We start from the raw sequence: 72,089 nt of genomic DNA, 5'->3' as shown, positions 1-72,089 counted from the left end.
TTCTCTTTTAGCAACTATGATGATACAATAAAGTTTTAAATTAAAAATTTTAAAACTTTACTATTGTAGGACCCACCTACATGATGTTATGTTTAAGCAGCATCCATACATTTTACATTATCACTATATAATATGATTTAAAAGCATTATGAGACAGAGACCAAAAGGGAATCAATCAGAGCAAAGAATTACTTCCAGCCATGGTAGAATATTACTTGATCTCTTACTACACTAAGCTGGTGGCTGACTTCTTACCAAAAAGGGACCAAATTATTATAATCAAGCTGAGATGATCCCATATTTAAGAACACAGAATAAGCATGGTCAAACAGACAGCATAGTAAGGCCTGGTTTTACTTACAAATACCAATGCACATATAAATAAGTACTACAAAAGAACCTATAGTTACTAGGCTGGTCTTTGCAAAATATGAAAACATAGAAAGCTCAATCAAAGGCTTATTTCTGCCCATTTAAAGGAAAACACCTCTTTGGGCTAGATTGTGACTCTAGGCCACTCTGTACAAGTGGTGTGAAAACTGCTACAGCTCAAGTAAGTACTGGAAGATGCTGCAACTCAAATATCCAGTTACAACTCCTTGCATCATACCTCCTAGCAAGCAATACTCCGTTGGTACAAGCCAATAGTATGGTCTTGATCCTGCGAGGTGCTATGTATCCTAGTGCTGATGCAACCAAATGCTTACAGATGCAATCAATTTGAAAAACAAATTAGTCCGACTCAGCACTACAAACTGGCCGCATCTACATAAGACGCTGATTGCACAGTAGCCTGACTACTGTGCAGTAACATCGCATAATAGAAAGCGTGATGCAATGCTACTATGCAGTAGTCTTGGGCTACTGTGCAGACAGTGTCACAAAAAAGCCATTTGGAGGAGCTACTGTGCAGTAACTCCAGTTACTAGTCATTTAGTACTTGTATAAACTTGGTGTATAAACTTTAGTACTTGTATAAACTGCTCAGTAATGCAGTCAGCATCTTGTGTAGACGCAGCCAGTATGACCAGTAAGTAGGGGGACTGCAGCTGCAGGATTTGCTCATCCTCTCTTTGCCTACACCTGGGAGAAATCAAACAGGTGAAAATCCTCACTTACTCCCACATAGGTACCTTCTGTAGGAAGGTAAGGGAAATCATTGCCCTCTTCCCATTTCTTATGTGGGCATGCAGTCTGACCAGAAATCAAGCCCTATGTGAGGAAAGGTGGTAGAATCAATCCTAAAATAAACAGTCTTATTTTCATGAGGAAAGGTTTGTGCTATCCTAATCTGAATCTTAAAAAATAAGATAAATAAAAATCTTTCCCACAGTATTATTTAAACACCTTCTGTCCTACCTTTAGGAGACATCACACTTGAAAATATTAGTTGTGGCTATTGGTAGAGTTATATTTAACCCATACTCTTTAATTAATACTAAAAGAAAAGATGCATTTTTTATTAAATCTCAAGTAGTTCTACGGCCAGAAGGAAACCAATTATAAAGAATTTCCTGCAACATACCATTAGAGCATGGTTAAAGAGCTGATTTTTATTCTTCAATGAAATTTGCAATTAATCAAGTTCACAATACTTCTGTCCTCCTTTATTCATATGCATTCATTCTGTTCTGTAGAATACAGCAGTTAATCCATTTATGCTCCAAATTTAGAATAAATTTACTTTTTATGCAGAATTCTGAGAATGTCTGTCCAAGTAAAATTAAATCAGCAGCAGCAGTGACAGTTTTGGAAAAAGGATAACAACTGGTTAAAGCAATTAGAAATATTACCTATACCAAATTACTAGCCATGACTAGTATACTTTACCAAACAATTTACAAAAATACAAATAACTATAAGCTTATCTTAATTATTTTGTACATATACACTTAAAGGGAGCTTTTGAGATATATGCATGTTATTAAAAAATTAACAACCTTAAAGGAAAAAAGTAACACTCCTGATAGGCAAATGAACTCATTCTTTTAAATGAATAAAAATGGAAACAAAGGAAAGATGTTTTTACCAAGATAAAAGATTTTGCATAAGAGTGGTCTGTATTATAGTAAATAAACTTAGACTTGAAAAAGATGTAAATTTAAATGAAAATGTTATTCCTCGAAAAGAGATGTGAAATTTGCCTACTGGGACTAAAATAACTTTATTAAATGCTGCTTCTTTACCACCCTAAAAAGCTTCTGAGAAGGTTACAGGTTCATAAGACAGAAGTTTGCAACTATTTATGGTGCCACTGTTTGCTATTGGAGTAACATTTTGTTTTATGTGACTTGGGCAAAACCTTTTCAATCCTGGATTGGACTGAAGGGTTTTTTCTCTATCACACTGCTGTACTGAAGTGTTCAAAATCTCCTAAAATTTCCAAAACCATGTAATATTATCAGAATGTGCCCTGATTGAATGCAGACCTAAACTCCTAATATGTATGTGGTCAATATGTAGTCACAGACTGTTCAGAAGTGGGGTTTACAGTGAGAAAGAATTCACCTTTAAGGGCTATTCACACACAATCGACAATAAAAGCCATCAACCAAATTTAGGAGTGCCTGAAAACTGGTAATCTTTTTCATACCGTAAATTGATCAACTTATTTTTACCAACAAAATCAATTTTGTGTATTTGCCAAGTAACTTAGCAAATAGACAAACAAAAAAGAGGCTGCTTATACAGAGCTAAACACGGAATGCTGAACAAGTTTGAAAAAGAAGAATTTAGCATGCACCTTGAACATTACAAACTAAAACCAAAGACAAGAGTTAATTGTTAAAAATTATACAAGGGAATATTATCTTTCTAAAAAGAGATACAGAAATAATTGCACTGATTTATTAATCACCAATATTCACAATTCTCATATTTGAATTAAACTGGTTTAAATTTTCAGAAAAATGTCAGAATAGTCGAGAACATATTTTATTCTTCAATAAAATACTACTGTCAAAGATTTTAACTGTTGTTCCATACAGATTTGTGTCTGTTTTCTTGTGCTTCATGGAAATATAACCTTGTGTTCCATATTCCCTGCTAGAAGGGTTACAGTTATCAAATAACCATATAAATTTTATCTTTTTCCCTTGTAATTCAATATGGAAGTGCTACAACTACCGGAACATGATGTACTCAGATTGAATAATCCACATGAGAACTAGTTATAATAATCCAAGTACTGATCTGGATTTTTTAACCAGATATATTCACACACTCACCTGTGTGCGTGTGTGTATACACACATGCATGTACACGGCATATGCACTTTGAATAAACTATATGGAAACAGTCTGAAAAAAAAAAAAAAAGATGGAAATCAAGGAATGAGGCAGCTTGATGCCTTTCTATTTTTGAGTTTTTAAACACCACCATTGAAAAAACCCGATGCTGTTTGTTGTCCCCAGAACTAGGCTGAGTTGCTTTACTTCTTGTACATAATACCCTTTAACAGGTCACTCTCACACCTGTTCCCCCAGATTGAGCATTTCAAGTCATGCTTCTGCAGTCTTGAATTCCTCAGCAGTTTTGTTTATTTATGTGCAGTCTTCTCTAGATCTGGGAGTTTTTCAATCAGTGCCTTATGGTCCATATTGATACTGGCAATGAGTCCACCCTCATTACCATCTGAACCGGTGTAACTGATTTCTTCTCCAGCCAGAGTAGTCATATGACCACCTAATGCTTTCAACACAGCATTTCCAGCACATATGTCCCACTTCTTAATGTATGTCACATGAATATACACATCAGCTTTTTCTTGTTTCTCGTCAGGCACATCAAGGAGAGCTAGAACTTTATAACCTAAAAAGGATTATAAATGGAGCATCAGTTAATTAAAAATATCATACTTGCCATTTCATCATAAGTAATGACATTTTCACTATATGTAATTACTTATCAGAATAAAAAGATATGAAAAGAAGACTAACTGGATCATCTGAAGTTCAACTGAAAAATTTCACCTTTGGTTTTCCTTCCTGCAAGATGCCAAAGTCTAGATTTCCCATTCTCTCACATTTAAGAGAGCAAACCCATTTTTTAACATATTTCCTTTGGACCTTCTCTATTGGTATGCCACTCACAGACATATCCACAAAACAGAATTGGACCATGTATGAATAAATCTCTGCCCTCACGGTTATTTGTACAATTTTATGACTGATTGCTCTTTTAAAAATCCCAAATCCACCTTTTTCTCCTTCATCCATTTAATTTTAAGAAAGATCATGTATCTATATTTATATATTTAAATAAAACAATTTTTAAAAGAAGCAAGGCAGCCCAGAGATTTTTCACAAATACATTTCCCATTAAAAATAGTCTCTAGATGAAATCAGAATGCCTTCATTATATAGACAGACTTCATTCTTTTACAAAACTCCCTTCTAGCTCATTTCACAGTTCAGCTAATCCACTTTATTCATATTAAATGTTACCCTTTTTATGCAGACCAATTTAGTGTAATATCTACTTTATCAATTTCATTTCTTCCAATAACCCAATTTAAATTAATTCTTGTACCCAGGATAGCTCATCAATATAGAGTGACTGCATCCTATTTGAAGGATCCAGCTATTGATATTAAACCAATCTGTATTTTGCAGCAGCCTGTAGTTACTGCTTCAAACTTGTGCTTCTCCGTCTCCTTTATTGAGGTGCTCTCTCTATATATACCAGGTACAATCACTCCAAGAAATCTGGAAATAACTATCAGCCTTTTAACATAACAACTAGTTTTGATCTTATTCCCTCAATGCTCAAGGCACTGTCTCCAGCACTTCCTTTTCCTTTCATGGTACACTGAATGGTTGGGGACATTATTTTTATTTCCACCCAACCAATACTCTTGACAGAATCAGTTAAGGGTCTTACAGCTGAACACTATATGCATGGTATCCAGGGCTTCTACTGCCAACTGTTTGGCTCTTAGTCCCTTCTCCAGTTTGATAATCGTCTCCTTCTCTGAGCAACAAAGTGGATGGGGTACTTAAGGTTAACAAACCTGCTCCACCAGCGGGGATGATCGTAGTTTTATTTCCAAATGTCTGCCGAGCAACCTGGTTTACTTTTCCAGCATGAGAGCGGGATACGATAATCCTTGGAGTTTTCTCATTGTAGGAGGAACGAGCTTTTACATTTGACCCTCCATCCACCATCGCCCAGACTACAAAAGGAAGTATGTTCTGTTAACAGACTTTGAAGATATCAACCTCAGGGACAATATTAGACACACTCCAACTTACAAAATGAGAACTACACTTCCTCCTATGATTTTTTTTTTTTATTAGATTTATTTTCTAGCAGAAAAATGCCTAGACTAGAGAATTCAGAGAAAAAAAATCTCTTCACTTTACTTAAGGCACTTCACATCATGTTGTGTCTTATTAATTTTATTCTGTGTGCATCTTTTACGGGGGAAGAACAGGGGAAGCTTCCATTTTTACATCACTGGTTCTATTCAAATACCATATCTGAAGATTTGACAGCTTTACAAATCCAATTACTATGGTTACAGATTTTCAGATCTATGCTGATGAAAATATTTTCTTTAAAAAAACCCCAAAAAACAAAAAACCCAAGCCCACACCCAGCAGTTAGATAAAAAAGGTGATACACTTTTGAAAGAACCAGGCTACTGGTGTGAAAATAAGGTACTAATGATATACATCAGGAATTCAATTAGCATTTTAAGAGAGTAATATATTTAGAAGAAAATGACAAATTTGAATACTTAATGAGTATAAAAACCCAATTCATTTGGATTTGCTTTGTTCTCATAGTTGGAACTACTGCATAATTTCTGTTGACTCAAGAGGTCAGTGTTGCCTAAGGGAAAAAAGGAAACTATGTTATGTTTCTTTTTTGAGAGGGAATACATAGTACAGATTTCCTTCAAATATATTCAGCTTCTTCCTTGTTTGAGCCTTTCGTAAGTTAGTGGCAACACCCCCAAGACCTCAAGATGTATGCTTAAGCTCATATCCATCCTCACTTTCAATAAAAAGGCAAAAAAAAAAAATGTATATAAATACTGAGTATTTTGAACAGGGATTGTTCCCAAGAATTTTTTGTTCCAACCAATCTTGAGTGACAGATACATCAGCAATCACTGCGAAGATCTTGATTCTGTCATCAGCACTCAAGATGAATAAATATTTACTCTTGGAAGCAGTGCCATGGATTTCATGGATTACTTGTATGAACAGGGGGGTTTTAGAGGAAGGTGACAGAACACAGATTGATGCTAAATGAACTTTGTCAACAAATTCATTTTCAGTTTTGTTAATTCAATGTACCATTCTTCAAACCAAAAGAGGACATGGTCTGTGTTTTTAAACACAATGAACATGATAATGGCCCTAATCTTGAAAACTCTGAACACAAAGTAATTTTTGCTACCAGGTGTTATTTTATCATTTAACTCCAGTCTTCCTTACATGTACAGTTAATTTAAGCTTGACATCAGTGAAAGCAGCAGGAGGGAGGGAGGAAAGGAGAGGAAGGAACACCAATACCTGTATATGATGAGAATGGCTTGTGTATTACTCCTATTACTGGCTTTCCATTTACAGCCACACAAACCATAGTTGTAACATAGTGCCGAAGATCCTCTAGGGGAGGGGAAAAAAAAAAATCATAGATGTGAATTAACCCAATATTACATAGATTAAAAAGTAGAAAGAGAAAGCAGACCTTATGTTTACTGAAATACATAAGATAACATGATAGGCTAGAGAAGCTGTAGTAAATGAATACTCTGTACCACAAACTTGATTGTATTGTGATTTCGTTCTGCAAGGGTGAGAATGCATTCTCAATATGGTCTTTTAAAGAGGCACTATGTTCTTCCATCTCTATGGTATACCAAATTTACCAAGAGACTATTTCCCAGTTTTTCCTTCAGTCTTATTGTTTACAAGATATGCACTAAACTCCTATGGAATTCAAATCTAATACCCCTGTATCTACAATGTGGACTTCCACAAACAATGTTAAGTCGGGCTCACAGAATAAATTCCCCTCAGTAACCTTCTGACTATTTTCTAAATGAATGTTCTTTCCAGGTTTTGAAGGCTGTGTATTTTAAACTGTTCATGCAGTATTTTGAGTCTGTGAAGAAGGGGCAAGGAAATTGTGAAATTGTGATGTATTTTTATTTTATGACCATTTCTTAAATCTAGCCCAGGCACAAGTAAGATAACTCAACTAATGGGATAAATCAGAATGCAAAATATTGTGTTTTGAATAATTTAGCATTGTTGTAGTGTCAATTTAAATAGAATAAATGTGTGTCACCTGCACTCATAAAAAATGTTTTAGCATCAGTCACATGTAAATGTCAAATCTATTTCAGGTTTGGGGCAAACAGATCTGGCCAAAATATCGTTTTTAAGAGTAGCTCACCTTGCAAAAACTTTGCCAAGAAAAATCTTAGGATATAAACAAATGCACTTTTTAACCATTTTAAAAGGGAAAGAAAAGCTGCCAGTTGGGGATGCACATCAACTGTTATGTATCACATCTGCATATTCCTGTGGTGGTACCTGCTTGCTAAATTGTTGTAATTTTAACCTTTATTGAAAAGATTAAAGCTACAATGGTTCTGCTATACCTGCTCTGCACTGTTATTGAAGATGTTAGTTTCTAAGCATACTGTGGTATCGTTTGATACCAATACTGTTAAATCTGTTTATGGCCCTAAATAAGAAATGCCACATTAAAATGTTTAATACTTTTCAAAGTAAATGAAACAGTATAAAAGAAGGAATCAGCTAGAATTAATCATCTGGCTGGTTAAAAACAAACAAACAACCCAAATGCATCAGCTACCCGTATATTCTTGTGTAGCATCCAGTGGATCAATCCAGACAGTAACACTTTCTGCTGGAACCTCTCTAGGTTCTATCTTTTTCTTTATGTCTTCAGGAATACTGCGATCCCAGATGACCGTCTCCAGGTTAGCTGTCTCAATGTGTTCTTCAGAGTTGATCTGTGTTAAGAATAACATAAAACAGATGTAGTCAAGCACTGTGGTACTGGGATGATCAAATACTTGTTTATACAGCAGAAGTTAACATTTTTTCCTATTTCCTCCAAACTAGTGTAGAAATAAGCATAATTTTATGAGCCAGGCAATGAAAAAATACCTCCCAACCTTCAGGGATTACAATGTCACTCAAACTATTCAAATGTAACAAAATGACCAAAACAAAATTCTCGGGTTTTGCTGAGATAAGCATCATTTATCTGCAAACACATGAATGACAGATCTTATAATATTAAGGACATTTTCTACCATGTGAAATAGATATACCACTGTTATGCTTACAGTCTTTATTTCAAAATTCTACCATGAGTGAGCCACTGTGCACGTTAGGGATTATCACTTAACTGAAAGGAATTTAAAGTAATACACTAGATCAGTTGCTAGATGGAGATGTAACATACTGCCACCTAAATAAGTTGTCACACGGTGTAAGGATCCTGGGTTCTATCCTTATCTCTGAGCAAGGTGCACGGCATAGTTCTGCCTGAAATGACCATAAAGAACTTCTCAGTTAAGTACCATGTAAAAATAAAGTAAGTAATGCTTTGCCACTTTTCTATGGGAAGGTTAACATGAAGCCATGCTTAATAATGTCTTTGAAGTACACAAAATACAAACAGCAGTCAGAACAGAACATATTCTGAACTTGTGATTGCCAGTTTAGATACTCTGTCCTCGATTACTGGCTAAAGGGTTGATCCCACAGTGCTAGTGGACGGGTCTGTATAGGTCTTGGAGGGAGGTGGAGAGTGGTGTCCCGCAGGGTTTGGTTCTTGGCTCCATGCCATTCAACATCTTTATCAGCTATTTAGATAAGAAAATAGAAAGCACACTGGCCATGTTTGTGGACAATACTAAGTTAAGAGGAAAAACAGTCACGCTACAGGATAGGATGTGTATCCAAGCAGACCTGGACAAGATGGAAAGGTGGGTGAAGTGGAACCAAATGCAGTTCAATAAGGATAAATGCAGAGTGCTTCATCTGGGTAGAAGTAACCAGAGACAAATATAGGTTAGGAGGAGATGTTCTGGCCCGCATGATGGCTGAAAGGGACCATCATACTAGGAAGCATTAGACGATGTGTTGTGAGAAGGGCTAAGGAAATGATACTTCCTCTCTACTCAGCATTGGTGACACCCCGGCTGGTGTACTGTGTCCAGTTCTGGGCACTGCATTTCAAAAAATACGTGGAGAATCTTGAAAGGGTCCAGAGAAGGGCCACAAGAAAGTTTAAGAGCCTGGAGGACAAACCTTACATGGAAAGACTAAGAGATCTTGGACTGTTCAGCCTGGGGAAGAGAAAACTGAGGTGGGACTTGGTAGCCATCTGTAAGTATGTAAGGGGTGAATATTGGGAGCTGGGAAAAAGACTGTTCACTAGGGCACCCCATGGGAGGACAAGGAGCAATGTCCATAAACTGTTAGAGGATCGTTTCAGGTTGGATGCAAGGAAGAAACTATTTATGGTAACAGTGATCAAAATGTGGAATAGACTTCCCAAGGAGGTGGTGCAGTCCCCAACCTTGGAAGTCTTTAAGAGGAGAATGAACAGACACTTTGGTGGGATCATTTGATCTCAGCAGTATTCCTGCCCAGAGCAGCAGGGTTGGACTTGATGATCTTTCAAGGGCCCTTCCAGCCCTTAATTTCTATGATTCTATGATACCTGGATTATCAAATTTCCATTTCCATTTACTGAACATAGTTTTATTTGGCAGGAAAAAATGAACAAATAGCCCAGTCCTACTGAAATGAGAAGCATTCTCCAAATTCCAGTATAGATGAGAACTCTGAGTGACCTCAACTTGTTCAATGATACTGAGAGTGACCAAACTTGACCAACTTGGTCATCACTTTCTAAGAGTTAGGCACACATAGGAAGAGAAAGCATTTTTCCCTAAAGAGATATGTACAGAGACTAAGAGTTGCAATATGCCACAGCAATCAAAATCACATGGCAATTCAGATTAAGTTGAAGTATTTTATTCTGGGACCTCACAAGTAAAGCACCTCTACCTAAATGATGTCAGTTATTGCTGAATTATAGAATTTTTATAATAATGGATTCTTACTCGTTCCACAGTTCACTGCACAAATTTATGGATACAAATAATGAGAAAATAAGAGATTGGTAAGAAAGGAAAAAAGCAACCATTATTCCCATCAGTGGCCTTTGGGTAAGAGTTGTGATGCAACGGGAGACAAGTACTAATGAGACACTTCAACATTTTCTTTTCACAAATGATGCTGTCAACCCTACATTTTATATAATTTCTTAATCTAGGCCAAAGATAATCAGCAAGACATTTAGAACTTATAAATGAATCATCAGCTGTAACTGGTCATCATGTAAAAAAAAAACTGTAGTGGCTGTTCACATTATGATTCATAAAGAAAAATATGGAAATACAATGATTGAAAAACCATATGTTGTCTCAGTCACTTGATGTAAAACTAATGCTTAGTGTTCTGTAGTGCTGTTTCCCAAGCATACAGAATCTCAGGCTCTGGGGAGGGAGGAAGGGGGGGAAAAAAAAAAAAAAAAAAAAAATCAAACATCTGGTACTATACAATAAACTTTCCAGGAAGAATATTGCTGGGGGTGGGAAAGTTAAAAATCTGATTACTCAAAAAAGGCAGCACAAGTAATCTATACATTTTACAACAGAACAAAACAGGAGCCTGTAGAAAAATTTTGTTTTCCCTACAGAATAGACAATATTTCCATTTAGCAGGAATCATCCATCAATTTAGAATAGTGCTTTTGTTTAACATCTTTGCAACATGATATAATAATTAATGGCTAACCCTAGCTGAAAGCAATTCACTTTCAGAATCTGGGGAAAAGGGTACCTATCAAATCAACGGTGTGTGGCAGGATGTGATGGGCACCATTTCTAGCATTTGTGACATTTATGCAACACAAAAATGCTCCATGGAAATCTGTCGTACACCAGCATAATGCTCTGTATCAGATTTGCCTACAACAGGAGAAAGGTTATGAACACTGCATCCACTTTTTGCATGCAGATCCACATGTATTGGTTGTTTCTGGTGGATAACCATCCAACTCTAATTGGATAAGCCTTTAAAGACATTTTTACATATGCAAGTGCCGTAGCACCCAGCGCTTTGACAAGCACCCCATGCTGCGACACTTGCAGTTGTATAAGTGGTGAAATGTATGTCGGTGCAAAGAAAATGGCGGCAGTGTGCTTTTGAACTAAAACACCTCAGAAGTGCTTTAGTGCAAAAGCACACTGCTGCTATTTTCTCCATGGTGACACACATTTCACTGCTTATACAACTGCAAGTAGCGCAGCGTGGTGCACATTGGCTCCCATGCAGAGCAGACTTGATTAATCGCTTGAACTAAAGCTCATTGAATGAGCTCATTGAATGAGCTTTAGTTCAAGTGCTGCCACCACAGGTTTTGAGCACGGGGATGCTTTTAAGCAGAGCAGAACTGAGTGGGGTGAGGGCAGATGTGGGCTGCCCACTGTGAGCTTGGGCCTCTCTGCTCTGCTGCCTTTGCCCCAGGAGCCTGCGCCAGGTGCGTGCCCCTGCCCACCCAGCAGCAGGGGCAAAACGCGCTACTCCCACTACTCCCAGGTGGGCAAGGGGTGTGCAGCTGGTGCAGGGCTCCTGAGGTACAGGCACCAGAGCAGAGAGCCCTAAGCCCACAGTAAGCAGCCTGCATCCATCCTGTGCACAAATCGGGGGGGGGGGGGGCATATGCCCCCATAGCCTCTCCTTGGGGGTGCACGTAGTGGCAGGGAGCTGTCCCTGCCACATCCCCTGGATGAGCCACCCATTGCTCTGTCTCACTCCCTGCCCCAGGTCCCATGCACTACCCTGGCTGGGCATCATCCCCAACCCCACTCCCTCCGTCACTGTGGGGGCCTCCATCTGCTCCCCACCGAGTCTGTTCCCTTCTATAGACTTATCTGCAAGGAGCTGCTCTCCAAGCTGCCTGGCTGTACTCCTGGCCACGTGCATGCATGTGGCCATGCATATGCATGCCAGCTGTGTCTCGCTCCCAGCAGCCCCAAGCAGGACCCCTTGCAGGCTAGAATGCTGCCTGCCTGCAGGAGGAAACCCACCATTTCCCAAGGGAAGCTAGGCATCTGGGGACCCCAGGCCTGAGAGCAGGAGAGAACCCAGGCATGCAGGGGCCCCGGCCAAAAGGCATAATTAATTATAGTTATCAAAGAGCATAATCAGCTACAGCAGCCAAAAAAGCCAGTAGCTGACAACGTAAATTTCCTGTTTATCAGTGCCAATCCGATATCCAACTGATATATCAGCACATGTCTAATTAACAGAGAAAACACAGAAACTTTCTGAGACAATTTTTGGCTATACCTGATGGGCTGTCACAGATTTTTAATTATCCTTCTAACTCGCAAGCATTTTAAGGCACAATCCAGGAAAATTCTATATTCACTGATAAGCAGATACAAAATTTCCCCTGTCACCAATACAGAGAACAAGATTGCAGAGATATCCCCACATAACGTGGCCAAACTGCCATTTACTTAGTAAACCATGGTCTGCCCTTCCTCTTTTATCCCTATGCTTTACTTTTTATAAAAGCCTCTATAGGCTGTTTTTTTTTTTCTTTTGAAAAGTCTCCAAACAGTAATGCTGGCATGCATTACTCAAAACAGCATCTATTCAGGATGCTGGACAGACTACTACTGAAAGACTACCAATTATTTTCCTACATAAATCAGGCAACCTAACTACACCATGCAAGCTTAGAATGACTTAAAAATGAGTTAGTGGCCTATCTAAATCTCACAATGAATTAAAGAAAATTATTCACGAAAGCTCAGAACAGAAGGTTCAGTGGAAACATCTGGACTAGAACAAGCTGTGTGTTCTACCCAACAGAAGCACTCCCAGGCATTAAAAAAAAATAGTTCTTTATATTGAAGACATTCTTGTTCGTAGCTTGCTAGTAAGAGATAAATCTAGGATTGCTCAGGAACAAGAGATGCAAGTCATAAACTTACTAAAAAGAAAAAAAAATTATGTGGATAAATCCAGCGATCTGAACAAACAAGTCACAGTCCAGTCTGCATAAAGAATTAGAAGATTCTCACAGTGGTTCATTATCTGGTGCTGAGCTACTCCTCAACTGCACTTTATGAAGTCTTTGTAGCATCATATCACTCTACAAACAGGCTTGCTTACTAGTTAGTATTGGTGACAAGAAAAAATAGTCAATATTCATTTACTCTGCTTTTGGAAAGGATAGAGTAGAGGTGTAGTTTTGCCTCTGTATCTGCCAAATGAGAGAGAATTAACCTTAATATTTAAGCTAAAAAGGTTTCTGACTAGTCAGATACTTTTGGTAGCTTTTTAAGAGTTTTTAAAATGTTTCAGAAAAAGCAAATGTGGGAACTGAAAATGCAAAATTGAGGGAAAGAATTGACTTCTCATTCAAAATCCAGTTAACCTATACTATGCTAAACATTTAGAGAAAGAGGGTAAGGAATCAAACCAGAAATAGTGAGATTTCCCAAATAGTAAAAATTAATTAATTCAGATACTATCCATTTGTAATATAAAGAGAGCCTTTACCAATTAATAGAGACCTACTTAATTTACACAATTTTGCGGGAACTGAAAAATCCGGGATTTTTCACAGAATCCACAAAATCAACAACAAAAAACCCTTAATAAATATAAAATGCTGGCTCCCCAATGGAAGCTAGTGGTCTTTGCTGCCTGGAGGGGAACACACCATTTGGCAGGGCAGCACAAAAGTCAGCAGACAAGATGGTGCCTATCCCTTTATCCTTCCTCCCCCTGCAAGTTCCTCTTCACCAATCAGCACCAAAGGGCAGGGCTAGATGAAGAGCAGCCACCTCTTGTCCCTACTCCCCCCTGGGGCCTCTCTGCCAATCAGCGCTGAGTGGCGTGGTCTCTCCAATCAATGCTGAGGGGTGGGGCTGCTGCAAAATACCCTGGAAATCATCTCTGTGTGCTGTAAGTGGGCCACAAAAAAAACCCTTTGTATCTCCGCAATTTAGGTATGTACCTACTGATTAATACAGGAAAGAAACAGTAGATTAGATCTGGGTGTGCAACCTTTTGCTGCTGTGTGCTGCTGTTTGTGATTCATTCTATACCATGGGCTGAAAAATCTGCACACCACACGACTAAGCTGTCTATGCTTACCCTTACCATCAATTCCCATATCTAACAGCAAAGAAAGTCAAATTCTGCAGCTAGGGTAAGCGCAGGTATGAGAGCAGCAGCAGAGAGGGCTGCAGAAGAGATGGTCAGCATTATACAGCTGCATGCCACCAATTGCCTGGGCCAGACTGGACCTTTGTGGGCCAGGTCCAGCCTGCAGGCTGTAGAGTGCTAATACCTGGGTTTAAATGACAGCCAAGTTATGAGTCCAGTGTACTTAAAAATAAACTAACAAACAGTATATTTAAGGAGTAATGGGACAAATCTGCAAACATGAATAACAAGTAATTTCTTTTTAGTGGGATTTTACATTCGGAAATAGGGTTGTAGGCCCCAATTCATAGTACATAGGAACAATATTAAATGCACTAGCAATTTGAAAGATTTAACACGTGATAATATTGCCAGTTCATCGACTGCACTTTCCTTGGTTGTTTTATTCAAAATACACTCTCTCTCATTTATTGTTTCAAATAGTATATATTTAGAAGTAATAATCGCTATTCCATGATGATATCTTTAAGCTTTAACATATCTTAAATTAAAACTATCTTTATATGAGGGGTTTTTTTTAAAAAAGCATCTTAAAAAAGTAAAAAATGCAATTAAACCAAAAAATCTTATTTAAATAAAAAAATCATTGATTTTTATCCACCCTACTGGCAGCTATTCTTAAGGAGCCAGTTTAAAAAGAAACAGTCTGTTTAACAAGATACTCAATAACCATGCTGGACTTTTAAAATGGCATGTGGAACATTATCAAACAGGTAACTGGGTAGTTGGTTGCTTGAGGCAGTTTATAGTTGGAGAAGTTTAAGCATTTTAACATTGGGTTTGAGATCTGAATGCTGCAACATTTGTGCAGAAGTCAGATTTATACTTTCATGCCAGTGTGCCCTTGCCAAGAATGGCAGGAGCTGACAGGATCTTATGAGTCAGTAATATTAAAAAGCATCTTCAAACTAACAGGGTCAAGATGAATTCCCACCTGTGATTCATTGATAAAAAAAAAGTTAGCCAGCAAGACCAATTTACTGGATGCCAGAAGGCACAGAGGGCAAAAGATTCTGTAAAATGCTAAAATTGTTTTGCCACAACTTTTAATAACTTCCCTCACAGCTATTACCCCTCCACACACACACACTCCCAGCCTTGTCTTGAGTCTATTATAGTCTTGGCTGCCCTTGTACTGCTTCCAGTTCTAGGAATCTAATCCATAACAAAGTACCCAAATGGTGCACCTCTGAGAGCATACATCAGTGGTCCCCAACCGGTCGATCTTGGAGCTTCTTTTAGTTGATCCTGGGCCGGGGAAGGTGGGGGGGCTGGGCACACAGGTCAATCTGGGGGAGGGAAGGGATGGGGGCCAGACTGAAGCCCCCATGGTGAGGGAGGGACAATGTAGCCCTGCCAGAAACAGGAGAAGGTAAGTGGGGCCCTAACCCAGCTGGGTGGTGGGAAGATTGGAGCTTGAGGGGGGGGGTCATCTAGGGGTGGGGGGGGCTCCCATCACTCTCCCGGGGGCTCCTGGGGCCATGTGGCCGCCCCCATTTCTGTGTGGGACAGAGGCAGCTGCCACTGCACCTGAAGCCCTGCTGCAGCTGGGCATATGCAGGTCCAGCTCAGCCCAGTGGTGGGATGCACATGGCATCTGGCTGCTCCTGGGGCAGCTGCAGCAGGGCTTGGGGCACAAAGCCCAGCCCACAATGGAAGCTGCTTCTGATGCACACTGATCGGGGGCGGGGTAAGTGCCCCGCCAAACGTGGGGCAGTGCAGGTGGCTGCAACAGCAGTGAGGGAGCGGGGGCAGGACCTGCAGCTGAGGTGAGGCAAGATGGAGCCACAAATGGCTCATCCGGGGGCATAGGTGGGGGGCATGCACCCCAGGAGGCACAGGGGTTGTGTGCCCCTGAAGCTGCATGTGGGGTGGGCTGCAGCTGTGGCTGAGTTGTTCCCAGCAGGGGGGCTGGCCCACGCTGTGCATGGACCAGGCGGTGGCAGTGCTGGGAGCAGGGTTACGGGGCCGATGAGGGGGAGGGGGCTGCAGCCACCCAAAAATTTGTTGTAGCCCCCCCAACCCCCTTCCCAGTGCTGCTGCTGCCCACCCTGAACACAGTGCAGGCCAGCCCCCCACTGGGAACAGTGCAGTAGTCTTCCCTTCCCCTTGCCCCTCCCCTCCCCCCAAACAAGGGCATGGTGGCCATGTGCCCAGGATCTGCACAGGGTGGAGCAGCTGCTGCTGCAGCCTGGGAGGCTGCGCTGGGCTGTTCCTGGAGGAGGCTGGGCCACACTGTTTGGGGTGGGTGGCGGTGGTTCTGAGAGCAGGGTTGGGTGGGGGCTACAGAGAATTTTTTAATAGCTGCAGCCCCGCTTCTAGTGCCTCTGCAGCCACCGCCCAGCCCAAGTGCAGCGTGGGCCAGCCCTCCTCCAGGAACAGCCTGGCCCCAGCCTGCAGATGCAGCCTACCCTGCCCTGCTTCATGCAGATCTGGGAGCAGGTGTCCCCGTGCCCTCCTGGGGTGTGTGCCCCCCCCCCGGACGAGTCGCTCACAGCTCCATCCCAGCCCGCCTGCAGGGCATCTCCCTGCTCCAGCCCCACTCCCTCCCACACTGCTGTTGGGGTGGGGCGGCAGGGGGGGCACGGAGCAGATCAAGGCCCCAGCAGTGAGAGAGGGAGTGGGGCTAGGGCTGGGGTCTCAGTGTGCCTTATCCCAGCATGGCCCTTTCCCCTCCCTCCACAGACTTACCTGCTGGGGGTGCTTACCCCCAAATAATTTTTTCTCCCTCTGCCTCAATCTACCCCGCCCCCAGATTTACATGCTGGGCAGGAGGGGGAGGAGGAGGTATATCTTGGATTGCTTTTAAATTCAAAAAGTGATCTCCTACTTAAAAAGGTTGAAGACCACTGGCATACATACAACATTCTACAACCACAGAGTGAGTATCTCACTTGAGTTATACCCCATTCCTTGTCAGACATGCTGTCATATAGACAGTTTAACTTTCTCTGGTCAAACGTTATTTTTCCTTCAAAATACTTACATAACAAGATGAAACACTGCCTCATTTCTCTCCAGCATTCATATGCACCATTGTATCTTGTGTGAAGGTGAGGACATACTAAAACTTGTTAAAGCAATTCTCCCTTCTTCAGCAAGTCAGAGCACGTGCACACCTCGTATGGCAACAACACAGGAGAAGAGTTTCTCCCAAATTTTAGAACATGTAAAACCAAGCATCCTATTTCTAAAAACAGGAATAAATATCTAGGAAATAAGAGTCCATTAAGCATGATTCAGCACTGCAGCTCCAAATCAAATAAAGCCCCAAATCAATAAAGCAGCAGCTACTTTCGTGCTAAGTTTTCACTCCATCTACAGTAATGATTTTCGTCAATACTGAACATTTTGGTTTTGCAGCAAGACGGCAGTTTTGCTCATCTCATGTCTCCTTTTGACTTCGATTTTGTTTTTACGTCTTTTAAATGTGTAAGCATTAATTTGTGTTCAGAGTGAACCCATTTAAGAGCAAACATTTTTCTAGTCAGCTTACTGTAAAGTATTAAATGAAACGCACTACTTGTAAAAAGCAAGAACCCCATTTAGGCTTTTGAGATGGGCACTACTTTACATGGCCCAGTTTATAAGGAGTGTCACTGTGACAGTGTTTCAGCAGAGCTGTCACTGTATTAGGAAGAGCTGTCACTCTTGATTTATGCCTATTATTTTAGTTTACTCTATAACAAAAGGAACAAAAATACATAGGCACTTTTTTGTATGCTAAAAATCAAATAAGTTAAAGCTATTTCTTTACTCCCCACTTCCCCTAGTATCAGCAATCCATATGAGTAATTGCTGTAACTTTCCCAGCACTACATTTTGTGAATGGCAGGGTAAATAATCCATTTAACAAATGCGTCGATGCAGCAACAACAACAAAAGTTATTTGAGAGTCCAGTTATGTAATATTAATTCAGGGATTTATTTTTGCTCTAACACTGGTTATTCATTTACTAGGCCTTATTAGTTTTAAACCTTTAGAATTATATCACATATTACATATCACATGTGGTTTCCTCACATATACACACAACCCACCCACCCACCCTTTCCCCGGAAAATTGGAGTATATGTATCAAGCAGAGAAGCAGATTTTCTGATGGACAGAAGCACCCACTTCAATTTCTGCTCCACAATGCAGCAGCTGTGGTATTACTATTCAGACAACTGAGGGGGTCAATTTATATAATGGTTCACTGTACTTCAATCCACAGTGTTAACTATTGTCTCTCCTTTTTAACTATCTTGATGTTCTACCAATCAAGCTAACCTTTCATAGGGTAATTTAGCTGTCTGCTAGCTGCTCCTGGTTTCTCTCTCTCTCTCTCCCCCTATTTCCTGGAAACTCTTTAGCTCTTAAAAAATAGATCCACCTATGGAGACTAGTTTTCAGTACTACCTAGGGTTTCAGCTTTAGTTAGGCAAAATAGGGAAGGTGATTCAGCTGAAGGTTAGACACTGTCCCTTTTCTAAGCAGCCAAACAACTCTGGAAAAATACTTTCTTCATTCTGCCTTTAAAAAAAATAAGGTATATATTATGTTATGGGGCATGCTGTATGTGAGAAATTACGGTATACTTCTTTTTAAAGAAGTAATTTCAGAATGCATTTCATAAGCTAATTTGAATCATTCTGCAGCTCCTACAACACAGCATTTCATATTTAAAAGTGACAGTGTCAGGAATTATGCATAAATGGACATGAGTTCTACCATATTTTTGGCACAAGGTTCTGGGTCCCTTCCCTCAGCCAGTATGCTGCCTTCTCAAAGATCAAAGGCTTCATTTTATATACTTTAATCCATTGCCTCAGAGTCACTCCTCTAGGAACAAGATAGTCATTTGGTCTACAGCCCAGCAGACTGTCAAAGGCCAACCACTGACTGGCAAGATGTGTTAAATATATTTGGATACATATCTGCCAGGAAATAGACTGAAACCAGCACCACATTTCACATACTCCACAAAATGAATTTAGGTTACCATTGTCTCATGAAAGAAAGTCACTCTACTGTGTGATTTCTGTGACACCAAGGCCTGTCAATCTCCAGCAGGCTGTTTAAATAATGAAAATAGATATCTGAAAAGATAAAATATACAAGGAATCATCTTGTCCTTAGTTGACAGGTTAATAGAGATCAAAGCTTGTCAAATAATGATTATTTAGTGCCCTATACAATGAGGCAACAGGCTCTTTCCGTTAGAAAGAGGAAAACCATTCACATTGCTAAATAGTCACCATCAGCCCTTACACCACTTCTTACAAACTGCAGAAAAGAGGCAGATTAGCTGAGCATGAAGAGCCCAAATAGATCTGTTATTCAGCGCAGTAAGAAAATAGTACTATTTAGTACCACACCCCAGAAGGTACAGCGAAATTCACTTAAAAATATCTGCAAAAAAGCAAAGTATACAACCTGCTAAATTGAAGTACACTTAATCAGTTAATCATAGAATACATTACCATTACAGGCCTGAATTTCATCTTAGTGCAGACAGCTAGCATACTCACTAACTACCAATTCAAAGATGATGTTAAAGGATACAATCTCAGACAATTTCTATTAAGGAAAGGTTTACATCTCATGGTATGGACACATGAACAATTTACCATGAGATGAAAGGGAATGAGGATGTCACATCAGTTCCTTCAATATAACTGATCCTGTATATTCAATTATCCAGGTTTTCTTCTACTGTGGGGTAAAAGCACAGAGGCAGTTTGTAGGAATGATGCAGGTTAAACTTTGCCTTCTTTTACCTTACAATAGTTTATTTGCAAATAACACTCAGTTCGCTGTTCTACTTACAAACTTGCAGGGGTCTGCTTTTTGACCACCTGAATCACGAAAGCATTTTAATCACCCAGATCCAGGAGAGTAGTAGTCCCATTAGAAAAAAAAATGGTGCAAAATAAAACAACAAAATATACTGAAAGAATACCCATTAAGTTTTTAGAACATTTGGCTTTATAACTCACTTGCACAATGCAGTCATTAATACTGTCATTCTCCACAAATATTTTCAGTGGGAACATTTTCCATACCATGTATTTTATTTAGACAACACTCCCTTTACCAGCTGCTTAGGAGCAACATGGCACCAAGTGGCCAACATGTTGCTATTAAAAGTCACCAACTATATTTAAATTGTCATTTCTGGACCACTGTTAAAAGCATAACATATCTACCATCCAAGAGCAAAACTGGAATTTTGCCTGTGAAATATAGCATCACTTCCCAGAACATCACAGGAACCTGATTTGGATATGGCAAGCATGAAAGTATTAGAACTTCACAGCTGGTATGTGGCAAGATACACTTTATTATGTGCAGTATGGAAAAATAATATAATGCTATATACCTTAACAGAAGCTACTTCCTTATAGCTATGGGTTGAACTCAAGCCCTCAACTTACTTTCCAAGATGTTAAAATTTTAATTTCACTGACACTGGTGAAAACTAAGATGGCACAGGCATCTTTAAATTCTAAACATTTTTTTACTTTCTAAATGCCTGGCTTTGCAAACAAAATATTTTAAAGTAACGTTTAGTATGTCAGTATACATCATATTCTAAGACAGTACACTCCTTGTGGCAAACTTTTATGTTTGCCTACCAACCCACACAATCCTGAAAGGCATCCAAAGGACAAACTGCAATACAAATATTTAATAATACTCAGTAAAGAGTATGCCCTGCTCTGTTCCTTGCTCCAATTTAACTGTCTCACTCAACCCGATGCAAATTTAGGTAGCTTACATCAGTTTCCAGTAACTTGTAGAAGCAGGGGTTTGTTTGTTTTTTGACATTCTTCAGAGACTGGAGACACTGTACACTTTTTCTACAAAAAAACCCAAAGGTATAGTATTTTCTATGACCCTCACTTCCACAGATTTTGAATACTGTTTTTGGAAATTAGAAGTGTCAAGAATCCAAGACACTTTAAATGTTTATTTCAATTCCTATAGTAAGTCTGATTCTTTCTTTTCTATGAATAATGAGGTCTTAGCAAGATGATCTGCTTCTGGTACAGATTGCCTACACGCTTTTCATCTTTTTTACGTTAAATAACATATCACAGAATATAAACAGTACACCCAAAATTATACTGGCTTACTGGTTCTTCTGTTTACTTTGATCAAATAAATAACCCTTTTCTTACTATTTAATTACACTATTTTTGAACACTACAAAATTACAATCATATTGAAAATATAATAAGGCAAAATAAATAATAAAATGAATTTACTGAATGAGATTCTCTCTTCAAAGATAACCTGCGCATAAACCAGACTCCTACCCTGCAAAGAAAGGATCCACAGAGAACCACACACATTAACAGGATTCACGCAACATGAGAAACTGCTCAAGGAACTGGACAAAAATAGCATGTCTTTAGGAAATGTGGAATTGTTAAGAGTGTCCAATTCTCTAGACTGCATACAGCTGTATGTATCGAAGCTTTTGATATCTCACACCTATGTAAAGATCTGCAGAAAGTATGAGCTAAATAGATAAGGTTAATATATACTTCAGTTATTCTAAGTTTTCTGGCACATTAGACTGCAATTTCTACTGTTTTCAATAACATCTTTGTTTACAATGCAATGTCTTCAAGCACACTTTCCTATCAACTTGTATTAAAAATAAAATTAACAGAAGTTTTTAATTTGGAATTTCTATTGAGAAGTGTGTGGGAAAAGGAGAAAATATTATGGGTGATAAATCTGACCAAAAAAGATTCCAGACTTCTACTGTTTTCCACAAAAAGCACTACACTTCTTTTGGAGAGCACAAATGTCAGTTAAAATGTATTTGGCTGGACATGCAAAGTTTTTCCTATAACAAATGTAACTGGTTTACTAGTTCCTTAGCCCTGCTCTTACCGCAGGATGCTTGTGTAATGCTAGGTAACTACGGCAAAACCCGAAATCTTGCATAATGTCAAACAAACAAGTTTTGAGGAAGAGTTTTCAAAGTTAACAACTACCAAGATGTAGACAAAGGTGTCCATTCTTTATTGTGACACATATTATGTGTCACAACCCAAGGGTGTGATTTTTGTTTTGTGTGCGCTTTGGCACCACTGAATTATTTTCCCGGCAATTTGTAGCTTTCTTTGCAGCGTGCATTTCTTCTTTGCAGCTAAGAAATTCTCGTTGCAAAGAGTTCCCGCCATCTGTATTATAATTCGAGTCCCATTATTGGCTTGCGTTAAATTATTCACACGTGGCGGCTAGTGATTGGCTTGCTAGCCGTATAAAAAGCTTGAGTGGTTTCTGCCCAAGTTGGAGGACTCCACGAACACCAGGAGGAGACTTCACGCTGTGCGAAGATCTCTAAGCGCTGCGGAGCCCATCGGACCCAGCGCATTTCAAGCAGGCAACAGAGGTCTGATCAGCCTCTAGCCTCTCCGTCGCCGTTCGCAATCCTCGACGTATTCCTCTCCCTGCTCGCAAAAGGATCCACGGAGCCTCGACAACTCCGTGGGAGAGATCTGAGTATTATCTGAGTCCTCAAACGAGGATTTAAGCGGAGCTGTGCCTGGGAAACTGTCCAGCCTACACCGTGACCATCTTCGGTGTAAGTAAACAATCTTGAATCAACCATTACGTGTCCGTGACTAATTCTAGCGTGCTGCCTGTTTTCTCCAACCCAGCGTGCCCGGGCTGCTGGCCACAGCCCGCGCGGCGCGAAAAAGGGCCCGGATCGCTCCCGGCCCGCACATTATGTAGCTGTAAGCAACCATGAAAAGCAAATGTAAAATGCCACCATTATTTGCTAACATTATGACCACAATTTGCACATACGTGACAACGTAAGGCAGGGTCAGCAATCTACAGCCCACAGAGCCATCTGATCCAGCCTACAGGATCAGCAGCCTTTGGCAAAGGGAAGCTTTGGCTCCTGCCACTCTCCATGTGCTGTCATGGAGGGAAAAAAGTACCAGCTGCAGCTGGATCCTAGTGCCTGCCTATCTGCCACTAATCCAGACTGGGTCAATCCAGCAGCAGACTTAAAGCAGGTTGCTGGCCACCAATAAGGTATTAAGCAATCAAGGGCCTAGTTCAGAAAGTTCACACTTTGAGGCAGTGTCTGATCCCCTCTTTTTAATCAGCTGCACTGAGTTCTCAAAAAGGGAACTAATGAAATTCTCCAAAAGCAGTGAGAATTTCTGGGAACCATGCAGTGATATAGACACCTGTGTGAGTCTCATCAGGCACCTGGCTTCCAGGAGCATCTGCAGGGCTATGGTTTGGTGGTGGACAGAGGGAAGGACAGCAGAGCCAGTGAACCAACTGCTGTATGTCCCCACCTCCATTCCTTCTATACATACAAAAGAGAAACCTTGTCCCTAGACTCAGGGGAAGTCCCCAGTATGCAGCCTTCTGCATCTGTTCAGCATCTGTGCCAAGCCCAGGGTATGCTCTCAAGAAAGCTCACACCACTGTACATCTAGGAAAACACTGGGTTTCCTTTTGGTTCCTTACTTAATGTGTCACGTGGCATCAGAAAGACTAAGCATTTTAAAGATTTTGTCAAAACTAACAAACAACTGAGTCCTTGTCAGATCTTGTATTTGACATACCACTCGAAAAATAAGGTCTAGGCTTCATGAAGTCAATGACTTAAATAAAAGACCCCAAATATTTTCTTTATGTTCTTAAAAATTTTTGTTAGATGTATTAAGTGGAAAAAAGGAAGGAGAGAGAACACAATATATGCGGTCACATATAATAAGGCAGGCAGGCAAGTTCTCTTAGATGTCCTTCCCCTCAAAGTACATCATTTCAATTTACACTGTAACTGTGAAAAGTTAAAATGCATTAGCTCTTTAAAGTCTGTAAATGGGATGAAGCGTAAGAAGTTAACAAAACTGGTGTCAAATTATTACTCTTAGGCCTGCCTGTGTGTGCGATACTGGTATAAAATAGGTGCTTGACACTTTTTGCTTCCTGGTTGTCTTTGACAAGTTGAAAGCAATTACGAGATCTTTAAAATTTATAATAGTACTTGCCACTATAGCACTTTCTGTAAGAATTTCAAAACACTTCAATTTAACTTCAAGGGATTTGTTAAAGGTATTCATTTATCAATGGACAGGAGATAAAAGCCAAGTTGCTAGCTCCAAGGAAACTGTTAAATTTACTTTTAAAGGAATGAAACCCATGTTTCCTCAGGATTATATGCATCAGGGAATAAGCTAATTTTTTCTCCCTTTGGCTATAATTTGCCACAAAAAATCTATTATCTTTATTTTTCCAGTTCCTCCCGAAGCGTCATTTGATACTGTTTCTTCTTCCTAGCTATTCAAAAGCCAAAATATTCTAGAATGGTTTCTGATTTGGGTACCTGACTTGACACTAGGGCCCAATTTTCAGAAGTCAATGAGAGATGCAGATGTTTGACAGCTACAGGGAAAAAACCCCAAAACAAAGGCATCTCAAGTTGTATACGAGTTTATACAGGCCAAATCTAATTCCTCAACTTAAATGACAGAGAGCTAGTCAGAGCACACCCATCATAACATACTGTGCTTGAGCCCACCATGGAAGGACAGATGAAAAACGCTGCAAAAAGGATAAAAAGAAGTCATTTGAAGATGAGCTGTATTTTTTTTCTAATTTTAAACTGGCTAATTGGACTTGTTTAAGGGTCAGTGGGCACTCCCATCCCTATTTTGTTTTTTATGTCCCAAGTGATCAGTGACGTGCCCTTAATAGTGGGGCTCATAGTTCTAATTGCTGGGCTTTGGCCTATGTTCTGGAATGCCAAATCAAAAGCTCTGTGTCACGCAGCTTGCTGGGGTTCAGGCTGTACTACTTGCCCCACCTTTTGCTGTATATACTCCCTATCCCCAAGCCCATCAAGCTTGCCATCTATCTAACCAGGATGGAGGCTCCAGCAAGGAGGACCCGGCCCTGGGGACTGCAGGGCCATTTTCCTGTCCCATATTCAATCATGTCTCTGGGCAGAGGTTCACTGGACAGTGTCCACTGGCTCCTTGGACTTGCTAGAGGGCCACTTGGCACTGGCCAGCGTGGTCTGCGCTCGGGATTCCCCCTTGGAGCACTTTTGACCCTCACTCCTGTCCCTGCTATCATTACACTGTCCCAAGTAATCAGTGGACAAACACCAGATAGCCTCCCTCTAACAAAGGGCAGGGCTAACCATCTCCTCTGTGGGTGCAATACCTATGCTCCTGTTATGTGACTAATAGGCCTGTGTCACACAGTGGCAGAGCAGACGCTGAACAGAAAGTGAACTGGGTATGACATGGGTTCCCCCCTCCTCCCCCCCCCACAATCCCCACTGTTTCTCTCTCATTTGCAGTCTCTAGCATTTAAGGCCTAAAAAATTCCAAATCAGAGGCTGTAACCCTAACTCCCATGCTCAATAGCTACTGATGCCCCTTTCCTCCAAAAATGTATCCAAACCCTTTTTGAATCTGGCTACACTGTCAGCTTTCACATCTGCTGCCAAGGAGTCCTACACTTTAACAAGAGCTTCCTTTTGTGAGTTTTTAAACCTACTAGCTACTTGCTTCCCTTTGTGACCCTTATTTCTTGTATTGTGTGAGGAGAGTAAATAACAAATCCCTACTGACTCTCTCTACACCATTCATTATTTTGTAAACCCTGATCATGTCCCCCCCGCTCAAGCATGTCTTTTCCAAATAGGCCTAGCCTTGAGTCTCTCTTTATACAGAAGCCCCTCCATACCACTGATCAACTTTGTTGCCTTCTACGGACTTTCTCTAATTCTTCCCTATCCTTTTCAAGTGTGGGGACCAGAACTGGGCACAGTATTCAAGGTGCAAGTACACCACAGAGTTATAAAGGGGTATCAAGATACTTCCAGTTTTGTTTACAATTCCCTTCTTAATAATCCCAACATTATTTTTGCCTTTTTGATGGCATCAGAGCATATCCTACAGCCCCATTGCACATTACATTTTAAGCTTCTCAGATGTTGACTGGTGTTACATTTAACTCAAATTTAGACTAGTCACATGTTCAGCCTAAAAACCTTTAGACTGCCCCCAATCTGCAGAGCAGTGACTTGTCACTAGCGGGCTGGCAAGCAGCTGTGAGTGGCCCACACAGAACAGGATGGTAAGGGAGAGGGGACACTGCATCTTGGGATGCTGAAGGACTGAAGTGCGGGCAGCTCATCTCTGGGGAGCAGCCACACATTGGAGTTGGGTAATGAGGATTCACGTTGATGCCCAACGGGTGCTTAAAGCCAGCTTCCGCCTCTTTGTGGGGGGTTAAGAGCTCCCTGAGCTGTCTAAAATGAATGTGTGACAAAGCCTGGAGCCACAGGCCTGAGGGAAATACCCCCAACAGCCCCTGAGGTGGTGCAGGGGGAAGCTGTCTACCTACCTACATAACTATCTTTCTGTCTACATACTTACTTACCAACCCACCTATCTACTTACCCTGCAGGCCTAGTGGAGAGAGGGGCCCCAAGAGCCCTGGAGGTGGGACAGATAGAAAGACAGAAGGTAGGTAAGTAGGTAGATCTATCTGACCCACCTCCAGGGCTCTTGGGGCCCCACACTCAACTAGGCCTGAGGTAGGTAGGTAGGTAGACAGAAAGACAGCTGATAAGTAGACAAATTATCATCTGTCTACCTACCTACCAATCTACTTATTTATTCAAGGTGCGAATTAAGGGGGAGCTGGGGGGGGGGGTGAGCCCCCTATAAGAGACGAGAGCCCCCCTGTAAGAGTTGAAAATCATAAGGGGGTGGGGGAGGGGGCTCTTACTGGATTGCTCCTTCACTTAGGTGGAGTTGTTCATCAATGAACTGGTTTAACTTTTTTCGCAGACCCGCCCCCGAGTCCCAGTGTCATCCGACCCCTGTACTTACCTCCCCGACTGTCCTTCCGTGCACCTCCCTCCCTTTGTACCTAGGTGCTCCCCGCCGCCGCCCCCACCCCGGGCCCGGCGGGACGCACCTGCAGGCCGGGGAAGGCGGCGCGGAGCAGCGAGACCATCCTGCGGTTGGAGAGCAGGTCGCCGCTCGTCAGCTTCTCCTCGGCGCCCTCGCGCGTCTTGCCCTTGGCCCGCTCCTGCAGCGCGTCGGCCTCGCGCACCCGCCGCACCTCGTCGCCGCCCTGCGCCGCCGCCAGCACCGCCGCCGCCAGCACGTCCCGCAGGTCCACGGCGCCCGCGCCCGCGCCGCCGCCCAGCACGAGCAGCGCCAGGCGGCCGCCCAGGAAGCCGGAGTAGAGGTGGTAGAGGACGCCGAGCCCCAGCACGCAGAACACGGCCACCCCCAGCGGGGACAGGCGGATGCCCATGGGCGCCATGGCCCGGCCGGCCCGCTCCCGGCCCGGCCTCCCGCATGGGCCGCCGGCGGCGGCTCCCCAAGGGCTGCGGGCGGGGGATCCGGAGCGGCTCCGGCTCCGCGCTCCCCGACGCGTCTGTATCCGGGTTGGCGGCGCCGCGCTGCCCGCCCCTTCCTGCCCTCCGCCCAGCCCCGGCCCCGGCCCCGGCCCCGGCCCAGCGCTGCTGCCACCGCCCCGGGGTCTCGGCGCGGGGCCGCCATGGTTTCTGCAGCGGCCGGGGCCGGGGCCGCCTGAGCCCAGTGGCTGCGGGCAGGGAAACCTGCCCCACCGCCCCGCACGTCTGTCTGCCTCCTTACCTGTCCGTCTGTCCATCTTCCTACTTACTTGTCTGTCCATCCGCCTATCTTCTTACTCTGTCTGTCCATTTCCCTGTCTACCCACCCACCTAGCTACCTGTGTATTTACCTACCTACTTACCTGTCTGTCTGTCCATCTACCTATTTACTTGTCTGTCTATTTATCTGCCTGTCTTCCTACTCTGTCTGTCTGTCTGTCTACCTACTTCTGTCTTTCTGCCCTTCTGTTTACCTATCTGGGTACTTATCTACTTACCCATCTGTCTACCTGCCAAGCTATCTGGCTACCTATGTACCTACCTATCTACTTACCTGCCTGTAAACCTGTCTGCCTTTCTGTCTACCTACCAGTCTGCCTACCTAGTTGTCCATCTGCTTCATAGATTGTAAGGGGCTGGAAAGGACCTTGCAAGATCATCAGGTCTGGCCCCCTGAACTAGGCAAGAAGACAACTGGGGTCAGGGGACCCCAGTGAGGTGACTGTCCAGTCTCCTCTTGAAGATTTCCAGGGTAGGTGATTGCACCACCTCTGGAGGGAGCTTATTCTACAGTCTGGACACCCTGACTGTGAAGAAGTTTTTCCTAGAGTTGAGCCTGAAGTGGTCTTCCAGGAATTTGTGGCCATTACTCCTGGTTTTCCCCAGGGGCACCCTGGTGAACAGTTGCTCACTGAGCCCTTGATGTACTCCCCTGTTGTAGCAGTAAACTGCTACCAACTCCCCTCTGAACCTTCTCTGTTTTAGGCTGCAGAGGCCCAAGTCCCTCAGCCTGTCCTCATATGGCTTGCTTCCAAGTCTCTGATCATACAGGTGGCTCTTCTCCGGACTCAAGTTTTTCCATGTCCTTGTTGAAATACAGTGCCCAGAGCTGGACGCAGTACTCCAGCTGCGGTCTCACCAGTGCTGAGTACAGTGGAAGAATCACTTCCTTGGTTTTACATGAGATGCGCCGGTTGATGCATGCCAGCATGTTGTTTGCCCTGCTGGCTACAGCATCCCACTGACAGCTGCTGGTCGATTATTACTCTCTAGGTTCCTTTTGGTTGTGGTGCTAGTCAAATTGGCACCATCTAGCCTGTAGGTATGTTGGTGCGTTGCTTGCCTGCATGCTCCTTCCTTCCTTCTTACCTATCTGCTAACCTATCTAAAGATTTTTAGCTTCAATTTTACCTTTTTGGGGGGAATATTTTGGCTTTGTAACATTCTAAAAATAAATAATGTATATCAGTAACACATTCAACAAAAACAATGTAGCTTTCCTCTAAACATCAGTTTAAGGATAAATAACACATAGGTGTCTGTAACACATTCAGCAAAAACAATGTAGCTTTCCTCTAACACATGGATGTCTTTCCTGACATATTTTTCTTTCAAGAGGATTTGAGCAGGAAGATCGACCTGTGTTGGCAAAGTGGTCTTGAGGTCACAAAGGGGTTTTTTGTGCATCTCCCTAAAATGCTGCCCATGTTTGGCTTCATTATATGTCTTTGAAAATTGCTCTTTGCATACACTCTAAGTTTCTTAGATACTTATTGCTAAAGTCTCTGTACAATATGTCCACAGCAAGCATATCCCTGACGGATATCAGCTACATGCTAAGCTAGGAAGTATAGCATTGAGCTTCTTCCTGTACCCCATGTAATTTGAGTTGTAGGTAAGAAATGGCATCAGTAAGTGCCCCTTTATCTTTGGGCAGTGTCTCCAAAAATCTTGAAAGCTGAGCCCCCACCCATTCACTAAAATTAAGCCACCTGAACTTCCCTTTCAGCCTAGTCATGTGTTGTTTAAAACTCTACCACATTAATTTATACATTTTCAGACCTCCATTTTTGGTAGGGATGGCTTCACACTTCAAGCACTGGTGGGGGAAGCCGGAAAGAGACTATGACTTGTAAAGTAATTCTTTTTCTAACTAATGCTAACCATTTTAGGTATGTCTACATGGCACAACAAAGTGCTGTGCAGAAGTCCAAGTTATCTTGGATAGTGGAAGCATCACAATTACATCGAGGCCATGCTTCATCCAGGCTGATAGATCTTCTCAACAGGCCTCTGGACAACTCTGTATTGTGCCATGTAGATAGACCCTCTGCATACTTTGCAGCACTTAGCAATAAGACCCCAGACCTTAGAATACAAGAATATCCTTACTTTACCAATGTGGTAATGGTTCAATTTCTGTCAGTACTGAGAGAGAACCCTGTCTTTAATGCATCAAGCCAAAGACTTATCTACTTAGCCACACAGCTTTTTAAAATGAATTGAAGTCTGTGTGCTTACTCTCCTCCTCAGTCAGGAAGATGACTAAGGAATCCTAATTCCCACATCTCTCTCTGTCTGAAACTGATATAAATGCTGAGTTGAAAGACTCTATATCAGTTTGTTATTCTCTAAGTAAAATTCCTATCACTGTATTGCTATTGGGTGCCCTTTAGTTCACGTAGCATGCATTTCTGCTCTTGATAAAAAGGTACTGTGTTTAGACCTGCTTTATGTAACAGGAGTGTGTCTACATGTGCATTTGATCTGGAAGCAGGTTACTTGCAAGTAAACTACTCGCAAGTAAACTCTCCTGGGCAGGTGTTTACACGCTCAGGGAAGCTTCCTGGGGCTTTCCAATGGGCCCCTGCTACCCGGGCCAAAACAGGGGCTGGAGGCTTCAGCCACAACTGCCTGTGGCTGAAGGCCATCTTTAAAAGTCGTCCCTACTCCCTGCTCCTTGGTCAGCCCCTACGCTGGCCAGGAGCAGTGTGCATAGCATGCAAGCAGCATGCAGCAGCTTGGGCACTAGCCTCTGCCTCCCTGCACCATGGCTGCTCCTGCCCTTGCCCCTGGCAGCAACGCCCAGTGCCCTAGGCTCCTGCTGGACACTGCACTGGCCCTGCTAGCCTGCTGCAGAAACTGCCACGTGGCCCATGGCCATCTGGGCCCTGCCAGCTCTCCCAACCACAGCAACTGCCTGGCTGGTCTCACCATATTGTCCCAGGGCCCCAGCTCACGTGCAGCTGCTGCCTGGACCCCATCCTGCTGGCTGGACCCCCGGTGGAGGACGCTGGGGCAGGGAGCTCAGGGGGATGGGCTGCTGATGGCCCGAGGGTCACTCCCCCAGCAACACGTCATTGTGGGTGCCAGGTTATAGTAGGGGCTCAGGCAGGCTTCCCATGCTGCATTACTCAGTATGGCTGTGGCCTGGGTCCCAGGGTGTGAGGATGGCATCCAATTGCTGCATAAAAGGCATGGATTGCTGGCACTCCTTCCTTGATGGCTATGGTTGGTGATGGTGACCCACTGTGCTTGCAAAGCTTTGACCTTTATGTGGCACTGCCACACCGACCAATCATGACTGTGCTCCCATGTCCAGCCTGACAGCTCCTCATAAACATGCACATTGGAGTGCCCATCCCTTGTGAACTGCCTCTGCACCTCTGCCTTGACCCACAGAACCATGAGTTTGCCAGTCTCCTCCATTGACCAGTTGGGGCTCTGGGAGGCATGGTTTCAGTGACAATGCCATTGTGGCTCCCATGCCAGCTCTGGGCATTTGCACAGCTGTCCCAGTGCTGACCACAGAGGCACCATGTGGGACTAGTAACCACACAGCAAGGTGATGCCCTGCAGTACCTGCAGGGTCCAGGCAGGCTGTTCAGGGTTGCCTACAGCCAGCTGGAGCCGGTCCTGGTGACCAGGAGCTGGACACAGCTTGGCCCAGGTGCTGGCAGGCCTGGCAGGAGCCAGCCTCCTGGATGAGCTGTCCGGGCTCTGAGCATCCCACCATCCAGCCTCAGGGCCCCATTCACCCTAGCTCCTGCTCCTACCTGTGCCCCACTCTCTCCCTCACTGCAGGGGCCTTGACCGGTCCCCCTCCCCATTCCCTTCACAGAATTGATTGGTTGCCCTTCCGTGCTGGGCAGCCAGTGATTCACATGTTGGACTGCAGTCTTGGCTGCGTGCATGCCCCTGCCGCAGCTGCCTGGAGCCTGTGGCCCAGCTGCCTTGCGGCCCTGCCCACTGCCCCACATTTGGGGGGGGGGAGGGGAGCTAGCCTATTAGCCCTGTCTTTCTGCCACCTATGGCAGACTGCCTGCAGGCTTTTAAGGGCCTGGGGCTGGGGCTGCCATGAAGCTGCACCCCACCTCCCCCAGAGCCGGAGAAGATCCCAGCCCCAGAGCCCTGGGGCTGAACTCTGGCTGGCCCCTAGTGGCAGGGCTGACCAGAAGCAAATTTGCATCTCCCAGTTTGCATCTACACATGCACTACTGCACAGTAACTACTCATGATTAAATTTGGTACTTGCATTTGCAGGTAGCAAATTTACTTGTGAGTAGCACAGTTTACAGTGTAGTAAGCATGTGCACGTGTAGACTCATATGCTTACTGCACAATAAACTGCTTTACTGAGCAGTAAAGCATCTCATGTAGACATGCGCAGGAGTTCCTTATCCCTGTTACTCGAATAAAGAGAGTGATGCAGAGCACAGTGTACAGAAGGTAGGTTGCAGAGCAGAAAGCTCACTAAAGGCTTATGAAGAGCTCTTGTGTCTTATAATGGAAGGAAGACTGGTGACCAGAGCCTAAACCTATATAAGTGTGGCTTCTGGATGGAAGACTCAGTCTGGTCTTCCAGGATATAGTAACGAAAGGAGCTGTATGCAGAGTGTGTTAAGCTTGGCCTAGACAGACTAAGGAGAAGGAATTAGTGAGAGTAAAGTAGTCTGAGGCCTGCTTCCCCAATTTATATTAACTTACCATCAAAACATGGCATGGTGAGGATAGGGCAGTTTACCTGTTAGCTGGAGTGAAAAAAATGGGTTTCTGTGTGGCTGCCAGGAAGCATTACAGTCACCTTAGAAGGCAGGGCCCTGTTACACTAATGATATTTGGAAGGGTCATTGTCATCATTAGGGATAAGTACAGACAGTCAAAAAGCGTGAGGCTAAATCTATTCAATTTTTGCAGGCTAGTCTAAGCTGCATAGATTGAACTGATAAGCAAGTGAACAGACATTTATTTTTGATTGTGGAAATGCAGCCACATGCCAGCAGTGGCCCAGGCCAGAAGCCAGGGGATGCTAACACATACTTTCCTGCACAACTGGAGCAGACAGCTTGAGCCAATGCTACCCAGCCCAGGCTGTAAGGGGAGGTTTGTGGGAGAAGTGCAAAGCATTCTGGGATGCTGGAGGACTGTTAGTTAACTTAAATCTGTAAGGGATCTGGGACAGAAGTTTAATAAATTGATTTAACCTCAGTTAAGTCTGATACTACATCCATCCAGGTTTATCTTAAACCTGTTTTGGCCATTTTGAAAGTGGTTTATGTGCCCTGAATTTCTGTTGTGTTACAGATTTGAACCAGTTTCTGATCACTTATACCAGTTTGTGTAATATCTGTCCCTAGCCATGATGAACATTTTTCCATTTTTTTTTTCCTTTTCAAAAAAATGTTAAGCTTGAAACAGAGCATTCAATGTAAGGAAATGCCAGATAATGGTTGCTTTAAAAACTTAGTTCTGTCCTCTTACACTATAATGTTGAACTAAATAGCCACAACCAGTTGTCCAACAGGACCCCAGACTTACTTAGAGCACAAGATGAACACTGAATAAGATTAAGAGTTGTAAAAGAAAAAAGCTTTATGTATAAGATAACACATACTCTGTAAGAGCAAATCTGTAATGTTGTACTAGTCTGTTTCTTAATATGTTCCTGTGGTTGGAAGGGAGCAAATTAAGACTATATAAACAAAATAAATTACCTCATTTTCTAGCTTCTGACCTTGACCTTTTTAAATATAGAAGTTGTATGTAGCTACACAGGAAAGGGGCTGGAACGTGCACCATTCATTTGCTTAAAATAGCTTAACATCTTCTACACCAGTTTCATGATTCAGCAGTTCTGTTATCAGTAATTTTGAATGATAAATCATGCTGTAACATGTTTGTGTGTGTCCAGGGGTATAAACACAGGGGCCATGCAACCCCAAAGGAGAAGCCCCGAAACCAAAGAATACTCACCCACTCTAGGAGCCCGGAGTCCAGACAAGCAACACTAACAGAAGAAAACCATGTGGTTCATCAGCCACGCCTATATACAGCTGAAACCAATGGGTGACATCACTGACAATTACTGGCCAGCGAAGATAAAAGCCGGTAACAGCTGGGGACCGGGAAGAGCAGGAGAGGCTGCAGAGGCTTCCCATGCTGGCGGCAGACAGAGCTGGCAAGAAAGGGTAAGTTCCATGTGGACAGCAACAGCCCAGGCAGTGGCAGCTGCAACAAACCTTCACGCCAGTCACAGGCAGTACCAGCGCGTGGCAGGAAACCCTGCTCAGGAAAGAGCAAGGAGAAGCCCAGGGACAGAAAAGACTCACGGCAATGGGCACTCAGAGGCTGGGTTAGGGGAGAAGAGCTGAACCAGAGAAAAGTGGAGGGAGCACAGCTAAGGTAGAGGGCAGGACAGCATCGGGGACACTGCCAAGCACAGGCTTCAGTGTAGGCAATATAGCAAGACAGTCCAGCCTGATCCCTTTGTTTTTTTTTTTTACCAGCTTTTAAGTTCCTCTTATGTGTCCATCCTTTCATTGTCATCTGGCCTGTGCATATTCTTCTTTTGTCATTTTCCTTGTCTGTTGGTTTATTTTTGATTCTTTGATATCTTGGCACTGAGGGGTCCATATAACAACTGTATCTCAAGAGCCACTCACAAGAGCTGACAAGCAGCTGGAGCTGGATGAGAGGAACACCCAATGGGCCCATAGTCCACCAAGGTAGCTGGTGAGGACCCGAGACTTGAAGGTAAGCGACAAGTAAGGACTATCACGACCAGAGGGCTAGCCGTGTCAAGATCAGGTGACCTGTCGGAGGCTGGTGCATGGCTGGGGTATAGGGAGGTGGAGCCCCATGAATATCCGCCAGGAGGAACAACCAATCTTGAGCCAACGGGAGACCCCACCACCGGAGAAACATTCAAAGTCATGGCAGGTGAGTTCTGGGGCTCTCCCCAGGTTGATCGGGGTCCCTGTCTGAGGTTGCACGAAGCCTCCCCATGCCTGTCATTTTGCGCATGCACCAAGGCAGTGCGTGAATGAATATTTGAAATGAAGATGGGCACAGTGTGAAAGAGGTAACTTTATTTTTAAAATAAGCAATGATTTTCACATTAAGGTGACAGGCATGTTTGTAATCTGGCTCTTTAATTGTTAGGCAGTGTAATCAATAGCTGTGCAGAATGATACTGTCACTAACTGTTTTTCTCTGTTCACTGAATAGGAGGCTTAAGTCATTAGTGGGACTCCCATGAGAGGTAATGGAAGCTGCTGCTGTTTTGACATAATATTTTTAATGGTCTGTTACTTAATGAAACAAAATTAAAAGGCTGCTGATTTTTAACCCATTAGAGTTCCTGAAGCTTTTGAAAAAACAGTGCTGGATATTTTTTTTCTTATTAATGAAACGTTTTATGCTTGTTACACAAGGGCAATAAACATGGGCAGTGATGCATACCATGGGTTTGACAATATACAAAAGGCTGTTTATTTAATCAGAGCTGTGTGCACTATTTGTAACTGACTTCAGAATGAACTGTATATATTACTGAATACAAATACATCCACCCTTGGAGGAGGGGAGGGAGAGCAGAGGACTGTGGGATGCTGGGGGTCTGAGGGCCCCCCTGAAGTGCTAAACAGATGTTACATGTGGCATTGCAAACTGCCCTACTGCTACAGAAAAGTTCCTCTGTGAAAGAGGAACATTTTTGTGGTAGATCCATCATTTTTTGTAACATGGCAGACAGTTTACATATATGTATGATGGCATTACAACATTATAAGTGTGTTTGTAGTGACATGAATGTAATATCTCTACATGGCCAGTGTTACAGACCCACAGAAACCTACCAGCTAGGGGTGAAGCCCGGGGTTACAGGTGACATGGACACCCTCCCCAGTCTTCAGTTGATGACACTGCAGGAGCAGCAGCCATGACAGACAGGAAGTGACATGATCTAATAGTCTGTTTTCCCCTTAAGTTCTTTGAATCTATTAATTACAGCTCTTTGCAGGCAGTTTAAGATGTCACTAAATCACAATAACATTTGTGTAAAATTTGATATATATGTTGAATGCCAAATTTACATCACTTTGCAGAGGAATAAATAACCCCATTTCACATACTCAGGAAGGAAAAAGCCTCTGGGGTGGGGTTTCAGCTTTTTTTCACGTGTTTTCTGATGCACCCCCCCCACACAAAACAAAATTAAACAGATCAGCAGATTCCCTGATTACATCCACTGCAGGCATCTGAGTTTCGTTTTTGTTCTGGGAGGTTTTGCTTGTTTTTTTTAATTCGGGTGTACAGCTGTTTATTTGGCCCAAATTTTTATTGTAGCTTCAAAAAAGTAAACCCTCTGTTCCAACCTAGAAAAGAATCTTAGTTTGAACCTAGCTGATTACCTCAGCTGCAGATAGGAAATCAAGGGCAACCTCCTGTTACTCATTGCAGGAAAGCAGTATAAAAAACTAGTCCAGAGCCACTGGACTCCATTATTAAATGTAACATTCAGAATTTAGGGTTTAACTGTCAAAGGCCCACACTGGTGAAGGGTGCATTTAGGTCATATAGATATGGGCACATATGTAGCAGCATAACTGGGAAGTGAGGGTGGGGAAGGTGAATGGGGTAGCAGCCCTGAGTGCCACCTGGTTGGAGGACAGAAAAGCAGTCATTGCCACAGCAGCAGCTGATTGGTCTGGCACAATTGGCACAGTAGAAGTTGGCACTGCCCCGGCACTATGCAGCTACCCAAGGCACAGAGCTGTGCCTCTGCACAAACTACCCATCATTAACTCCTGGAAGAAGCACTCCATCTTCAACCCTCTCTCTCATCCCTTCCATGGGATTGTTGCAGTCCTGTGAGAGAAAAAAATATCACAATTCATGGAATGGCAATTTGGCACCTGAAAAGGGGGAAGGACCAAGATTTCAAGGACAACTCTATTTCCTCCCTCTTCTAAGAAGCTCTGCCATTTCTGCTTGGAAAAGGATCCTTTGAATTCTCTTCTCTTAAATGTTAATTTTCTTCCCTTTTATGCTTGGGTAAATACCACTGACTTGGTGTTGAAGCTACTTCTGGTACACATTTTCGTAAGAAGAGACTAGCCCTTTATTTTTATTGCTAATTGTATGTTAAAAAACAATTTAGGAGCCTCATTTTTACCATATTTTCTTTGCATGTTGAGAAATTGAGAAGTTTTATGCTACTTGCATGCCACAAATTTCAGCGGTTAGCAAAATGTAAATCTCCACTGAATGTTCAGATTCTTGAACACACTATAAAGTATGAGCTTTAATAGGAAGTTTGTTAGAGAGCCCAAATGTTACTGATAATTATTCTACTAACCTCCACTGTTGTACATCACCCAATCTGTGATATTATAAATCTGTCTTTTAGTATCAGCTTAATGTTCAATATTCTCTACAAACATGTTCTCTACAGTATCTTTATTTAAAAATAAAATATTTTAATAGTATTTTTTATATTCAGTAATGGTTAGAAGTGTGGAGCAAACTGCCCAGACTATAAACATCATTTAGGCTTTTCATCATTTATTAAACAATTGGCAATTGGGAACTTCACTGGCACATGAAATTTAATGATAGTACATGAAAATGCAGCTGCAGATAACATAGTCAGTGCTGCATTTATTGATTTTTTCAAAATGGCTTTTAATGCTGTGGAGCATTCCTTACTGAGCAATAAACTTTATGGTTTGGGCTTTAATGGGGAAGTGATTAAGTACCAGAATGCTTGCATTAACCAGCACAAAAAAAAAATCACTTGGCTTGGCTTCCTTGCTAAAAACTTAGCCTCAAAGTTTTGGGTGGGATTTTCAACATTGCCTAAGGGAACTGGGTGCCCAACTCCAATTGAGATATGATGGGAGTTGGCTCCTGTCTTTATTCCTGTCCTGATAGCTTTGTTCCATGTAACTGAGCACAACAGCTGCTATATTGAAGATGTAGAATCAGGATGGGGAGATTGGGAATAGAACTGCATGTGACAAGATCTGTTTCTTAAAAAGTGATAAGCCATAACAAAAGTTTAAGAACCAGTTAATTATTTGATTTCCACAACCCATTCTTATGTTCTGCAGTATATATCTTTCTGAGATTATTTTTTGTGATTATGTTTCTCTAGATAAGTTTGATAACCATCAGAAGAAAAAGATGTTTTTATTACTTACACATAAAGAATACCAATTTAAACATAAGTACTGTACTAAACAGGTCCAATGGAACTTTATGCACATACCATGGGTTGGCATAAATATGTTCACATTTTCCATTAGACAGTTATAAGTTTTGCTACTATATGAGTCTATTCCAAATGTGGACAATGCACTCTGTCTTCTGTATCTCAGTTCTATGCAGTGTAGGGGAAGTGATTGAGCCATCAGGGAAACAGGACTCTCTTTTGTACGGTCCTATCCTTATTAGCAGTTAGAATAGCATAAGTGCTGTTGCAGAGGCCTTGTAGAACTCACCTTGAGACATGGTGTCCAGAAGTTTATTCTTGGCATGTTTGTGGGAAAGATGTTATGCTAGCATGGGAGTTCTTGGAAACATGTGATATGTAGATTCAAGTATTTGCAATTCCCACAGTGGGGTTGACAGGTAACCCTTTCTCTTTGCTGAAAGTGGCTAGTATTCCTTCAGGACTTCTGCTGATCATTCTTTGAAGCCATGAAGGACTTTATTTTCCGTCCTAAATGCGTTATAGACCTCTGGAATTTTTTCACCTTCTCTGTGGTATTGAACATTGGCCACAGCTGAAGGCGTTGCTTTCGATTTGGGCGCGCTGGTACTCCTGCTGGTAGACACCTACCTTGAGGATCTTCCACTCAGGGTCAAACCAATCACTCAATCTGAAACTAGGAAGGAATTTTCCTCTAAGTTGGAGTTCTCTGTATGGGTTTGCCGCCGAGCACACAGAGGGTCCCCCTGCACTCCTGTGGGATGCTCCATCCATGCCAGCATCACAGCATTCACAAGCCATGCCTGGTACCTCAAGGTATGTAGAAAAAACATTTGAAGCTGTGTCTACAGCTGAATCACTGATTCTCTGAATCGGCATCAAATCTTCAGTTTCGGATTTGGCCGAATTGAATTGCTGACCCTGATTTGGGCCGAATCAAATATGGCCCGTTTTGCACACACCTAGTGCCTATATAAGCTGGAACAGTAAACTGTAGAATGGCCTGTGGAAACTGGTCTGGGGGATGGCCACAGACCTGCTTTTACACAGATCCAGTTGCCCGAGTATCCAGTGCAACTGGCCTGTACAATGAGTGATCCAACTCCTATAGACTGGAGAAGTTTCTTTTAGTCATGTTTTTGGTCTGGGAATTTTACCTCACCTCTATGTTCCATCCACATATGTAAATATTTCATAACTTTACATGAGTGGAGTGCAATTCTTTCACTACCTGGGTATTTTGGAAGATTTATTTTGGCAGATTTTGCTACATTGTAGAGCTGTACTTTTTCATAATGTGAGCTATCCTTTTGTCCCTGGAAATAGCAAGAAACGTCCACATTCAAGGTCAAACAATGTTGTTTGGTTTTCTTCCTCAGGATTTGAACATGTGTATAAAATACCCATACTGCTATGGGGAAAACACCTGCTCTTCCCTCAACCCCATTTATCTTGTATGAATTGATAATGCTCAGCACCAAGTAGGTGCATGATTAAGGGACAAGTTCCAGTCAAGGGTTTTACTTTGTATGTGTTGTGTTTCTCTGTAAATTGCACAATTCATACTCATTGTAAAAGAGTTTCAGATGTGTTCAAAAATGAAGAAGCTAGATTAAAGGATCATCAGCCCAATCATGTTTTAATTCTCTTGTTTAAAACCATGGTAATTAGCTGTATCAAATTGTTGACTTTACCTCTTCAGCCACATTTAAACCTGGCTTCTAATCCTTTAAAAATGATCACGTCCTTTCTAATGTACCTTGTTAATTTACCTAACTTACCTTGGTATAGTCATGATTAAAATGCATGATCCCCAAAAGTTGTTTTTCCTCTCAAATATAAACCATCCTGAATTTAATTAGGATAATTAGGAGATTACAAGATTTAAATGCACCCAAGGGAGTGGGACACAACCAAAAAACAAGTTTTTTTAAACTCTCAGCTGTAAGACCACATGGATGGAAACTATCAATGGGAACAAGGATGTAAATTAGATGTAGAATATACTGTGACATGCTTTATATGCCGGCAGTTCTCAAGAATTTCAAATGCTGCTTTATTTATGTTTCCCACTAATATGCAGTTATAAATCTGGAAACCTTTTCCTTTAGGTGGTGTTCTCAGATTGTCTAGAAGACTTTTGCTGAAATTTCTAAAAGTAAAAACTACAGCTCTGTTGAAAACATCATTTTTTTCATTGCTTCCATTATAGTTGATACCAAAAGTTAAGAAGCAGACTCACTCCTAAAGAGTGGATGGAGCATTAGTGCCATTTCTAATCAATGTTAATGCTGTTCGCCAGTGTCAATCCTGTTCAAAGATCTCTTTAGAAATTAAAATGTCTCTAACAGGAGAGGTGCCAATTCTCTAAATCTTCTTGCACAGAGGGACTTCGGACTCCAAGGCAATGAGACTCCTGACCACTTTTCTCTGTTTCTTAAAAGGGAGTAAGTCATAAGCAGCCTTTCAGGAACTCTCTTCTGTCAATTTGAACTATGAGGTGGAAGAAGAAGGCATTGTACTTAAATACTTCATCATTAAAATCTCTGTTAGTAAACTTAAGATAAATATCCTCTTATATGTGGCTTGTTACTTTGCAGGTCGGAGACTTAAGCTGGTTCATGGTCTGTGAATCATCTTGAACATATCAAAGTCACTAGTAAAGAGTATTAACAGAAGGATCATATTTTGAAAAATTGCTCAAGAAAGAAAGTCTTACAAATTTATGGGCACACCCAGTTACTTAAGTGATAACATATTTGTATATTAAAAACATTTTTTACATTCAGAATAACTCACTAAGTACATCAGAGTTTGTTCTCATAAATGCCTTGAAATGTGTGCAAAAGGGTGATCGTGAAAATGTTGAATACATGCCTAAATATCCTTCAAAAAGCTGGGTCTAAAAGACTGCAATTTATTTAGATATTGCAATCATGTATTACATCTGTCTACATGGATGGTTATATTAGTCATAAAAGGTCAAGCATTCTGGAGTAAGAATAAGGACTTTAAGCATAAATCATTTTAGAAAAAATAAGAATATGACCTCGTTCAGCACCTAATGCTTGGTGCTCACAAATGCTTATCAGTCTTCCTGTACATTGAAAGAAAATATGGGATACCTACTCCATTATGGTATATAAAGTCACCTTTTCGGTTATAAAATGAGTAAATTAAATGTTTTAGATAGGTGCTCAACCTTTTTGCCTGGTGGCCAGAATTGGCAGTGCCCAGTCTGTCCAGAGGCTAGATCAGGTGGGTGGTCCTGATCCAGCACCTGCCGTAGGCACAGCAGGTTCCCATATAGCCAAGCAGAAGGGGATGGGATGGGGGCCAACCCAGCCCTGGGAGGAGGAGGGGGGAGACAAAAGTGTATTGATGCACTCCCAATCCCACCCTGGGGAGGGGGTGGAGGGATGGCCTGGCCCCAACCCAGCCATGTGGGGAGAGGGAGGGGGCATAGCCCAGCCCCACGGGGAGTAGGGGGCACAGCTTCGTCTCAACACAGCTCTGCAGGGGGGTGGGGAGTGGGGAAGGTGGCTTGACACAGCCCCAACCCAGCCCCATGGGGAAGAGGAGGGGTGGCTCATCCCCACAGGGAGGGGGCATGATCTGGCCATGCATGGGGAAGGGAGTGTGGCCCAGCTCCAATCCAACGCCAGCTTGGGGTTTAGGAATTTGGCACTTGTATTAGCTGCCACTGCTCCCCCACCACCAAATTTCCCAACCCATGGGGAGCTCTGACAGCTTGATCCCAAGGCTCCACAAGCAGCATTTGGCCCATGAGCCAAAGGTTGAGCACCTCTGTTTTAGGTTTATATTTTGATGCTATACAGCTGTAAAGGAGATGGTTAAAGAAAAGTGACAGAGATAATGGATCTAATTGTGTGCTGCAGGAACAGTAAGTTTTAGAGGAGAATAGGGAAATTCAGTGATCTACCCCTGTTACCTTTTTATGGCACTCTAACAAGAAAAGGCATCTAACTAAACCATAGAGGTGGATGGCCTAAAATGCAATCAGATTAATAGATTTAAAAGATAGTACTTTCGTTCTGATGGATGATATAAAAGGATTACATAATGAATTCCCACAGTCAGAAGAACCAAGACGTTAAATATTAATTATAAGTAATTAAAAATCTGCTTGTATTGTGTCCAATAAGATTCTTGTTATTCATCCAGTGGTGTATAGACTATTCTATATACTGAAGATCTCCATAATAATCTTTTAACTTCTAAACATTTGAAGTAAGGGAACTTGATCCCAACGAGACTTTTTCCTGATGATATATTTAAATTTTATCAGTTTGGTTTATAAACTAAATGGATCACACCAAGGCTTTCCAACTAGCTGCCTGCAGTTCACATGTGGATCCTGAGGAATTAACTTGCTGTCTCTGAGCTCTGGGTCCAAGCATCATTCCTGCATTGATCTCCTGTTGGTGCTGCCAGGGTCTCTGGGCCCTCCTTCTTCCAGCTTTTGTTTCCTGTCTCCATCCCTAAAAGTGGGGCAGTCCTCAAGGCTGAGGGAGCCACAGCTGTGGGACTTGGGGAGGCCCAGGAGACCCCACGCATGGCATGGGTGTTTCAGCTCAATGCAATAGTGGGGCATTGGCACAGTGTGGGAGAGCACTCATACAGCACAGCATGCAGCAACGGGGTATGCAGCCTCCAGCTACTCAGAAGTTGAACAGCCCTGACTTACACTATTCAAGTGAAACATTGGGACATTAGCATTTTCTTTTTCAATTTGTCCACCTTTTAACTATCAAGAACAGTAGGAATACACTGTATGTAGACTGACTAGCCTCATGTCCTGATGCTGCGGCCACTGCCAAAGCCCAGCTGCACGTGGTGGCCCCAGGTGGCAGGGGGGGGAAGGAGCCACTCCCAGCCAGTCCCAGCCTCAGCCTGCAGGGGATGGAGCCCAGCCACAGGTCTGTGTTGTCCCAGCCTATTGCCATCAGGGTTCTTGGGAGCCACAGGGTTAGGGTTGTGCACATGTGTGTGTGTGTGTGTGTGTGTGTGTGTGTGTGTGTGTGTGTGTACACACATGCTCCCCCATCCTAGATTCCTCTACCCCATCCTGGATTCCCTTAACTACTCAACTATAATATGGTTGTCCTAAATATCTGGGGCAGTGTCCTAATACATCATTCATGGTAGAATTTGCATCACATTCAGAGAGACACAGGGTAGCTTTTTTTCCAGAGAGCATTAGGTTATATTCCAGGTGTGGCCTTTGTCCTCCAGATAATCTTGGCAAGTCATTTCACCTCTCTGTGCCCTAGTTTCTTCGTCTGTAAAATGGAGATGTTGCTGGTCTCCTTTTTAAAGCACTTCAAGGTCTCTCAGGCAAAGCACTGTATAAGACCAAGGCTTTATTTATTTAATAGACTTATGAGGGAGAAAAAAGCCCATTACAAAGGAGAGAATGATCTGTACTTTCACATGAAAATTTTACTTTTCTTGTTTTTTCTAGATTTGAAATATTTTATCCTGGACTAGATGTATGCTAGTTGTCAATGAAAAATATGATTTGATTCTCAATTATTTTTCTGCATTTCCTTGTGCTATGCGGAAAAAAACCCCCTTTTCCTCAAAAGAAGTAATTATGTGTATAATATCGAAAACCTGACAATCTGTATAGCCCAGCATCATTACAGATACTACAGAATTAAAATAAAAATTCTTCAAAGATTACAAGCACTTGGGATTTCTGGCACTTCAAAGATTTTCCAACTCTTCCTCTGTCTTGTAAAAGATTCCTTAGCACACTAGCTGCTTCCCTGAAGAGGACTATAAATTCAAAGATTGTGCTTACCCCATTGACTCCTGGAGGACTTGGTTTTATGACTAAGCTATTTATCCTACCACAATTCCCTTGAAATTTTGAAATTTTGCAAGAGCATGAGACACATCTGTTATGGTCACTTTGATTGTGTGTCGCAAATACTGAGCTTTAAGGAAATTACCTAGCAGGGAGCCACAAAACAAGGAAACAAATGTTACAGTATTAGAAGTAGAGTTGTTTTAATACAATTGGTGCTGACCATGTTGTCAGACTAATTTATAACAGTTGGGTAGCGCACAAACTGGAAGTCTGTAAACATCAAGATCAAATAGTATAAACCTACCTCCATACTGGGCACTTGCAATCCAGAAGTCATAGAGAAATAAATGCCTTGTGGGGAAGCCTGAACAACTGTGGAAGAAGGCAGATTTTCAGTGACATTCACATTCTAAAAACACACTAACTGTATTCTTTTCTAAGCAACAACATAGCTCTGAAACCAAATGAGAATCTATATAGAGAAGCAGCAGAAAAGACCGGCCTTTCAGTTTCTGGGTATAACAGTTTTCCCCCAAACATTTATAGTTTTTGGAAAAGGCTGAAGCATTCATCTTAATCTTTAGTATTACATAATCAGTATTACATCATGCCTTAGTATTACAGGCTTAAAACCATGCTCTGGCCATATAGTAAGAGAGATCTACAAGCCAAAAGGCGAGCAGATTTAGGAAGAGTAGGAGTAGGAAATGGAGACCAAGGTCTGATTTATGCAGGGCCTTGGTTTTGGTATAAATATTTTGCAGATATTATTTTTTTTTCCAAACCAGAATTACTAAAACAGGTCCTAGCATGGACACAATTAAAGTGCCCTATCTTGGGATACTTTATTTTATATGGTGTAAACAATACAGCTGTTCTGTGTTAATAAGCCCTAATTTTAGATACTGTTATACAAAAATTTTAGCCTCTATTTTTTACCAAGCTCCTCGCTGCTTTGTTATTGTTAGACATCCTTTATTACTAGACAAAGTTCACAAGCGGCAAATATGAGTATCAAATAGAAAGCATCCTCAATACATGGGGCTACTGATACAACACTTATCTTGTCATATGCCTGCTTCTGCTAAGGAATTAATGTTGCTAAATCTCCAATACAGGCTGCTTACAGACATTTAGAGACATTAGGAGGAGCTTAGATAGCATTGGAAATGGGTACTCAATCAAACTTAGTTCGCCCAGGTGTGGACCTTATGCTAGTTAGGTGGATCTACATGAGAACTTTACAGAAGTTCAGGACAGTTAGATTGATCTTATAGTTTCATAGCTGGTAGGGTCAAAAGGGACCTAAGCAGATCATCAAGTCCAACCCCCTGCCATGGTCATGAAGGGATGCTGGGGTCAAACAACCCCAGCTAGGTGATTATCTAGCCTCCTTTTGAATACCCCTAGGGTAGGGGCAAGTACCACTTCCCTTTGAAGTTGGTTCCAGCTCTAGCCACCCTGACTGTGCAGTAGTGCCACCTGATGTCTAGCCTGAATCTACTCTCAGTCAAGTTATGGCCGTTGTTCCTTGTTACCCCCGGTAGTGCTCAGGGGAACAGGGACTCTCCCATTGCCAGCTGGCCCTGCTTGGCAAGTTTATAGGCAGCCACCAGATCCCCTCTCAGCCTTCTTTTGTGGAGGCTGAAGAGGTTCAGGTCCTGTAGCCTCTCCTCATAGGACCTACCCTGCTGACCCCTGATCATGCGGCTGGCCCTCCTCTGGACCCTCTCAGTGCTGTCCACATCCCTCCTGAAGTGCGGCACCCAGAACTGGACACCGTACTCCAACTGCAGCCTGACCAATGTCGCATAGCAGGGGAGGAAAAGGGCCAAATTGATCTAAAAAGGGCTAAATTGATCTAAATTAATTGTACCTCCAGGGTAGTCTAACTTAGCTTGTGTCTGGCAACACTGATCTAACTGAATATCTGTACAGTTCCCAGCACAGCCCCAGGGCTGGGAAAGCTCAGCTGCTGGCCCCAGCCCTGAGGCTGCACTTTTCCCACCCCTTCCCTGGCACTGAGCTATTTACCAACTCCCAGATGGACAACCTCTCCCTGCCCACCAAATCCCCCATCCTGCAACTCTCTCCTGGTGCTGGTTTTATCAGTGCTCGCAGATGCTGGGAGCTGAGGACCTAAGCTGGGTTAGCGGGAGGGACAGGAAAGGATAGATTTGCTGGGAGGGGGTTGTTTGTCTGGGGACGGGGGCTTAGGGGGATAAAAATAGCTCCTGGTTCCAGGGGGTGTGAGAGACAGCCTCCCATCTCCTCAGCCCTCCCCCCCCCCAGACCCTGCAAGGCTCCCTGATCTCACCACACCCTCCCAGACCCCAGCAACTCCCTCCACAGGCCCCACCTGCCTCCCAATACTCCCTCCAGACCCTGCCAGCCTTCCCATTCCCCCCTCCCCCCCGCAGACCCCCTGATTTTCCCCAGAAGCCTGCTTGCCCCCGCAATGCTCCCAACTCTTCTCACTAGCATCCCCCGCATTTCAACTTACCTTAGACCGGTGACTATTTTTATATGATCTAACCTCCCTATAACCTCTGCAAATGTCTTATGAAGTCACATAGATATATAATGTCCAACCTCAGTCAGTGTAGCAGGTCACCCTCCTCAGCGCCATCTTCCGGGTCATCTGTGCCTTACGTGGGGCGCCCTTGGAGTCATCTTGGACCTTTGCTGTCCTGCTCTAATCTCACTTGACACATCTTGATGGAATTAGTATGCGAGTGGGAGACTGCCGATTATGTTGGGTATGTTGGTCTGACCCCTTTTTTTCTCTAGCTAGGCCTCTCCATCCAAACTCACCAAACAGGGTTAGACTCCAAAGCTCTAGCTCTTCCTTCCAGTGCCTGGAGGCTCTTGGCCCCTTTTTCTGCTCCCTGCCAAGGCACGGCACCCCCCAGCCCAGAGGCATGCGCACCGGCCCCCCCACAGCCAAAGTGGTCACAAGTTCAAAACCTGGGTGTGACCCCACCAGTCCAAACAACAGAAAAATATACACTTGCACCCCCCAGGTGCTCCAGGCCTCCCTGGCCTTTTTAAGATAGTCCCAAAACGGTGCCCTGACTAGCACTCGGGCTCTCTGCAGCCCTGTCTCTCTCTGTGCCTCACTGGCATTGGGCTGTGCCCTCAAAAGTTGCGCCCTCACTGGCACCTGGGTCTGTGCCCCCCAAAATTGCATCCTCACTGGTGCCAGAGTCTGTGCCCCCAAAAAGCTGCACCCTCACTGGCGCTGGGGATCCCACTCTGCAGTGGGTCTCCAAAATGAGGCCTCCTCCAACCCCTAATAGCCTCACCCAAACCACCGGTTTTGTTCCATCACCAAAAGAAAACAAATAAACAGTCCTGCCCGTGGGCAATATCTGCCACCCAAAAATGGGAATAAGGAAATCAGTATGTCAGCTTACAGCTGCAGGGTTCGTGTTTCAGCTCCCCACCATCAGCTCCAGTCCTTGCTGCAGTGCAGCTGTTATCTCTCCAGGGCTTCTATAGTTCCCCCTTTCCTGGCTTTGGACTTCCCACCAAACTTCTCCCTGGAGCTCTGAGATGCACTCCTTCCCCCTTGGCTGCTGGCCCCCTTACTGCCATTCAACCCAGGGTTTTTATAGTCCTGTCTCTTTCAGTCAGCTGACTATCCATCCCAGTTCAGCAGTTAACCCCTTCCTCCCCAGCCCTCTGTGCCCAGAAGGTTCTGGCCTTGTAGGGACACACCTTCTTCCTTGTGACAGAGTTAGGGTTCCCTGTCACAGTCAGATATTGGGTAAATTGTTATACTTGTATCTCCTAAATTCAGTAAAATGAAAAAAAAATCCTTCCTTTTTCATTTCATTTCATTTCATTTCATGTCAAACTTGTTAACCTTTCAAAAGGACAATAAAGGAACTATTTGAATTAATCTCTCCACCATTGCTAGGGAATGAATTTGTTAAACATATGCCATCTTATTCATAAAGTTGTCAGGTGTTACAAAAAAAAAAAAAATCAATATAGGTGCTTAGTTTCCGTTCATACTATAAGGGAACTATCCAACAGCGCACTTGACACAGTGGTATATGCAGCCTTAGAAAGTACTTGTATTATACAGATGCTGCAGCTGTGTAGTGAGAGCAACAATTAATTTAAATTGAAGGAGATTTTAAAACACATTACAAACCAGGTATTTTGTCTCTATACATTTCCAAGGTAAAAAAAAAAAAGTTAAATCATCTTTTAGTGTTATTTATTTACCTTTTCTCTACTTTTCATAAAATTAATACAACAATGAACTTGTTTGTTTGATGTACCATTATTTTCAAGGCATGCTGCAGATTGCAGAAGCAAATCAGAACCCCCCAAAAAACTGAAAACCTATTATCTTATACTCTGAGTGGTATCACTCCAAACTTTGCATGGCACCAAATAATAAAATGCTCACAAGTGTTAGAATTCAGAGGAAGCAGTACATTAGAAAGATTCAAGAACCTATAGGGTGAAAACCTCACCTACCCTGACTATTTGCAGTATCACCAATAACGGATGCTGTTCAAGCAAACATTGAATTAAACCTGTCAGTATACACACAAGTGGCTGTAGTAAACAATCAGTACTAATGAAATCAATGCAAATATCCTCAAAAATATTTGACCATTGATCTGGATTGAAAATAATGAAAGAACAATTTAATTAATAATTTGGTATTGTGGTGACTGCTAAAACCTTTCATAAGCAATAGAAAGATTGGTAAAACACTAAAGACACAATATTGAAAGAAAGGAATAGCCCTGAGAAGACAGATGCTAAAATGAATGAAGAGGTAAGAAGAATTCTGTTACAATGATTTAAACAATAGCATCTCTTTCACCACCACTTAATTTTTTTAATATCGTCTAAATTAGGTCCTATTTGACAGGAATTAGAATTACTAAAGAAATCTGATAGCTAGTGTTGCTTGAAGGTGTTGTATGGCTTCAACCTTCTCTTACTGGGTGCCTTGCTCCCAAGTGAAGTCAGGGTGGGATTCAAGCTTGGATGCCACATGGGTGGCATGGGTGCTGCCCTTACTCTCCTGCCATGACTTTGATGTTCTAGTTGGGGAGGCAGTTCCCATCAGGTGGCTCCCCATCCCCGAGGATGAAGACGCTTCAGTCCCTGTTCTTGCTTCGTGGGGCTCCAAACCCACCCTTACCACATTTAGGGCCAGGATGGATATTATCTTCTGTCGGCATCCCCTTGGACGGCTTTTCCTCCTCGCCCGGCTTGCCTGCCGCTGATTTGGTTCGGGTCTTTCTGGTGAGCCTGCCCTTCACTGTAGCCAGTTCCTTGGCTTCAGGCCAATTAGTGTAACAAAGCTGGCCCTGTCTCGGGCTATCCAGGGCCTTCAACAAAACTTAACACCTAGGTTTTCACCGGAGGGTACCCCCTGGGATTTTGCTTCCCAGTAGCCCTTTTCAGAATCCAAAGTAAAGGAGGAACTTGGAGGAGTGGATGAGGGACCCATGTGTCCCTGCACCCTAGGTGACTATGGGGGTGGACTGCTGTTCCGTGCCCCACTCTGGTCCAGCTCCTCAGTTTGGCTGGCACTGGCCCCTGGGTAACCTGGAGTCACTCTCAGTCTTCCCCGGCTTGGGAGAGTGCACTGTTCCCACGCTGAGTTGCTCGTGGCCCACCTGTCATGTTCCCCATGTGGGGTACCTGCTCCTGCTGGTGTCTCCCGCCTCCTGTGCCCGGGCCCTCGGCTTCCCCTCTCTGTCCTGTGACTGGGTAATCTTCCTCTTGGCTGCTTGCATCTCCGGGTCACCATCCATTCTTCCCTCAGCCGGCGTCCCTGGATCAGTGCTCTCTTCTTCCTCCAGCAGTGTCTCTAGGTCAGCGTCCTCCTCTTCCTCCTTCCGCAGCATCTCTGGGTCAGTGTCCTCTTTTCCCTTCCCCAATGTCTCTGGATCAGCATCCTCTTCTCCCTCCATTCACTACCCAGCTGTTTTTCTGGCTGCCATTTGAGCAGCCCGCGGTTTCCAGAGGCTCTGCCCTCTTTCCTCGCCAACCATGGGGCTGCCGTTTGCGCTTCCTCCTGACTGCCGCTCTCCGGGATCCCTAGGGTGAGTCCCAGGGTGCATGGGGTGGGGGCCCCTTAGAGGGGATTTCACTGCCTCTCTCACAGCTAGAAATAAATGTAAATTTACACTGAGAGGTACTTCGACAAGGCTAGACCAATGCATAAAGGAAAGAATGCTCAACAATAAGAAAGGTAATTTTAGCTGAGACAGATATTTTATATAAACAGTATAACCTAGTGCATTGTGTACTGCACAGGGAGTCTATCCCTTGCTTTGCTACTGAATTGCTGTATGACCTTGACCATGGCCTTCCACCTCTCTGTGCCTCTGTTTCACCTCCTGTTTTTTTCTATTTTGATTATATATAATTGAGGGCACTTTGATTATATATTATGCAGGGAACCTCTTATCTTAGAAACAAATACAGTTCAGGCAAGCAGCTGCTTCATCTCTGGATGGGGCTAGGATGGGTCATGTGGCAGGTAGGGGTGAATGGGAGAGCACAGGGAAGGGGTGCATGGTGTTGAGGAAGCAAAAGGGAAAGGGTGAGGGGGGATGGGATTGAAGGGAAAGGGATGTGTAGAGTGAGGGGGATGTGGGAAAAGGGACACATGGAGCACAGGGAAATGGCATGGGGGAAGGGAAATGTGGAGTGAGAGGAGTGCAGTGTAGGGGGGAGTGCAGGGAAAAAGATGTGGGAGGGAAGCACCGGGGAAAGGGCAGTGGTATGATTGTGGGGGAAGGAATGTGTGGAGCAAGGGGAACATGGACAAAGTGCATGGAGAAGGGGAGCACAGTGCAGAGGGAGCATAGGGGTAGGGGTGACAGGGGGAGAATGGGTGAAGGTACATGCAGAGCAAAGTGGGGAAAAGGACATATGGAGTATGGGGGAAGGGGAACGTGGAGCAAAGGGAGTTCCAGGAAGGGGTGCAGTGAAAGGGAATGGAGTGCAAGTGGGTGCATAGGGGAAAGGGTGTGTGGTGCTGGGGGGAGCACAGGGAAGGAATGTGCTCAGCAAGGGGGGCACAGGAAAAGGGACATGTAGGGTATGGGGGAAGTGGAGCATGGAGCAAGAGAGACACAGGGAAGGAGCATGTGATGGAGGGGAGCATGGTGAAAGGGCTGCACAGAGTGTGGGAAGGGCACACGGAGTGGCAGGGGAGCTGCTGTGGCTCTGGCCCTAATCCTGATGGGGCTGGTTGTGAAGCTGGAGCTGTGGTTACTGCCTAACCCAGCTGGGTGCTCCATGTCCCCAGTGGAGATGCAGCAAGAGCAGCAGGAAAGGTAAGGGAGAGGGGGCCAGGCATACGAGGGGCGAAGTAGTAAGAGGAGGAAAGCAGTGGGGGGACGGGCAGCAGGTGGGCAGGCATGGGAAGGGGGCAAGTGGCAAGGGGAAGGACATCTTTGGAGGTTTTTAAGACTCAACTTGACAAACCCTTGGCTGGAATGATCTAGTTGGGGATGGTCCTCCTTTCAGCAGGGGTTTGGACTGGATGGTCTCCTGAGGTCCCGTCTAACCCTCATTTTCTATGATTCTATCCTTCCAGCCACTGCTTCCCCTGTCATTACTTTCCCTGTGGCAGTAGTAGGATGGATGAATTTAAGAGGCCCCTCCAATAACTAGATTGTAGACATGGAAAATTAAAACAAATGTACAATTTTCCATGTCTACAATCTAATAATTGGGGAAGGGGGTCCATCTTAAATTCAGGGTCATCTTAGATTCAAGTAAATATAGTATTTAACATATATGAGAAGACCTTTTTCATTTTTTTTGTAAAATAACCCTTTTGGTTTCATTTCTTTCATTTCTTTTCAAAATTTCAATTTTTTTTAAAACTTGAAACTTTTAGCTACCTATTCATCTCTGAGATTTACAGAAATTAACAATATTTTAACTTAAAACTCAGTTTTTGACAGAACCCAGCATAAAAGGATCTAGTTTTGAAAATCGAAGTCTGTATAATTGTTAACACATGGGTGTTCATATCAGTGTCCACATGCTACTGTAATATAAATAAATTATTTTCCATGTAAAAATGGGTTAGCTATTTACTCTAGATATCAGCCAGAGTTCAAGACAAGTGTTTGAAAGATTAAAAGTTAAACAGTTGCTATGTGGTATTAAATATTGATCACAAAGAACATACAACAGAAAATGTATGGTTTTAGGCCCCCTGGCAGATGTTACATTTATGATGATTAATCTGATTAATCCTATCACATATTCAGGAAATCAATGATGCAACAAAATGAGAAACCAGCCACAAAAAGATTCCATAAAATATGTGCCTTAAATTGTATGTGTGGCAGGGTATTCAAGTTCCAGGTTGTTGTGAGCCCTGAGGTTCATCATGACCCAAAGTGGTATTTGTTGCCTTACTTCAGAGCTCCCAAGTGAGCTGCAGAGAAAAGCAAGCAGCATACTTTGCTCTTCAACTCTCAAGGGAGGTGCAGGGCAGGATAAGCACTATGTGGGGTCATAATGAGCTGTCTCACTGGAACAACACCTAAATATGCCTTCCTCTGTAGCCCCGCAAAGGTAGGGACAGAAGTTACACAAACTGATTTAATTGATCAGAAACTGTAATAGAACATAAGTTCAGTGCACATTCACCAGTTTCAAAATGGCCAAAACCAGTTTGTGATAAACCTAGTTGAAAGTAGTATTAGACTTAACTGATTGAGCTCAAACTGGTTTATGGAACTTCTGTCCTAGACCCCTTCCTTGTTTAAGTTAAACCAGAGTTCCCCAGCATCCTGCGCAGTCTGCAGCAGCTCTATGCACCCCACTCCCAACCTCAGTACAGCCCCCCGCCCACCCACTGGGAAGAGGATTGAGCTTCCAGGAAACCATGACAGGGGCTGCTGCCCTGTGAGGGTCACACCTCTCCTCACAACTCCAGGGCAGGTGTAGAAGCGTGGCCAAAGGTTTGTCGGCATGGCCCCCTGACGCAAAGAGGGGCAAGAAATGGGGTTATTTCCCCCCTCCCTCCAGCATCTGGTGGAGGGGGTAGGGAAGGAGCTTATTCTGTTGCTTGCCCCACATAGGGAGCAATAGGCAGAGGCTGTGGTTGAGGCTGGCAAACCCCAGCTTCGTTCCCCCAGGTGCAGAGAGGGCAGAGCAGGGTATAAGGCCTGCCCCCCCACCATGCCTCAGGGGGCCATGCTGGCCAGTGTCTGGCCAAGCCCCTGCTTCTGCCCCTGCCACTGCAGCAGCAAGGGGGGAGCAGGAGGACCCTGGCTTGGGTCTGTGTTGGTGGGACAGAGAGGTGGGAATTAAACCCCGACCCTGGCCAGTTCACTTGAGGCTACTGCCAGGGCTAGCCACACTCCCCCCAGCACAGCTTCCCTGCAGCCAAGAGCATGCTCTAGTGCCTCCCCAGCTTATGGCCTGAGCCACCGCAGGCATGTGCCTGCATTTTCTGAGTGAAAAGTGAATGTCTATTCACTTGCAAATAGGTTCAATCTAGGCAGGTTAGACAAACCTGCAAAGATTAAATCAATTTAGGCTCTGGCTTTTTGAATGTCTGTCCCTAGCCCAACTGAGGTTCTGGGACAGGGACCTTGCTAACCCAAATGAGGTTGCAAGGTTTCCACTAAAATGATGCTGCCATTGGGACTGGTCCCTGATTCCAACAGTTGTGAGTTCTGCCTTGCACGTGTGTCATAGCAGGAGATTTGATTAGTGGGACTGGGGATCAGATCCCCTCCATGACTGCCAGGGCCCTAGAAGACTAAATTCTAGCCACTAACTTCAGTTTTAGGTCCTGACTCTTGCTGTAGTCCAAAGTGGTTATATTTTGGCCAGGGTGGCTGTTAGAAAAATCCATCTGGGACTGAGGAATTGTCTGCTAATGGGGGTGGAGGTCAATTTTTTTATAACCATTCTCACTAGTATGAACAGATACTTTGCCCCTCTTGAGGCATGTTGCAACATCATTCCTACAAGTGGAAGTAGTTCTCAGATTCTGGAAATTGAATATTTTTTTTAAATGACACTAGGCGTAATTCTGTTTCTAATTACACCAAGGACAATTTTTTCTCCTAATGGAATTAAAGCAGTGTAAGTAATTTCAGAATCTGTAGTGCCAGGTCTAAAGGAACACTGGGATACTAAATCTGTAAAAGTTAATACAATATTATATTTCCTTCCAAGTTACTAAAATGTTACTTAAATTAAGATCAGCCAAAATAGAGACCCTTTTGGAGGAGTGATTAAATAAGTTGGAAGCTGTTTCACAGTGAGATATGTAGACAGTCCCTCTTCCAATTGCATCAGTGAAGTGTCACTACAAAATGAAAACATGTTGTTGGTGTAAGTAGCAGCAAAACTTGTTGAAGCAGATTTTCTCTGCTAAACTGCCAAAAATTGGGAATAACTTTATTTAAAAAGTGGAGTTACTTCCGATGATAGTATTGTCATTGTGAGCAGAATTTAATTTTCAGGGTCTCTTTTTCTTTAAGATATAAATTGTAATGTAGGGGCTATGATTTCCAAGCTGTGTAACTCTCCCATTTATACTAAGAGACACAGATGTTCTTCAAACATATTCATCTTCCTCAGTCAGGTACGGCTTCTCCTGCAGTTTCCACCTGGGAGAGCCATTTGTACTTATAGATCTGTCAAATTTCATGAAGATCATTTAGTGCAGTGGTTAACAATTTTCTACATAGGACCCACCTCACAATTTCTAGCTATGGTTGTCTCAATCCTACAATCATTGTAGCTGCAAAGGATTGTGAGATTTTGATCCTGGGTTAAAAAAACCAGACACACATACCACACCACGGGTTTTCCTATCTCCCAAACAAGAAGGCTTTTACCATCGCCCCTGTGGCTGGACAGTTGCTGAGGGGTCATGGTTGGCAGCAGAGAGGATCAGTGTGGGGTGAGCACCTTTCATAATCATTGCACCTACATTTACTTATTACTGTTGTAGAACAAAGAGGACTAGTGTTGGTTTGTGGTTTGCTTGAAGGAGGTGTGACTGGTTCTTGCTGCTAAGGGTGCTTTTTTCCCTTCCCTTTCACCTACTTCTTCTGCTGCCTAGCACTCAACATACAAATTGGAGGTCTGTAGCAGGCCCACAAATTGTTTTCTCACCTGGAGTTGTCCATGACAACAGTCTTTGGGCTAATCATACTTAGAAAGTTTCTGTCTTCTTCACTTAATTAGTGCAAAAAGTATTCAAACACATCCCAAAAACTAAAGTCATTGGGCTTCACCTACTTTGGTAAATGAATCTAAACTTTAACTTGTACAAGCTTAATTTGCTTTTGCCCTTCATTGATAGATAAAGTAGTTACTTCAGTCTTATTTTTAATTAATAAATCAAGACTGCTAAAAATACTTCCAAATTAAACAATTTTCTATGTTAAAAGACCTGAGTGTGAATTGGAGCCTCTATGGCTAAGTATCTCTTTTTCTCTTTCCATGGCTAAGTATCATTTTTTGAAAGCCAAGCACATTAAATGTTTTGTCATAGGTTTCAGTGTGTCATCTATTAACTATAGTATGGTGAAACTTTCTGGCCTAGAAAAAGGTGGTAGTCTCAACCCAGCTGCTTCTGGATAGGCATTTACATTGGGTAAACCACTTATCCAATCACCATGTTAATTGGCATTACTTAACACTCTTAGTTGGCTCAGAAGTATGATATAAAGGCTATAAATTATACTTTTGAGAATGACATAAGTTATACTTTGTTAAAAACCTTCTCGTGATTATGCTTTAAGTGCTATATGCAGGTTTTTAACCCTATATACCCCTGCACATATGAAATTCTAGATATTATACACATAGGATTTATAATTAAAAATGAATAACTGGTATTTAACACATAAAGGTCTAATTATTTGAACAGAAGTACAGTTTTGAAAATCACATTATTTGAGGCCTGAGGTCTTGGTTTAATTTCACCTCAGAGTAGGTAGAGTCTGGCTCTATGTCAAAGGGGAAATACTTTATGAGATTGTCATAAATAGTCTCTAGCAAAATACTTGACATATTATATGCTTGTTAAATAACAATTAAGAAAGCAGACAAGACTCCAGAAAAACCTGCAGCCAAGACTCCTGAGAAGACTCCAACCAAGAACCCTTCAAAAAGTCCAACCAAGAGCCTTTCAAAAAGTCCAGCAAAGTCACCTCAAAGAATTCCTTCCAAATCAATATGATTGCTATTTACAATATAAATACATGAATGTAGCTATATTAGTCATCTATAATTGATCAAATACAAAATTCTGGGGTATTTTTGGTGAAAATGGAGTATTGGGCCTTGGTTCAGGAACCAATTCCCCATTTAAAACATTGTTTCTTATGGGAAAATTGGTTCTGAGTTACAACGTTTCGACTTAAGACACAGTTTTCAGGAACCAATTGTGTCATAAGTCCGAGGACTGCCTGTACTTCTTTCAGCCATTTCTGAAGTGCAATAAACCTCCAGTGTTATATTAATGTCGGAATTAATCTTGGATATGTATCACACACTAGGGATTCAAGCTATATATGGGGGGAGGGGCTCACTAAAAAACTTTCATAGCCCCTCACATGATATTTAACAACCAATTCATAATGATTCAGAAGTAAGTTTATTTAGCTGCCCCTCTACAAACTTGTGTAGTCTCATAAACAAGGCAGTTTACCTCAAAGGAATGAAAATTTTCCATAAAAACTTTTTTTTGTGGATTTTTTTCCTCCATGGAAAATATCTTTTTTTAATATATTCCCTCCTTCCCACCCCCAGCAGAAAAACAAGCAAGTTTTGGTCAAAAAAAATCCTTAAAGTGTTGAAAATATTCACCTGAAGATTCCCACAATATTCAGGTTTTACATCTGTCAAGGAAGTTTGGACAGATGTTCTCCAGGGAGATGAGTGACTATGTGAACTTGTTTGCTGGCATGGCATGGCATGGCATGGCATGGCATTGGATCAAGCATTGTAAAGTCAAAACTGACGTCATAAAGTTGAAACAGGGTGTCAATTTATAAATGTTGTAAGTATGAAACGTTGTAACTCAAAATGTTGTAAGTCGAGGATTGCCTGTATCTCTATTTGTATTTTAGTTATTTAAAATGCAACAAAGCATGTCCAAGAAGAAAAATATTTTATCCTGGCCTTTACTGAAGCCATGGAGTACAGTAAACATATGAGAGGGCAGGGAGCGAATTCAGGTAAATTTGGGTAGACTGGGGAAGTGGGCAGATCAGAATAGCATGCAATTTAACAAAGATAAGTGCAAAGTGCTGCACCTGGGAAGAAAAAAATCACAAATACACCTATAGACTGGGAAGTACCATTCTATGTAGTGCATCAGTGGAAAAGGATCTTGGAGTCATAGTTGATGCAAAAATGAACATGAGTCACCAATGTGATGAAGTAATAAGTAAGGCTAATCGCATCCTGTCTTGCATTAGCAGGTGCATCACAAGCAGGTCTAGGGAGGTGATACTTCCCCTTTATGTGACATTGGTGAGGCCACAACTGGAGTACTGCATCCAGTTTTGGGTGCCATACTTCAAGAGGGATGTGGATAACATGGAAAGGGTTCAGAGGAGGGCTACTTGTATGGTTGAAGGCCTGCAGGTAAGATCCTATGAAGACAGACTGAGGGACCTGAAACTCTTCTGCCTCTGCAAGAGAAGGCTGAGAGGTTACCTTGTGGCTATCTACAAACTCATCAAGGGGGTCAGCAGGGAATACGGGATACTCCGTTTTCCACGGTGCCCCTCTGGGTTACTAGAAACAATGGCCATAAACAGAAGGAGTTTGCACTGAGCACTCACATTTGTACTATGGTTAGTAAGGAGGTTCACTGCAAACTATCAATAGGTAAGAGACACTTGAAATGGTTTTATTGCTCCAAACCAGAATGTTACAGCATGGAATATGGGTCACTATGCTTAAGTGTTTAGTTGAGAAGTCAGGTATTTACACCTTGAACTTCTGTTCAAGTGTTTTGTTGTGTGATATTGTAAGCTCTGTGTCAAGAGACTGTGCCACCTTAGGTATTTCACAATGCCCAGGTCAGCTTGAGTGCTCATGCAACAATTGGTAGCAAAGTCTGTATATAAGTTATCCTGGCACTTTCTGTAATAAGCATCTTTTAGCTGCTTATAACATAAGCAGACTTTGATAGTTTGGGTTGAAAATTTCCATGATGGGAAAAATCAGTTACTTGAACTTGATTTTTACAACTGCTTTTTTATTTTGAGAAGCTTCAACAAAAGAAACAGTGATTTTTCAAGAAAAAATATACAAGAAAAGTATTCTTAGCCATGTTAAACACATTTTTCAGCTGTTATGGAGATGCTATAGCTTCTCAGCAATTTAGAATAAGGACTTAGTACTTGACAATAGCATGTCTAACACAGATGATCAACACTATTTGGCTGTTCTCAGAAAAAAAAAAGATCACCCAAATGTGGCCAAGTTCCAAGCCACATGAAATATCTCAACTTGCACATACTTGTTTAGAATTTTTGAACTACATTCTCTCAAAAAAAAAACCTTTATACTGAGCGTGCTCCATCCCAAGGGTGCTTGTTGACTTTTTGCTGCAGTTGTAGGTCCTGCTTATTGCAGATCTGGTACAGGAAAAAAGAATAGAGGGACTCTATATACTCACTGTATATCTGCTGATCTGCTGATACCTAAATAGCAGTGAGGAACAGCCTAGGCCAATTTGAATGCAGAGAAGACAAAAGGCAGCATATACAGTGGTAGAAAGAGTAGATTGGGAGAAAGAAATTGTGGCTGCATGTGGCAAGGACAAGTTGGGACTAGATGAACCAAGTGGCCATGGTACTTCTTCACTGTAGTGCTCTGTTGGCTATGTGAAAGCAGCACCTTGCAGCTTTATGACCCAAGTACTTCCCCAGTATCTCAGGCATATTTTGCAGCCTGTATTGAGTTCCAATCTGTGCTGTTAGTAATACATAGGGTCATGAACACCTCATGCCCCCGGAGACTGGGGGGCCATGGCGAGCTCCTGCAGGAGGTAGCAGGAATGTGGCAGAGGTGAGCTGTTGGCGGTGGAGGTGGGGGCAGGGGCAGTGAGTGCTGACCGATGGTCAGCGACCACCTGCAGACACCACCAGCACTGTTGGCGGTGGCCAGCGACAATTGGAGACTGCCTACAGATGCTGCCGGCTGTGTCAGCAGTGGGAAGGTGGCAAGTAGTGACCGCTCACAGGCGCCACTGGCGGTGTTGGCAGTGCCTTTTTGCAGGGGGTGCACACCAAGCTCATGGGATGCATGTGCACCCCCCTACATGCTGCCAATGCATAGGGTAGCTAGTTTAAAGCTGGCTTATCTACACTTTATATAAATTGCACTCAGATGGACATACTATGGAACTGATATGAGAGGACTTCAGAAACAAGGTCAGGAGAGAAGATTGTGATCAGATAATGAGGAGGCAGGTGGGGATGAAGAGAGAGAGAGACTGGAGACAAGGAGCCTGGAACTGGGACAAAGAGTGGAAGGACCCATTGTGATCCAGGAGTGGAGGGACCCAAGATAGGATGGACAGATGGGGTGGTAAAATCTCCTGTTTGAAAAAGTTCATTTTATATACAGATTAGGCTCAGAAAAAAGTTGGAATAGTCTCTTTACCTCAAAGTTGTTTGTTGGTAAGCATCATGTATTTATATTTCTTTTTGGTTATGGCGTTCCATATTTCACAGAGGGGCCAGTGGATGGGATTCTTCTCTGGGCAGGAATTCCTTATCTGGTGAGGCAGCTGAGCTTGATGTGAGGTTCTGTGTAGATGCAAATTATCTCAAACAAAGGCAGGAGGGCTGTCTTTGGTTTCAGGTGGCCAAAGGTGTTTCCTCCTTGTGAAATTATGAAGATTTCATTTCCAAAAAAAATCGGCTAAAATTCAATATCTTCCATCTGTCAGGGATCCAGGTCAGCATTTCTAAATAGAATTTTGTTTCCTTCTAAATACATAGCTACATTTATCTTTAACAATTTTTTTTGTTGATTTCTATTTTGTTTTCTCTTCAGAAGAATGTCCTATTATCTAGCTCACATTATACAAACTGAATTTTGTGATTTATCATTCTATTTTACATAAAACATCAGCTAAAACTTGCTGTATTTTTGTGGTAGAATATATGGAATCCTATGGTGTTCAAATAGAACTGAGCAGACATGTTGCTGAGTATTTTGCAAAACTCACAATGCATATTCCAGCAATTTTCATACATTTGCCATCTTTTCCACTTCTACGTGCTAACAACAAATATTCATGCTTAGGGTTTGATGTATCATTCTGACAATTATGAAATTGGTGATGTTCATTGAAAAAGATAGAGTCAAAAGGTCCATCCATCCTCTGGTTCTATCTTGATATTTGATTGTTCATCAGAGCCTCCTAGCAGATTTTGTATTCTTCTTATGAATAAATCTGCCTACCAGTTTGGTTTTCTAGTGTTAGCAGCAAGGTTTAGAGATGATAAAGAAGCATCTTTCTATTTTATTTTTCATACTTGGAAAAGAAGTATAGAGGTGATCAAATTGGCTTGTGGGGCATTCCATTCTGCCCAGATAGGGTAAAGAATAGATGGGCTTGATGCCTTCCCTAAGGCCACTCTGATGCTTAGAATTTCCTCTGTTCTTTAGAGGGTGGAGATTTTCAGCTGCTGTCACAGGTATTCCTGCTATTTCTGTGGAAGCTGGTTTAAGGGAAATTTCTCTTCTGTGGTGGCACATAGGGCACCTGTAGACATGCTGGATACCTGCTCTGTTGTGCTGTAATTACAGCACATTGGAACAGACTCAATTAATCAAGTCTGGAGCGTGCTAATTGGCATGCTCCATCAGTCTCAGCACCTCATGTATTCGGCATCCCTGCACTTCAGAATGGTGGTGAGAGTGCTTTAACTAAAGCTCATTGAACAAGCTTTAGTTAAAGCCCCCCTGCTACCTTCTGAAGTGTGGGATACTGGGGGTACTTTAATTAGAGTGGTTCCCCGAGCACATGTAAAGGTGCTCATACTGACCTCTTCATGCATTGTGTAAGTAGCCAGGAAGAGTTAGAGAGAAGTTAAAGATTGAAAGTTTGGAAGCTTTTCCTCTGGCCAGTGTCTGCTTGCATAGTCACAGTGCAGTAGCTGAGGAAACCTGGAATATTTGTTTTCCTAGACTTCCCACTGCACCATTTAGAGATCTTCTGCCTCTCCCCAGTCTTTATAATACTTAAGAGGGACATTTTGACCACTATCTCAGGCATGCACAGGCATTATGTTTCTACCAGGAGAATCACAGCTCTCCTGGGAGAAATTGCCAGTGTATAGCTGTTCATTCAGTTTCTCACAGAGGAAACATGCCCCGTCTTCAAGAAAGGTCTTCCATTGTGGCAGCTGGGAACTCTCTCCTGTGTGAGAATTTCTCTTGCTAGAATGAATGCCTGCATGTTCAACTCCTCCATGATCAGGAGGAGTTGAGCAGAAGCTTCCACAGTGACTTCCCCAGACCAGGGGGACTCCAGTTGGGGTGTATTTCCAGGGTGGAGTTAAGAGGCCTGCTCCTGCAAGCCTTCCTAAGACCATGTAGACCCTGGTCTGGGGAAGAGTCAGAAAAGAGCAGTATGAGAGCACAGGGAGAATCTGGTTGTAGCATCCCTTACACCTTCCCACACCATGGGGGAAGGACCCAGAAATTTGAAGAAGTAGAAATGAGCACCTGCCCATGGGCTCAGTGAGAGAAAAACATCATACCTGCCAAGCCTCTCCCCAGTAGTCCAGGACGGACTGCAGAACAAGTTTAGAGCAGACTGATCTTTTCATGTGGAAAAAAGAGTATGGAACACATGACTGTGTAGATAATATTTTGTACAGATAAAGCCACAGGTATCACTGATCGAGGCACATAATTTTATTGTTAAAAGTGAAGATAAGCACCAGTAAGCATAAGAACACAGGATCAAAGGCAGTTAATAAATTTAGTCCTCTAATATATAGGTGATCGTCTCCTATAAAGCCATTTATAAATGTATCAAGGTTTGTGTTTAAACCAGTTAGATCTTTTTGTCCCCATTTTTTCTATCAGAAGGTCGTTTCAGAACCTTACTCTTCAGACAGTTACAACCCACATGTTTCTGCCAGTCAGTCTAGGAATTAACTGTTCTTTCTTTATAATTTATTTTTTTCCTCTCCCAAATGCTGTTTGATAGCACACTTACCATTAGCAAATGGTAGAATGAAATCTGTGTTTGAAAATAGGAAATAAAAAATAATACCTGTAGACAAGAGAGAGCCAATTAATTAACAACAGGTATTTAGCAAATATCAAGTGATTATCTGGAGGTGAGCCTTTGGGGTCAGGACTGCTGCTGATACCAGAAAACACAATTAAAAAGATAAATGCAGCAGTGGAGGCAGTCACTTTAATTTATTTACATTGAACTCAGCACCCTCCTGCCCCCCCCCAACTTTTAGCACTGATTCAGACTTTAAAGAATTATTAACTATGTATCAGCCGTAATTGAAATGAAAGTGAAAGATTAAGACCTGGGTGCATTTTTTCACAAAACCATTCGTAATCATGAAAAAAATGTTGATACAATAATCCTTAAGGAGCTGAATTATAATTTTTGAATTTGTTAAATTGATATCCAAGAATTTTTTCATTGTTATAGTTGAACTGGCAGCTGAAGACTGGCAATTTCAAAATACTTATCACACAATGGCTTCCATAAGACATATTAATACTATGATGTGAAGTTATGTGAAATTGGTTTAGGAGAGTCATGTATCAATTGTTTCAGGATTTAATATCTAGGCTGTAGGCTTTGCAAACTTCTAGGCCCTGAATCTCTACCACATCAGAGCCATGCCATGGGATTTAAGGAAATGCTGGAAGTGCTTCACTGCTTAGGGCCAGACTTAAACTTTACATGCTTAAATGTTTTGATTTATTGGGGCCCCATTAAAGCAGACTGAAACAGAAAAAGAAACTATGACAAGAGGGGAGAGCATTGCCTTAGTACTCACTGGGTGCATCTACAAGAGGTGGTTACTGTATGGTAGCCTAATAACACTGTGCAGTAGTGTGCCAGTCAAAAACTGTGCTAATAAGCTACTGTATAGTGTTATTAGGCTACAGTGCAGTAACTGTCACAAAATAATGTGTGCCAGTGTTACTGTGCAGTAAATCTAGTTACTGCGCATTCAGTTAGTACTTCATTAAGGAAGTACTAAACTAAATGTCCAGTAACTACGGCGCATTAATGAACATGTAGATGCACTCATTGAAATACTAGTAAATTTACACCTTTCCCTTACAGCACCGTCCCCTGATACCATCCTAATTCTAGATTTGATCATCACTTTAACCTTATGCAGGAAAGAACCTGCATTTCCATTTAGGACATTCTCTTGTGTGGGTATAAATGTATTCTAATTTACTGGAAACAAGAATTTTTGTGAATGATATCTTTTATTGGACCAACTTCACGGTTGGGATAGACATAGCAAGCTTTTGGGCATCACAGTACTCTTCCTTGGGCCTTCCAGAGGTTAATTGTATCATAAATGTAATATCTGCCCAGACCCTGAGTCTCCTAGGTCCCAGGTCAGCACTTTTGCCACTGGATCATCATTACTTCCCTTTGAATATATAAATGAATTGTTATTTACATCTTCCCTGTGTGGTGAGAGCTGGTTGTTATCCTCATTTAATGGATGGAAACTGAGATGTGTAGAGATTAAGTTCAAAAGCATCCACCCATTTGGTGTGACCAATTTGAACAGCTAAATAATTATTTTCCAGAATGCTTAACTTTCTGTAGTACTACTTTTGTTCAAGGCACTATTAACCTTGATTTCAAGTACAGCTCTGCTTACCTTTCCTGCAAATCAGAAGCAGGGCTCCTTTGTCAGGCACTTTGGAAAATGACATGCACACAATTAGTGACAGCAGGTGAAAAATGTAGTTACCTGGCATAATATTGGAATCCCAGGGCAGAAGCAGGGTCTGTGTGATGGTATTAACCCACCTTTCTCATGAATCTGTTCTTTCTCTTCTTATTCTCCCCTGTAAATACTTTACAGAAATTTCTACAGTATTTTGTGTGTGGTTTAAGTGGTTCTTCCTCAGCCATAACAGTCTGATAAAGGGGAATGAGCTGTGGGCTGGGGTTTGTCTAGCCTGAGCTGGAGGGGGGACAGGTGGATTGGAGCCCCCCACCCGAGCCTCCCTGCTCCAGTTCAGGCTGGGCAAACCCTTCCCTTCCTGCAGACAGCACTAGAGCTGGGGGCTGGGCGGCAGGGCTAGGCAAGAGAGTCTGCAGAGAGGCTCATCAGGCTCAATCGGCTCTGAAGTGGAGCTCAATTTCCTCCCCGCCCAATAGCCAAATATCTGTTGGGTTAGGGGTGGGGTGCACTCTAACTCATGGCACTTTACATAAAGCAGGGGGGGATCATGTGTCTGTCAGCACCCAAAATGACATGAGAGTGAATAACAAAAATCTTCTCTTTGAGAAGATCATCAAGGAGCACATCTGTGATGGGCTGGAATCGGGGATGATGCTCAAGGGCAACCAGCATGGTTTCATTAGGGGCAGGTCATGTCAGACCAACCTGAAAGCCTTTTACGATCTGATCACAAAAGTATTGGATGCAGGTGTCACCATGGATATAGTCTTTCTGGACTTCAGCAAGGCCTTTGACACTGTTGACCACCCCATCCTCATTAAAAAACTAGGCGACTGTGGCATCGATGCCTACACAGTCAGATGGATTGCAAATTGGCTGAAGGGTCATACTCAGAGGGTGGTGGTGGACGGGTCATATTCGACCTGAGAGGAATTGGGCAGCGGAGTCCCCCAGGGCTCGGTCCTTGGGCCCGAGCTGTTCAATTTCTTTATCAACGATTTGGACGACGGGGTGAAAAGCAACCTGTTCAAATTTGCTGAGCAGAGGCTACAGGACCAGAGCCTGTTCAGCCTTCACAAGAGAAGGCTGAGGGGGGACCTGGTGACCATCTATAAACTCACTAGGGGAGACCAGAAGGGTTTGGGGGAGACCTTGTTTCCCCTAGCACCCCCTGGGAAAACAAGGAATAACGTCCACAAGTTGTTGGAGAGTAGGTTTAGATTAGACATCCGTAAGAACTACTTCACAGTTAGGGTGGCTAGGATCTGGAACCAACTTCCAAGGGAAGTGGTGCTGGCTCCCACCCTGGGGGTCTTTAAGAAGCGGCTTGATGCCTACCTGACTGGGGTCAATTGAGCCCAGTTTCCCTCCTGCCCAGGCAGGGGGTCGGATTTGAAGATCTACAAGGTCCCTTCAGACCCTACTTCTATGATTCTATGAACAGTTTCTGGCCACTCTCACTGTTGTGCTAAAGCCTTTTTAATTCTCTGTGTTCTAGTCAGGAACCAGGGCCAAACTGCATTGAACTATTCACCACAGATTAAATCTTGTCAAACAAACCCTCTAATCATAAGCTAATTATGCAAAAAGAGAAGGCTTTCTGTATAGCTTTTTAGCATTAATATGCGTCACTGAGCTTTAGCATGATTCTTTTCCGCATTCCTTCCCACACACACATGCACCGTTTTCTCATTTGAATGGGAATGAGGGACCTACATTTGTGAAATTTCATTTTAATTACCTTAGCATACATTGTGACTTTTCCAGTCAGGATGGAAACTGCCAACACACAGGTTTCATTGTTGCACTGCTTCTGCTACTTTTTCTATGTGGATTTTTACTCCAGCACTACAAATATTCAGAAAGTTTCCCATTTGTTTTGCCTGATCCTAACAGTGAAGTTGCTTCAGAGACTGTGGACTCAAGACCCTACTTCTGTTAGCCAGTGTGCTAGCCCCATATGCCAGTCATATTGACATTACTGAAATATGATGGTATCAAAGGCCTATTGTTTTTAATAATATTAATTGAATCTTAAGTGATCTTAATCTTATTCAAGTGGTATCAGTTAACAATGAAATAAGTACTATAGTTTTATTCACATGTTTCTACTGTAAGGTATTGTTGATGGGTCTTTTTTAAAGAAACAGAATAAAAGAGCCCGTATCCATCAGGGATCCTTCCTGATATTTACAATGTGTACCTATAGGCCAAGTACATTACACTTTTACCAGTATAAGTGATCAGAAACTGGTCTAAACCCACAGCAGAACAGAAGTTCAGTGCACAAAACAGATCTATACCCATGTATAACAGGAGACTAACACTCCTGTTACTTTAAGGGGAAAAAAAACAACCTTGTAGCTGATAGAGTCCAGGCAGCTAAACAGAGGGTAGCTGCAAAGAAGTAGATGCCAGGGAAGCCCTGTTACCCGGGCAGAGGCCCGGGCATTAAGTCACCACCAGTCAAGGGAACACTACACAGTGTGAGTTGGCTGCAGAGAGGCAAGCAATTAGATGCCATAGGCTAGGAGTGCCTAGTGCAGGTGTGGCTCTGCTGCAGTAAGGCAGCAGAGCAAAGCAACAAGGAAGTTATTGCAGCTGTACTTGTCAGCTCCCATGGCAACTAGATGGCAGTTTCTGATGAACCAGCCTTGTAGGTGGCAGGGAGAACTACATCACCTACAGGGCCAGCACCTAAGAGGTATAAAAGCCCAGGGCTTGAAAACAGGAGCCAGTCTGTCTCTACAGGCTGCCAGGGAAGGAACTCTGCCCTGAAAAGGACTGGAAGCAGTTTGCCCTGAACACTACCAGCTTCCTGGGGATGGAGTCTTATACTTAGAAGACCAGAGCCAAGACACCCATTGAGGGTTACCTTCAATGAAGGCTACGAGTAAGATGTTGCAGGATTACAGGGAAGGTTAGTTACACCATCAGAAGGAATAGGACTTATGTTATAGCCAGTGTGCTTGTGTTTATATTGAAGTTGTTACCGGTGGTTTGGGATTTGTGACTTCCCCTTCAGTCCCAGGTTCCAAGGGTGCCAAAGAGGCATGCAACAGTTGTGGGGAAGTCCTGCCAGGGGCTGGGCCACAAGCCACAGAGCAGGCTTCTGCTAGAGGAACAAGATTAGAAAGAGACTTAAACACAGTGCCTGAGAATGGTGAAATTGGGGTGAAGGGCCCAGTAGCACAAGTGGGCTAAGATCATAGTCTAAGAGAAATGAGGCCAGGGGTCTGTAGCCCAAAAACAGTGAGGAACAGCCTGAGAAGGGTGAGAACTAGAGGAGCATGGCCTGGTAGGGGTAAGAAACAGGGCCTTGGACCCATAGCCACAGAGTAACAAGGATCAACAAGGCCAGGGAGCTCATAGCCCAGGATGGCAGAAACTGGTTAGGAACATAGGAACCTGAGAAGAGCGGGCAGAAAGAGACAAAGTCGGAGGCCTGAAGAGGGGCAGAGACTGATACAAGCTGGGAGGCCTGGATTGACTGAGTGGAAATTGGTCTGAGTGCACCCACCAAGGCGTGATTGGTAACACCTGAAAGACATAGGCATGGCTGTAGGGGAGGTCAAAAACCATGAAATTAGCTCTTAAGTCAGTTATTGGGCTGGAGCACAGATGGGCCAGGAAGACCCACCTAGTACTGGGCGGGGGGGGGGCGCTGTCTGAGACCCTTGGAGTCCAGGAAGACTCGCTGGTTATGTTCATGAATTAGGGCTCACTCTGGTATTTTAGGGCAGCCTCCCTTTCCATCAGTTTATCTAATTACAACAAGGTGTGGCAAGAAAAACAGAAGGAAGGAGACCCAGGGAGCCAGGGGGGTGCAGGAACTGTACAGCCACCAGGGGGTATCATGGCCATCCCTGGGGTCCAGTCCTGCAACACCCTAACAGAACAGCAGTTCAGTACACATAGACTCCATTAAAAATGGCAGAACCTGTTTTAATATTTGCCTTCCTCCATACAGCATATGGTAAAGATGTGCAGTCCTTTTCAGTATAATTACATAGCATCTGCTTAGGCATCTCCACTGATCAGACACCTTAGTGATGCAATTTTCTACAAACTTTTAGCCACTTAAATATAGTCTACTTATTTAACACTACAGCCTAGAATGAAGTCTACAACTTGGACACAAATTATCAACATTATTAGATCTGTCTCTTTGTAAGAAGGAAGATCCACTTCAAAAACAGTTTACCTCTAGCACTGTCCTTTATAGTATCTACATATCCATAAATATGGATAATAGAGTTTAGAGGGATATATTTGGATTCTTTTTCCTACAGTATTTTTTTCAAACATGTAAACTATATATCTATGTTCAACACAGTGTTGTAGATTTGGGGAAGATGTATGGGTTTAATTTGTAATAGTTCAGTGCTATATATTTCACCCAGTTACTGCTTAGCATAGAATGCATAAGTAGTTTTAAATGCAGGGACCTCTTCCAAGTGAATCATGGTCTACTTTGCTTGCTTGTTTGTCTCCGGCTCTACCTACGTTGTGAACTTGGCTGTTGAACTTCACAAAGAATGGTTGAGAAAGTGCCTGTCCTCCAGCCTGGTGTATATTGGATGCTTAGGGCATTCCCCTGAGTGGTGAGAGATGTGGGATTGAATCCTCTCAAGTGGAGAAGAGTCTGTTATCTATTTCCTAGGCAAGTACTTTAACCACTAGGCTATTATAGAAAAGGTAGTGGGCAGAAGGACTACCATTGCTAGCCAGTTTAAAAGAAAAGTCTATCCTTCATAGCTAAAGAGATAATGTACATATTTAAGCCTTGGAAGCAGGTTGGGCTGTGAATCCCAGTTTACACTGTTACGTCTCAGCTGTGTGTTCTTGGGCAACCCTGGCACAGGATGCAGTCTGTCTGACTCACAAAGGACTCACCCCCACCTCCCTCCCCTCCTCTACCTAAACAAAACTGATTAAGATGCAGTGAGAGACGCACCTAAGACCCTCAAGATAAGGGTGATAAGAGCGAACCAACTGCCCTAGGTCTCATTTGCATCCGAGATGGAACCAGATGATCATTCATTTACATGAGAGATGGAGAACAGAAAGCCTGAAGCAGAGACTGCAGTGAATTCTGGGACCAGAGAAGCAGGGGAGCACTGCATGATGGGGAATCTGTGCTCCAAATGTTAATCAACCCATGTTCACACACACCCAGCTCAGCATGTATCAGACCAGTTCTAATCTGGATTTACTAAGGACTCCCCCCCCCCAGACACACACACACACCTCTAAGTTTAATAGGCATTTCGGGCCGTACATTCCCGGTCCCACTATGGGAGGCCTATTTAAACTTGATTGACTAAAACTCAGTTGCCAGGTTAGGGAATGCTGAGGCAAGAGACTGAGTCAGAGGGGGTATGGGCAACATTTGAACAATGGTTAAGGGTTCATCACAATGTCCAGCCTGTTGGAACCCTAATCCCATGTGTTGTCATACCTTTCCCAAGACGACTGGTGGGAGTCCTCTCCACAAAAGGTTATGAGCACCCCAATAATAGCTTTAAGTCTGTTAAAAGACTATAGTAAGATCTGGAAAAGTCATGCTAAGCTGAGGCTTGTGCACAACAAGTAAAAATCCAAAATCCTGATGCTGCAAGCTATCTATTGTTTCTGAAGAAACCATGAGATATCCCATCAGTATATCTGCCATCCATAGGAATCTCAAGCTGGCTCCCAAGTATTTGATTACTCCCTAATCTTAAGTGTTTCCTGATTATCAATCAGTTTCTTGAGATGTTCCAAACCAGATAACCCCTTGTCAATAGAAAAGACAATGATTTACACTACTGAGGGTGCTTCGAAGCAGCTGAACTGAGGGTATAAAAATCTGTAAAAAGTGTGTGTGTTTCAAGAAGAAGAAGGAGGAAAGAAGAAGAAGGAAGAGAAGAAGAAAACTCCTATGCTGACACCATCCCCTGTCATTTTTGGGACGCTGGAAGAACAGATCGTCTCTCTCTTCAAGGATTGCGCTACGGACTGTGCCTGTCAGCTTTGCAGCCTAAGTATCTTGGACTAGGTGAGATCCCATCGTGCTCTCTCTCTCTCTCTCTCTCTCTCTCTCTCTCGTTCTTCTCTCTAGGCATAAACTTCTGAACCTGAACTGTATTAGTTAAGCTTGAGCTAAGTTTCCCCAAATACTTAGTGAAACCAGGGTAGTATTGTCATTGTTTGTGTTTGTTTTTCTTTTGCATGTCTATTACTACTAGTACTATTATATATTTCATATGCTTAGCAATAAATAACTTTTATAGTCAAACTGGTAGTAATTGGGTATTATTTTTCCTTCTCTGCTTCTCTTTCCTCCCGTGCTCTGCAGCAACGCTTCTTTTACCTATGCTAAAGATCCCGGTGAAGCCCAAGAATATTGTGGGGTCTGCTCATCAAGAGGCCAAAGATTGGGACGTGCTGAGTTTGAAACACATAAGGGGATCAGCTTGTGCAGGCTGATTGACCCAGTTTGATTCAGACGTGCCCTTATGAACTGAATGCTGGCCCATGAGGGTGTCAGCTGGACACCCAGCCGGATTCAGAGGGATTCTGTTCACCTGTGTGCTTGTGTCTGACTGCATTTTATTGTTGCTCTTACGAACTGATTCTTGGCATATGAGGGTGTCAGCCTGTCCATGCTGATCAGCCCAGCCAGGTCAGGCGTGTCACGTTAATTTGTGTGTGTTTGTGTGTATGACTGATTGGGTGACTGGAGGAACCCAGTCCCATTGAAACTGAGTCCTGCAAGATAGCTCCATTGGGGGTGAGGGCTTGCAGAAGGGAGAGATACAGCTCCGTATAGTAACACAAGCAGCACATTGACAGAATCACCAAGACCCTAGAAACTATCCCTAATAAATGAGCACACCCCAAAGTAATGAGCAAATTTGGTAACAACACAGACATCTAACTCCAAGTGAAAGATGGGATGTCAGGCACACCTTTCTTTTCCATGTTTCCATAGGTGTCCACAACTTCCAGAACACTGAGTGGAGAGAGTCCCAATCTAAGTACTTACTCATGAATTCTATAGGGAATTGAGATGCCTAACTTGGATTTATTTTCATGGTGGGAGCTGAGTGCCTAAAACATGGGTGTGCCAATACTCGGCATTCCCTTTAGTGGTTGGTTCTCACAGAGAGCAACAGCTATTTCTTTACTTCATCAGTAGAGATGGTGCGGGAGAGCTAGAACCTGGGCGGGATAGGAGCTGTGGTCCTTCAGTATAAAAAGCTGCCCTGTCCTGGCCCCATCCATACAAAAAGCAGCCCTGGCAAGCAGCTCAGGGCTACTTGCTCTCAGGAGCTTCTGGGGCCCAGCCAATTGGTACCTGGGGACACTACACCTTGAATCAGCTGGACTGCTGCAGCATCATCTGAAATCCATTAAAAAAAATATTCCAAAACACACACACACACACACACACAAACACACACACACACACACACACCCTAGAGAGCCAGCGATCAGTTGGGTAATGTTTTATTGGTGTATTTACAATGTTAAAGCAATTTGGAAGCCTACCAGTGTCTCTATCTTCATGAGAAAATCATTTTGAATACCTATATGTGTTGATGTGTGCTTTTGGTTTTCTTCACACATGATGGGTGTGTGATGGGGGGATGTGGTGGTTGCACGAATGGGGTGGGAAGGGGTGTGGGAGAAAGCGGATGGGTGTGTGGAGGGATGTGGGCTGGTCTATGGGTAGGTGTGGGGCAATTGCTGGGGGGACTGTGGGTGTGGGGAACCTTGTGGGGGGGCTTCTCAGGAGGGGGTGGGTCCCCTAGCTCCCACAGGGTGCAGCCCCCCCATACGGCACATTGAATGCCCCCCCCCCCCCCACAAGGCTCCAGTTCCTCCCTGGAGGGCCACAGCCCCTATTTCGCCGAGGGCCCCAGCCCCCCCACTGAGGGTCTCAGGCACTCTGGAAGGTCTTGGGCAACCTGGAGGGTGCCCCCCCACCCAGGGTCCCAGCTTGCTCCTGGAGGGTCACAGCCAACTCTGCCCAGAGCCCGTAACTGACCTTTCACAGCAGCAGCGGGGGGACCATGTGCCGAGCCTAGCCAGGTCCTGCCAGCCCTG

The 72,089-nt window shown here is 43.2% G+C and overlaps 1 protein-coding gene and 1 long non-coding RNA gene across 3 annotated transcripts; both read right to left on the bottom strand.

Moving 5' to 3' along the window:
* Window positions 1–1,533: 1,533 nt before the first annotated feature.
* BPNT2 (3'(2'), 5'-bisphosphate nucleotidase 2) lies at window positions 1,534–27,760 on the bottom strand. Of its 2 annotated transcripts, XM_019498653.2 has the most exons (5): window positions 27,289–27,757; window positions 7,840–7,999; window positions 6,525–6,620; window positions 5,012–5,173; window positions 1,534–3,810 (listed from the first exon to the last, which is right to left on the bottom strand). In XM_019498653.2, exons 1-5 carry the CDS (start codon window positions 27,640–27,642, stop codon window positions 3,539–3,541), a joined length of 1,044 nt encoding a protein of 347 aa, XP_019354198.2. In that variant the 5' UTR covers window positions 27,643–27,757; the 3' UTR covers window positions 1,534–3,538. The 2 variants fall into 2 exon arrangements, with proteins under 2 accessions (XP_019354198.2, XP_059580055.1); XM_059724072.1 differs by lacking the exon at window positions 6,525–6,620 and having other exon boundaries at window positions 27,289–27,760.
* A 7,295-nt stretch (window positions 27,761–35,055) lies between these two features.
* Window positions 35,056–47,633, bottom strand: LOC132249316 (uncharacterized). The gene is made up of 3 exons (XR_009460729.1): window positions 47,481–47,633; window positions 44,369–44,436; window positions 35,056–36,883 (listed from the first exon to the last, which is right to left on the bottom strand). It is a non-coding gene; the product is annotated as an uncharacterized LOC132249316 (long non-coding RNA).
* Between the last annotated feature and the right edge of the window lie 24,456 nt (window positions 47,634–72,089).

This window comes from Alligator mississippiensis, chromosome 3, assembly GCF_030867095.1.
Source record: "Alligator mississippiensis isolate rAllMis1 chromosome 3, rAllMis1, whole genome shotgun sequence".
Lineage (NCBI taxonomy): Eukaryota > Metazoa > Chordata > Crocodylia > Alligatoridae > Alligator > Alligator mississippiensis.
Note: the sequence above shows the minus strand (reverse complement) of the source record. Positions and strands in the feature narration are given on the sequence as shown.

What these genes read in the sequence shown, in the direction of transcription:
- BPNT2 (XM_019498653.2), bottom strand. Translation starts at nt 27,642, where the DNA reads ATGGCGCCCATGGGCATCCGCCTGTCCCCGCTGGGGGTGGCCGTGTTC. An exon ending in CCGCCTTCCCCGGCCTGCAG is followed by an intron (nt 8,000 to 27,288) that starts GTGCGTCCCGCC and finishes TTCTTAACACAG; the next exon opens with ATCAACTCTGAAGAACACAT. An exon ending in TGCTACACAAGAATATACGG is followed by an intron (nt 6,621 to 7,839) that starts GTAGCTGATGCA and finishes CCCCTCCCCTAG; the next exon opens with AGGATCTTCGGCACTATGTT.